Source organism: Prosopis cineraria, unplaced genomic scaffold (genome assembly GCF_029017545.1).
Source record: "Prosopis cineraria cultivar Desert tree isolate PC_DT_omini unplaced genomic scaffold, ASM2901754v1 PC9, whole genome shotgun sequence".
Classification (NCBI taxonomy): domain Eukaryota; kingdom Viridiplantae; phylum Streptophyta; class Magnoliopsida; order Fabales; family Fabaceae; genus Prosopis; species Prosopis cineraria.
In genome coordinates this window covers 21,561,012-21,621,959 of record NW_026555340.1, presented here as the reverse complement: position 1 = coordinate 21,621,959, position 60,948 = coordinate 21,561,012, and the positions used below count along the sequence as shown (strand labels likewise).

General features: G+C 29.6%; 5 protein-coding genes and 1 pseudogene across 5 annotated transcripts; 4 read left to right on the top strand and 2 right to left on the bottom strand.

Annotated features, from left to right (window-relative positions):
• The first annotated feature begins 339 nt into the window (after nt 1-339).
• LOC129319419 (uncharacterized) lies at nt 340-2,058 on the top strand. The gene is made up of 2 exons (XM_054964484.1): nt 340-586; nt 1,610-2,058. Exons 1-2 carry the CDS (start codon nt 403-405, stop codon nt 1,855-1,857), a joined length of 432 nt encoding a protein of 143 aa, XP_054820459.1. The 5' UTR covers nt 340-402; the 3' UTR covers nt 1,858-2,058.
• A 4,216-nt stretch (nt 2,059-6,274) lies between these two features.
• On the top strand, nt 6,275-8,535 carry LOC129319821 (uncharacterized). The gene is made up of 2 exons (XM_054964900.1): nt 6,275-6,382; nt 8,036-8,535. Exons 1-2 carry the CDS (start codon nt 6,280-6,282, stop codon nt 8,257-8,259), a joined length of 327 nt encoding a protein of 108 aa, XP_054820875.1. The 5' UTR covers nt 6,275-6,279; the 3' UTR covers nt 8,260-8,535.
• Nucleotides 8,536-23,884: 15,349 nt separating this feature from the next.
• On the top strand, nt 23,885-26,187 carry LOC129319664 (2-hydroxyisoflavanone dehydratase-like; annotated as a pseudogene).
• Nucleotides 26,188-27,041: 854 nt separating this feature from the next.
• Nucleotides 27,042-35,602, bottom strand: LOC129320560 (ARM REPEAT PROTEIN INTERACTING WITH ABF2-like). The gene is made up of 19 exons (XM_054966075.1): nt 35,260-35,602; nt 34,913-35,070; nt 34,425-34,597; nt 34,214-34,334; nt 34,058-34,132; nt 33,867-33,961; nt 33,654-33,729; nt 33,258-33,365; nt 32,757-32,885; nt 32,580-32,648; nt 32,321-32,380; nt 32,074-32,197; nt 31,825-31,964; nt 30,740-30,803; nt 30,527-30,606; nt 30,105-30,169; nt 29,870-29,987; nt 29,633-29,757; nt 27,042-27,594 (listed from the first exon to the last, which is right to left on the bottom strand). Exons 1-19 carry the CDS (start codon nt 35,504-35,506, stop codon nt 27,501-27,503), a joined length of 2,121 nt encoding a protein of 706 aa, XP_054822050.1. The 5' UTR covers nt 35,507-35,602; the 3' UTR covers nt 27,042-27,500.
• A 10,209-nt stretch (nt 35,603-45,811) lies between these two features.
• Nucleotides 45,812-50,489, top strand: LOC129319467 (probable LRR receptor-like serine/threonine-protein kinase At1g67720). Its single transcript, XM_054964540.1, has 9 exons — nt 45,812-46,056; nt 46,301-46,844; nt 47,266-47,729; nt 48,125-48,260; nt 48,371-48,442; nt 48,526-48,594; nt 49,065-49,136; nt 49,679-49,750; nt 50,045-50,489. Exons 1-9 carry the CDS (start codon nt 45,984-45,986, stop codon nt 50,082-50,084), a joined length of 1,542 nt encoding a protein of 513 aa, XP_054820515.1. The 5' UTR covers nt 45,812-45,983; the 3' UTR covers nt 50,085-50,489.
• Nucleotides 50,490-51,910: 1,421 nt separating this feature from the next.
• On the bottom strand, nt 51,911-53,076 carry LOC129321034 (uncharacterized). Its single transcript, XM_054966762.1, has one exon. It carries the CDS (start codon nt 53,018-53,020, stop codon nt 52,241-52,243), a length of 780 nt encoding a protein of 259 aa, XP_054822737.1. The 5' UTR covers nt 53,021-53,076; the 3' UTR covers nt 51,911-52,240.
• Nucleotides 53,077-60,948: the final 7,872 nt, after the last annotated feature.

Genomic DNA, 60,948 nt, shown 5'->3' with positions numbered 1-60,948 from the left:
TAAAATCTACATCCAACTCATCACAGATAATTTTTTTTAAAAAAAGTCACATTTATAAGTTAAATATTAAGATGACTTATCATGAACTCTATTTTTTTTTATTAATTGGCCAATAAAGTGGATATTCTGTTCATAACTTTGAAAATAGGAAACTTGCTATATATTTTTTTATATAATATGTCAGTCTTCTTATTCGTGCTCCCACAAATTTTAAACAAAGTGCATATATTTTGAACCATCAAATATTATGCCCAGCCACCACTAGTGTTCTAGGATTCTTTCTTTCATCTATAAAAAAGGAGACACATGACAAGTTGGCATGCTCAATCTCACAAAACCTCTATTCACAGGGCAAATTAAAGTATCAGATTTTCAGTTCTACATATACAGAACTCGATAACAATGGCAGGTTCTGTTCATCATCACAGAGTAGTGCAGCCACAACACATTAATGGCAAGGCTAACAAAAATAACATGTATATCGAATCACCATACTATGGTGGACATGGCTTCTATTACAATCCTGTGGTTCATCAAAACATCGAAGCTCTCACTACTCCTCAATGTGCTGTTTTCAATGGCTTAGGTAATGTATCTTCTTTCTTCATTTAACTACATTAATAATTATAAGCTCTTGTTTAATAAAGACCTTTTACATCAATTTTAAAGAACTTGAATATTTATTTTAATTTTATTTATAAAGTACTTTTATAATTTTTGTATTCATATTTATTCTTTTACCCCTATTAAATAATAGAATATTTTATTTTTAAAATATATATTTTATAAGAATAAAATTAAAAACTTGTTGAATTTTTGGATAAAGTTAACGAGGTTTAAAGTTTTTCATGATTTTAATAAAACATGCTAGAAGTTAATTAATTATAAATAGGACTAGATGAAATATCTTAACTATGAAAATACATGTATAGAAAATATAATTCAGTCAATTTAACATGCCACTCGCTCTGATTCTCAACAAAAAAACACTATTTAAAAGTATTTTTTTGGTACAAAATACAAATCATCTTATAATATTAAATAACTTATTTTCAATTTTATCTTTTATTTTATTCCATAGCCCCGTACTTTGAAAAACTCAGGGTTATTATCACTTTTCACATTAACTAATCCAAACTTCACTATATGAGATCATTACTATCAACGGTAACTTTATAGAATGTTATTGATATATTTATTTAACGTAACTGTATATCAAAGAATTTGAACTCTTGAAACCTCAGGATAAATCAATTAAACTTCCTCATCCAGTTAAACCAAATGGCCCTTGATTTTTTATACATTGTAGGTTTTCTAAAAAAAAAAAACATATACTGTACCTGTAGGTTACATAATGTACTTTGAGAAACTCTGATATTAATATAATTAATAAATATAAAATTAGAACATCTGAATTTTAGAAGATTAATCATAAAGCAATTTTTCTTAAAATGCCTAAATTAATTAGAAATAACTTATATTTAAAACCAAAATAAGTATTTGGTCTCACACAATCTTCACTCAAAACGTTTCCAATTTTAATTTCTCAATTAAGAAAAAAATGGTTTATTTGATCCCTTCATTGAAATACAAAGTTTGTTGCATGCAGGCGTGAGTGGGAATGGTTACTCATCCGCTCAACCGCCGGTTCAATATCAAAAGCATTGTAATAGACCATATAGTGCCAACCGGAGCAACGGTTCAGCCACATGGGTTCAAGTGGGTCCGAACCCATATTACATGAACCGAGGCACCCAAACCATTCAAGGCGATGTGATTCAGCGAGGTACCTTCAATGGACGTGGCAAGGGAGCTAGGCTTTGTGGCCATTTCTCGGTCTCTGGTGATATTAACTAATTAAGTAACTTAATTAATTAATCCAATTTAATACCTAAACTGTTTGGCAGTCATGAAGATATTTAATTAAATGAAATAAAAACTATGTAATAATTCATGAATCGGTCTGGAATTTCTGGAGTTATTGATTGAGCAGTGTACGTGTGTGGGTGATTGTACTGAATTTGTATAACTACTTAAAATATGAGTTTGTGTTGGCTATTGGCCTTGTTTTCTTTTCTTTTCTTTTTTAAAATTCTGTTATATCGATTGCAAAAGACAAAAGTAAGATTATATCTAAATTTCATATAAAAAAATTAATTATTATAAAATTATTAATAACAATTGTGTTGTCAATGATGTTAGTTCAATTATCAATGAATCTTATAGTAATTAATTTTTTTATACAGAACTTGAATGTAATTCTCCTAAAGACAAATCTTTTTCGGGACATGGAAGGCAAAGGTTAAACCTTTTAGAAATGTATAACAAATTCTAAAGAAAAAAAAATATATATATATACATATAAACTACCTTATTTCTTATGTTAACTTGTCAAAATCATAATAAATTGTATAAAAATGAGTAGAAGAAAAAAAAAAGTAAGGCATTAATAAAGCTTTAGAAGATAGAAGACACGACAGTTAAGGTAGACATCCAACAAAATTATTAATCATTTTGTTTATAAAATATCCAATTCATTATAATCTTACGAACTGAATAATAGAATTAATAGAGCTATACAAACCAACATGTTTAATTCCATCAGTGACAATAAAGATTAACGTTGAAAATAAATATTACAGTAAAACTTAAGGGACTAAAACAACATAACATAAAGACTAACAACAAAACATGCTAAACATTAAATATAGGATGCCAACAATTATATTTTGCCTAATGTAAATTATATATAGCAAAAACTTTAACAAGCACATATTATACAAATCAAGATAAGGGGCCAATATTTTCAAGCAAGCAAATGTGCATTTCAAAATCAACTTATAAAAACTATATATTTAAATTTAAGTAATAATCTTTGAACTTCATTATCACACTATTCTTAAGTAAAGTTATAATGTTTATATATCAAAGGCCCATTTGGTAGAATAAATATATTTTGATGAAAAGAACTGGAAGGAAAAGGAAAGAAAAAGTAATGATCATTGCTAACACACGTTCAGTATGAAAATGGAATAAAGATAATTTGATGGGTAAATTCATGTTTTTGTGTGAGGTATATAAAAATAGAATAAATGGTTATAAAAAAAATATTTTGTCACTATTTTTATTAATATTTATATATTAAAATAATTATTATGCTCATAATCATTTTTGTAAAAGTGGTCATTCTATTTTATAATTAATAAAAATTAGTTAAAATAATAATTTATTGTTGACTATAAACAAATTAATGAAATGGGTAATATAAATTTTAAACAAAAAAACTTACATTACTTCAATCCGATGAAGATTGCAAAGCACAGCAAGAAGAGATTAAACTAAATTGATTAAATTTGATAATCCTATTAAATTCATGATATGATATGGATCAACTAAAATTTTCCTAAAATTAATTTGAAACATGACTATATAGGCATCTCACTCTAGGCATTTTCCTAAAAAAGGACCAATTTTTCTTAGTGGGGGTGATGGGAGTCCAAGAAGCAAATTTGCACAATATCAAACCATATAATCTTTACATTCCCTCTTCTTTCCTTTAGATTCCTACCAACCAAACAAGCGCATTTGGTGTCCCATCTTTAACATGTTTGATTGATTGGAGAGATTTGCAGAGGGAAGGGAAGATTTTAATGAGTTTAATTTTTTTAAAAATGGACATGTAGGGTTACAAAAGTTTAATGAGTTCACTCTCAAATCTCCATTTTTTAGAATCAAATTTATTAAAATATTCCCTTTCCTCCCTTTCCTTCCATTCCCCTCCAATCAAACAAAGAATAAGAACTAAGAAGGATTCCTGCAGGAGAGTGCACAATATACTTTCTTATGCAACCAAATAGATCAATCAAAATTGCAAGTGTCAATATTGCAGCTATAAGGTTTCCTCAATAATGCTTCAGAATGCATGCTTAATTACTAGAAATCAATCAACGAAACTGTGAGTTAATTAAGGTTAGTTTTATGAAAATGCTTTGTCAAATTATTTTTTTCTTTCTTCCAAATCCAGCTTTCTTCTCATAGTCCAACCAGAACTTCCTTGCTTCTTCTACAACGTCAAATTCTTTGCTTAATTATTCTTAATATAAAATCTTTCTCCATTTCATATGATATTGAACAATTACAACATTGACACTTGCAGGGTGCGAGGACAAGGATCGAATCCACATCCCCATTTCTCTTCAACCGGCCGTTTTCCTTAAACAAAACAAATAGATGTGAAATATTTTTCAAAATCAATGCAAAATAACATCTACTTACCTTAGTATCATTACTCTCTGAAACTATATGTGAGAGAGAGAGTAGAGAATTCAATTTATTAGTCTATTGATCCTCCGTCTCCATTCCAACTCGCATGAACTCATCTTTTACCATTAATCCCTAATTCCAATTAGTGCCAAACCCTAAAATTTTGAATATATTTTCTTCGATCGTCGACATTAGACAAAATTTAAATTTTTATTTTTAATATAAGATGAAGTTAGAGAAATTAATATTTTTTCAATTTTACTCATTGTTTATTTATTTATTTTTGTTTGAATTCCTAAACAATAATTCATTATATTATTCATTAAATATTAATTACAAACAAAGACAAAATTGGAAAGTTACATATTTTTACAATTTTAAAATTATAACTAACATTTTTACTAAGTACGAAGTTTGTTAACTTTGCTTTTTATTAATGACTGGAGTCATATGACATTAAAGTATATCACATGTTATTACAAAAACTATCAATATACATCATAATTGTCAATGTTTCACATGTCCAGTGTTCAAATCGACATTGAGAGATAGGAAAATTACACTACAATTATTTTTTCAAGAGTTTCATATTTTAAAAACATCAAATGATTTCTTCTCCACCCCCCAATAATACTACTACGTACCAACATATTCTCTCTAGGAAAAGTTTATAGGATACATATACATGTGTTAATAAAACTAATTCAAACCCAGGATTATATGGAATAATATTATCTTATTTAAATCCATCGATGTTAAGAAAATTTTCCCTTCAAACAATATTTAAAATTACACCCAACAGAAGTTTAACAGATACAAAAGTTCATATAAAAACGCAACGTGACATAGCTTTGCCTGGATGCTCTAAATGATTAGAATTCCCCACATCCCATAACTTGAGAAAATAAATGTCTAGCTTTTTGACTTGTGATGACAACCCTACATCTATATATATATTACTTAGCTTCAAGTCTTGAAGAACTTGATGCCACCACTACATATAGCAAAACATTACCCATGTGCTTAGCAAGAAGAATCCTTCGCCAACTATACAATTTTCTCTACTTTAAGTCAATCCAATGAAGAGGTGGGGCAACACTACTACCTTTCACTCAAAACTCCCAATATATATATATTTTTTTTTGGTTAGGTTGTTGAAGTATGAGTGAATTTGAGTTGATGTAAGAAATATCACATAGAATAACCTTAAACTTAATAATTAATATATAATAAAGATAAAAAGACATATAAATATCACATCTTAACTTAAAATATTAAAATTCAAGTTTATGGTCATTTCTCTTTATTTTATATTAGTTATTAAGTGTAACTAATTTATCTGATGTGGCACTTTTCATGTTAGCTTAAATCCGCTCGTACTTTGATAACCTAACATTTTTCATAAATAAGCTATGTATACATGTTTTATGATGACATGCTAATAATAAAAATAAATTTTATATTTTATATTAATTAACTAAATAAATGTAGAACATATGCATGAGTGAAGAATGCTTCACCGTACATTTTCTTAAAAATTTATATATTGATTAGCCTAGCTAGTTAATTTTTTTTCCTATAATTGTGGAAAAGTCAAATGTTTCATATCTTATATCAGCATAATTGGATTTAACAGAAGAGACTGGCTATTTACAATATGATGACAAACTAATGTTCAAATTTTTATTGAAAAAGGTGCCTACTTATTTAGTTCTTGACCGTATCTCGGATAAGATTACTTCAATAATAGGACAATTGCTCAATCTAAAAATGAATTAAGGCATCTTCTATATTCTTTTTATTTCATCTATAAAAAGGGAGACATGTAACAAGTTGGTATGCTCACTCTCTCACAAACGTAACAAATCAAGCCTTTAATTTATAAGTTTTTCAGATTTTGACAAGTTCTATAGAACTTGATCGGTACTCTAAAGCTCATCATCAATGGCAGGCTTTGTTTATCATCTAACAGAACAGTTGCAACACTATGGTAGAGGTAACAATAGTAACATACATATGGAAGCACCGTATTATGGATATGGCTTCTGTGACAACCATGGCGTTCATGATCAAAATATTGAAGGTTTCACTTATCAATATGGTGTCTTGAATGGTGTAGGTAATGTATCATTCTTCTTCTCTCTCTCGGTCACACACACACACTCCCTAAGTCAAAATTGTCATTAAGGGATTTGATACAGTGAATAGTACAAATCCATACTTACTCAACAAGTATCTCACATGATAGGATAATAACTATTGTCAAAAATTTTGTCATATGATACTTAGAAAGCACTAAATGTCCAATTTATGGTGGGGATATCATACGTATGTGAGGAGCATTCTGATTATAAGGGTTGTTTTGGATTTATTTCAAGGAAAATATATCTTAATAATTTTCAAGTTTTGATAAAATTCAATAGCTATAATTAGAACATTAATTGAATGAGTGAATTTAAGCCACTCATTGGATCCCAATTTTTTTAAAGAGATATATTGTTTAAAAATATAAGAAAATTTGGTTTTTTAATTTTTATGAGGAGTGGTTAATGGTATTTTTTTTTCAAAAATTTCCTCAAGATTAATATTTGAAATTAATGAGATTTGGATATTTATTTGTGATTAGGTTAGCTTTTAAATAATAGTAGACATGCAAATAGTAGGTAGTTTTTAATAATGATGTTAATTGTTTTCTTGGGAGGTAGAAATTAGTTAGAATGTATTGTAATTTTGAACTGAAAATGAGAGAGAGAGGAGGGGGGGAGAGAGAGAGAGAGTTTGTGTGTGTGTGTGTGTGTTTATATTGTAAAGCTTCTATTCAATATATAGCAAAACATGGATTTTTTGGGTTAGTAATGGATTCTTTGTTGGTAAAGAAGTGTTGCGAATCACAACCACACAATTTATTTGGTTTTATGTTCTTGACAACGCAGAACAATATTATAAGTTAGCAATATTTCTAATAATTGCAAACCCTGTAATTATTGGAGATCAATTAGTTGTTCAAGTGTGTTAAAGTTGACTGTAATTGGAGTTATATATAGTAATTAATAAATTTGTCAAATATTTGACTTATTTTTACACATGCGTACAGTAGTAATGGAAGGGTTGAAATATATTATAAATATAAGGAGAGAATAATTAGGCATACCTAAACATAAGATTATTTTAAATTAATATCTTGGATGTACGTGCGTAAATCAAAATGGTTAAATGTGCGATTTATAAAATTGTATAGAGAACTATATGATATGTACTTTGACTCCTTAATCAAATTAAGAAATTGATTACAATTATTCCATGAATCGTTCGGTACACAAGTTCATTTTGTCAATAAAATTCTAAGTGATAATTCTTTTTCCTAATATTATTTTCGACAAAAAGGACCCTAAGTTCATTAATTATTGGGATTTTATTGAACTTTGAAATAATGTGCAGTAATTGCTAATATATATAATATAGTATTGTCATATTTTATAAATTCAGAAAGATAATCACAAAACCTTTGTCGTAATTTCATAGAAAGTTCAAAAAAATTATAGATAATTGAAGTATAAATTTGACACCTAATAATTGTTAGTACTATAATTGGTTAAAAAGTAGCTTATTATATTCTACGATGACTCAAGTTCAAATTGATCTCATTGTTATTGTATTGCGTGATGACTTCGTTAGCAAGTAATCTATAAGTATGTTTCTAAATACTCTTAAGTCATGGATTGTAGAAACTAATCCACCCAATCTTACATACAATTTAGTTGAATTCATGCAGGTCATTCTCAACCAGTTCAATGGCCAATGCATTGTCAAGGACCAAACGGTCTAATACATAGCCATAGTTCAAGTACATCAGTCCATGTGGGTTCAAACCCATATTACATCAATAGAGGCATCCAAACCATTCAAGGTGATGTGGTTCAGCATGGTACCTTCAATGGACGTGGCATGGGAGCGAGGGTTCGTGGACACTTCTCTGTATCTGGTGATATTAATTAATTAACTTAAACCAATTTAATACCTACTTAAATTGATTGAAAGTCATACGAGATGAAGACATAAAATAACATAAAATGAATTTAAAAAAAAAAAACAGCTATGCAAACATTAATGTATTAGTGGATTGGATTCTATAGAGTTGTTATCGTGATTGTGATTTTTTTTTTTGTTTAATGAAATATTCCTTTGACATACAAGTCTGAAAGCATTTGGGGAGACTATTCATGTTTAGCTTTTGCTTTTGTTTTATTTTAATTTTCTTTTTACCAAAGTGATATAATTAACTTGCCTTTTCTATTAGAAGAAGAAATTGCAAGCATGTGTGTGTGTGATTGTACTGAATTTATATAATTAATTAACTATGAGTTTGCTGCTGATCGATTGTCTATGATTCGATTCTTTTAACACTGTTAGTTGTATAATTGTATTTTCTCTTTTATGTCGTTAATTAATTATAATTCTTTTTAATTCAATCTATATATTTAATTATGTAAAAATTTTGTTAAAACTAAATAAAAATCATAAATAATACGATTCATTCCTTAGACTTCATCCCACACAATAGAAATACTAAGTATAATCAAGTTGGGTTAATTGAATACATTAATTAATTTGGTGTTGATTTCTTATAAATAAAGAGAAATAAAGACGATAAATGTCCATGACAAATCCCACTAATTATTACCAATTAATTTGTATATTTCTATCCAGCTATTCAAATTCCAGCGCTAAAAGACATTCGAATTGTGATGAGAATATTGGAATCCTGTATTTACATATAAGAAAGTTAAAAAAATATAAGAATTAATTGGTAATATAAGAAGGTTTGAAAAAATATGTTCGAATTGATATGGAACATCTCTTTACTCCTGTGTTTTCATATGTTGTCAAAAATGAAGTTAATTGGATTTTTAGTGAGAGGAAAATTCAATAATTAAAGATAGTAATTGGCAAGAGTTTTTTCACCCAAAAAAGAAAAAGATAGTAAGAGTCTATTATAGCAGCTATCCAATTGCAACTTATGAGAGTAGTTAATGAAACGATGTTTTTATTTTTTTTCTCTATCATCCTTAATTTATAAGATATTTTTTAGTAAAATTATGTATATCAATAAAATTTATTAAATATAATTTATAATTTTATTTTTTAAAATAAAAATATAAATTTTTAAAATATTTTTTATTTAATATAATCTTATTCGTGAAACATTGAATGTAGAAAGAGGCAATATAACAAGAAAAGATGTGTAATATTAGAATAAGTATAATTAATAAAATTTTTTTTTTTTTCGAAATACCTTATATCTTGGGACACCAAATTACCTTAAAAAATATATTATAAACTGATTTAGTTATTCATAAATATGAACGACTGTGAGGAATTTGTATATATTGGAGGGAAATTATAATAAAGGACTTGGAGAAAATAATATTCATTAGAAAGAATTTTAAAAATAGTAATTATTTAGAAGAACAAAATACTAAATAAAAAATTTATAAATATTATATTACTCCTAATCAAATCTGGTACATTTTTTCTTATCACATCTCACACATGTATTTGATAGTTACTAACAAAAACACATAATTTGAGAGAAAGCTATTTTCTTAAAATAATAAAGAGATGAAAAACAACAAATTAAGATAAAGCTAAATTATATTAATGCCCAGAAACCGCAACTAGATAATAATCATATCTCCCTTGAAAGTCCGTATGTAAGTCCAGCGATTGAGACAGGGTGTTGTGCTGACAAAATGTAATAATTCTTTAAAAGTAAATTTTTTATATTAAATTTCCTTAATTTTTTTAAAGTAAAGATTTTAAAATTGTAATGATTCAATTATTTAAAATTAAATATTTTAAAAAATTATATTATATTGATTTAATGAGGAGTAATACTACTTTTTATTTTGTGTGTGGAATTGAAAACTGCACAATTTTATTTTGAAAGAGTACTCTTGTGCCTTGCACAGTATCACACATTAATTTTAAGATTATTATTGACAGATTATATTGTAATAAAGGTTATAAAAATCATATTATAAAAAAAAGTTATGATAATCAATTACATTTGCCTGTATCTTTCATGTATCCTAATTTTAATTTTTATGATCCCTTGTAATGAATTTTAACAGCTTTAGATCCCACTACAACAAATCAACGAATTTCTCTAAAAAATTTCTCTCAAATTTTTATTTGAGAGAATTTCTCTCGAAAAGGCTCTCTTATGGAATTTCTCACATATTTTCTTTCAAAATAATTATCAGTGAAAAATTTTGAGAGAACTTGGAGAGAATGTGCCTGCATCTTGGAGGAAAATGTTTCTCTCGACAAATTTCATAGAAAAGCTTGACAAAAATAAAATTTTGAAAGTAAAAATAATTAAAATAATATTATATGATCTTTCTTTTGAAAGAAATTTGATAATTTCTCATTGTGAATCCACCTCTTAATATGAATTTAAATCTTGCGTGAAGTATAAGGCAATAGCTTTGATTACTTTGCATTGATTCCTTGAACATGTATTTCAATTTCTCACTTTTCTAATTATATGATTCTTAATTCCTATTCTTATATAATGTCCTGATGTAAAACCTGTCTTCAATGCACTTCAGAAATGACAAGCATATATTGCCCCGAAATGCTTCACTCACATATGCCTTTATATTATTCTTTTTATGAGGTGTGGTTTAATTTATTCTAAAAAGTATAAGCTCAATTATCTATAAATAAATAAAATTTAAAAAATTCAGATTTAAATATGTTTTAAAGAGGTATTTTGTATCCTTATTTTTTCAAGACTTAGAATACACTTTATAAATGAAGTATTAGTTATTATCTTATACAAAAGAGTGCATATGAATTTATGTGGTTCATAGAATAATGGAGTTATTTATACAAAATTATAATATTTCATCCCTTATATAAAAAGAAATAAAAATATAATATTTCAATGTATTTTTTTAAGAAAACTTATTTTATTACATATTTATTTATGTTTATCTTTTATAATTAACTTATTATATCAATATCCACACATGTAAATACTGATTTTCTATTGTTAAGCATATTGAAGAGAAAGAAATAACTAGAATGAAATTGAATTATAATATTCATCAACCATGAGCAACAAAAGGGATCATCCCCAAACTATGGCGAGAAACAAATGAGGATTACACCACAATTTTCCTATTTACAAGCCTAAGGTTCAACCATATATTAGGTATAGACTAACAACTAATATCTCAACATCTATAGCCAAGAAATTGTTCACTTTAAGGTATGATTGGGAGTTTAATATGAAAATAGAATTGAACTGTCATTAATTAAATACGATGGAGTTAAATGAAATGGAATATTTCACTATTTGAAATATCACTAAAAAAAAGGCATGCAAGATCTCCTTTATTAAAGCGCTTATTAATGAAAACACTTTGTTTTTTGTGTATGTGAAATCAAAACCTACGAAAACACTTTTGGCAATGAGCACTACGTAGGTTTTACCTGCCGAAACGCTTAAAACCCGGAGCGCTCTAGCTCGTATAGGCGCATTGAAAAAAAAAAAAGTTTTTTAAAAAGATTCCGCCTGTAGCCTGTAGGAATGATTTCTCTTTAATGTTTTCAAGACGGAATCAAATATTAAATAAAAAAGATTAACAGTTTATAATTCATATAATCTAATTAAAGTGAATTAATGGTTGAACACATAACGTAATAATTAAATTAAAAAATTATATTTATATATAATAATTTAAATGTAAAAAATAAATATAAAATTATTACTTAACTTAAAAATAAAATTAAATATTTTAAGTTTATCATGATTTAACAAGTCATATGATGCAATATAATATTAAATGATTAAAAAAATTAATTATTTTTAAAAAAATAAAAAAGTGATATTTTTTAACAGCTTAGTTTTTGAAAGTCAAATTTAGTTCTTGATTTAATCCTAATTTTCAATCTGACCGCCTGTCTAAAATGGCCTAATTCTCAAATGATTTTTTTGATGCTAACCAAGCTGAAATCTAAACCAGTCGGATATCTAAACAGTCCAATCATCTATTTGGATCTAGTTTATTTATAAACCTTTCCATCTTTAAGCCCTAAATCGGCAGCTCAGAAAATTAAAAAAAAATGAATTTATGATGACTACACAAATAACTTGAAAGTCTATCCTAAAATCATTCCTTTTTCTTTGAAAAATTCTCCTGAACAACAATACAAGTTTTTTCATCATTATTCCCCCATTTCATTTCATTCCATTTCTAAATTTCGTACAGTGGGACCCACAATACAGTTCTTATTTCTTTCTTATCCTCAAGTTCCTGCCTCTATAAAAGGGATCACTCTCCATGGCTTTTTTGGGCAACAGAAGGGAGAAAAAAATCACTTCTTATAGCTCAAATTGAACTTGGTGTTTGCTTCTACATATATAATCATGATTCAAGAAGTGATCATCATCATCATCTGGTAATCCTTCTTCTAGTGCTAGGGTTAGCGGTTATATCACCATGAATAATAATAATGGTGGCTCTTATCAGCCTCAAATATCTCAGCCGCCCTATTATTATTCTAATGCTCCTTATGCTTCACCACCAACCATGGCGCCTGCACTAGGGCACTATAACAGTGGCTCTCAAACTATTGACGGCGGTGGAACGACTCAAACAGGTACCTTCAAGGGTCACGGCGTCGGAGCCACCGTGCTCGGTGGCTTCACTACCACAAGCTCTATTCAGTAGCCATGCTAAATAATTGCAATGCAACGCTTGAGAGGGTCCCACCACCACCAGCTGGAAAAGATCTCTTGATATAGTTTAAGGATGAAGTTATTAGATCCCTATATATATATATATATATATAGTCTACGTATGTGTGTGTAATATATAGTTACATGTTTTAAAATAATGTTTTGGTCCTGGTTTTGTCTGGATGAACATTAGGGTTTTGTTTATCTGGAAAGATCATTATTAGGACCTTATTAGGATTTGAAGGCAAGTAGAAATCATGAAAGAGTGGGTCCTACACCTACTTCTTATTTCGTATATCAGACTTGGTGGGACTGAAGCTTATGATATTAAATAAACTCAGCGTTGCTGATGAAGATTTGTATCGTGTGCAATATGGTTTATTAATAAAATAAAATCTTCAGTTATTACAAGCTTGTAACTATACAAATTAAGTACTTCGTCATTAATGAATTGTGAATGTGTGTGTGTGTGTGTGTGTGTAAAAAACCAGTTTGTTGAGTTGTGAATTGCGATTCGTGTAACAATGATCACGATCAGGTATAAGTCAGTATATGGTGCCTTTTTTATTTTTATTTTTTTGCCTAAATGATGGTCTAGAGACTTTTAATTGATAATATATTTAGAGATTTGATTATTAATAGGATTTGAATCGATCCCCTTCTTACACTCGATCAATAATATATCCCTCCATATCTAATCTCATCCATCTATTTAATTATTTATTTGGTTTAATAATAAGATTACTAATTATGACAATAAAATAAATATAGTATTCATTTAGTGATTATCATGAATAAGCATATTACGATCATATTTTCACCAATTTAGTTGGTAGCTTGAGAGCACTTCTTTGGAAGAGATACCTCCCAAAGATAATTTAATGATGACCGCTACTAAATAATGAGGACTCGAACTCAAGACCTTTGGATAAAAGGGACCAACCTCATAGCCAATTGATCCAAGTTCTTAACGACAGCATCATGATGATATTATGATCATATTTATTTTAATGTCATGATTAGTAACCTCAAACAATTAAACCAAAACAATAATTAAATGGATGAATGAAATTGAATATAGGGGAGATTTATAGAGTACAATGATATCGTATAATTTATATAGTTAATTATATTTAGTAAGATAAAGTTTATTATCGCTATCACCTGAATTATAGTCTAACTATAACCTTTAACACTTGTAGTTTTTTTTTTTGTAATTATGCAATTAGTGAAATAGAGATCTCAATTTGAAATTTTGTGTCAACTATTTGAATTTGAATTTTAAATTTCATATTAAAATACTTTATTTGAATAGTATAAAAATTTTCATGTTCTCAAAGACAATGAAAAGAGGAAGATGATAAATGAAAATGTGAAAAGATTGAGACGACTAGTATTTTAATATATTTTACATAACTAGGATATGATTTGAAATTAAAAAATTATAATAGAGCATTAAAATATGACTTTGATGCATTTTTATGGATCCAGTTGATAAATTTGACTAAAATTCAAATTCAAATCATTCCACATCAAAATGAAGCATTAATTGCAGAGAGAAACTTTTATGTGCACCCAGTTCACCATGCCATTTATTTTTTCCTCCAATAAAAATACACCAGGTTACATTATTTTAATCCTATGTAGAAATTAAACTTCTTAATTTATAACATTTTAATAGAGTTTATAATTTTAAGAAAAACAACCATTAAGGGGAAGCTGGGAGGGGATATTGCAGGTTTTTTTCCTTAAAAATATAAATATTAAAATATTATAAATTAAGGTATTGACACGCATAATTAAAATAATATGACTTGGTATATTTTTGTTGAAGGGAGTTTAAGTAACATGATGTACTGATTGCAACTAGGAATTTCTCTTAATTGATTTGATGCGTGAGTCTATTATTGATCGAATTTTATATAGGTATACGTGTAATGGACTATTAGATAATCAAATATATATATATACACAAAATGGTTCCGATTTCACACGTTGAAATATTTATTATTTTTAATTAAAATATTTATTATTTTTAAGTTGGTAATTTAATTTGAAGATGGCTCTAATTTTGTAATCTACGTTTTTAAAATAAAATAAAATAAAAATCAGAAATTAAAAAAAAATTACAACCCCGATTCCAATCATCTTATGTAAATGCCTTTATCTCCCTTGACATGAACCAAATCTAAATTACCAAAAATAGCACAAACTGTATAAAAATAAGTTGACTAAAAATTAAAATTCTTATTAAAATATGCACAAAAATATCGAATGAATAAAAATAAAAATGCGTAGACCCAATAACATGTGTGAAAATAGAGTAAAAGAACAATAAAGTGAAGGCTTGTCTGATTTTGTTCTCATTTTTATAAAAAAAAATCATTTGTAAATTAATGTTTAAAAATTGTTTAAAAAATAAAAACTAGTTTGATGTCATTAATTTAAAAATAATTTTAGACTATTTTACCAAAAAAATAATTTCACAGAAAAAAAGGGCAATAATAATGGTAGCTAGTAATTGATGGTGATGATCTAGAATAGTGATTGACTATAGTTAAAGATAATTCACAATAGTTAACTGGAGTGTGCTTTAATTTAAAAATAAAAAAAGAAAATAATTCTAAGACATTTCTATTTTTTAAAAGAATAAAAATAGAAAAATTTTAAAAACGTTTAAATTTAAAATACTTGCTAAATTTTTTATATTTAATTTTTTAAAATAATTTTTTTAAAAAAGCAGAAATCAAATCGGCCATAGGTATTCTCCATTCCTATTAATTTTTAGAAAATATAGAATTTAAATATTTGATAATGAAGAGTAAACACTGTTTAATCAGAAATTAAAGAAAAGACTACAAATGTGAAGGAATAATAAATCACTTTCAGGAACAAATGCTAAGTTTGAACTTTGAAGCATATATGCAAATTAACTTTTTTTAATTTGGCCACTTAGAATATAAATATTTATATATAGACACTACTTAACAACTAAGTATTGAATATATAAAATAAATATTTTTGGCGCAAATAAAAAAAATAAATAAAGCTATATATATAATCAATCCCAACTGTACTATTCAATATTCGTTAATTAATTTTCTTTTTTAAAACAAAAAGTGAGTGTGTGCATCATATTATTTTGCTTTGGATTTTTTTAAAACGAATCAGTAGCTCGCTTCCACACATAAAATTGAAGAATAAAACTATAGTTTTTTTTAAGAACAACGTCAAATTTTTATTGATATATATATATAAATAATTAAATTAAAAATATTTTTTTGGAAAAAAGAAGGATAAATTTAAAATAATTAAATTTAAAAATAAAGCATCTCGTGTTCCTTGTAATGAAAAAAAGGCATTGAATTATTGTAATCCAAGTAAAAAGCAGCCATTTTGTCAACCCTTTATCTCTTTGCATATTCGTTCCTTGAAAACAACTTGCAGTGATTATAACTTACAAGGTAAAAGTTAAAGAGGTTTTCAAATCACAACCAAATAAAATGCTACCAAACATTTAATGTCCTAAATATGTAAAAATTAATAATTAATTGATAACCACATGTTTTCGAAACAATAATTGTTTCTTATAACCTAAGTGTAAAGAATGTCCTAAATTAGAGCTTAATCATCATTCTAATTATGGTAAATCAAGAACTAACCTAAAAGGATTATCCTATAAAAGATTAACCTAAATAAATTTTTAACATGTATTTTTACAAACGATTCAATATAAAGGGATCTCAAATCTTTAAAATATTTCAAGAACTCATATTCTTCAATTAAACATATGCGGAAGCATGATAAAGAAAACACATCAACATGGGAGAAAAGCTTCCCCCCTTTATTTTCTCTCTATGCCTTACTTCATAATACATATATATAAATATATATTTACAACATAATACTTGACCACTCAAACCCTTCCATAACTGACAACGGGGGGCCAAGGTCTCAATCACATTTATCACAATGACTATTACCTAATCATCATACTCTATATATCATCTATTCATCAATAGCCCATCATATGTATGAATTTTCCTTTTCATTCACATATAATTAATATCAACTGCTCACTTTTGGACATCAAAAATATAAGGGGAGACCATAACAACATTCAAGTTCTCAAATTAAGTAAATATTAACTATTTTTACTTGTACAAATATTTTGGCCTGTTAATATAGCACAAGCATCAAACCACATTCCCCAAGGCCCAAAATATATTTCTACCAAACACAAAACCCATAATGCAAGTGGATCAAGAACATATTATCCTAGTTGCAAATATTATAAACTAAATACATATATCAAAATAAAAAGAGAAAGGCTTATAAAAATGATTACTATCACTTGGCCTAATGCTCCTTTCCTCTGTTCTTCTAAGATGAGCTAGCTCCTGTAATATGTTAAAAAAGAGAGGTGAATACAACCATTCAGTAACCAAGGTACATCTAAGTTATACAAATGCATGATAATTAATTACGAATGCAAGTGGCTAATAAATTTATCAAGGTGACTATGTAAACAATCACATTAATAACATGTTGATCACATTACTATTTAACTCATGTGAATAATCTCAAGAATAAAGTCAAGTACAAAGTTTACACAAATGGCCATATATACATTATTCGCATAATTACTACATATTCTCATTTCCACAATTATAATCATATCCTTAATATAACCATCCATCATTCAAATGGCATGATAATAATAATAATATGCATGATCAATCTCTTCCTTATATCCCCCCTTATTTCCTCTGACATGAAATCCGTGGGCCAACAATTAGAAAAGATCATCCATGTGGTGAGACTACCCAAAGCCTTAATCATATCATGAGGGGCTACCGGGCCAAAGTTACCTTACTCACTTATGAACACGGTTTCCCACAAATCACACACTATGGGATGTCATATCCAAAACTAGTTTTACCCAAAACTCTAGGTAGGTCAGTAGGGTCAAATCCCTTAATAGGAACAATACTACAGTACCTTACGAGGTAAGTAGTGGCTATAACCCCTAGGATTATTAGTTAATAGCCAAGTACCATATGGATTTTGTATAACCGCTAACTCTTTCACTAAGGCGAACTCCCGCCATATGATAATGCTCATGAGAAAATACATTTCAAAAACTCATATATATAATTCACAATTATCCCACATGTTCATCAACTTTCTTGCTCAACAAACATCAAGAATTATCATATTTCAATCATGCATGTTACATCAATTTTTATATTATCACATAAAATCACATTAGCATCATATAAAACTCAACATGCTCATACAATTCATCACTGTGCATAATTCATAACTTATAACTAAGAGTGTACACATAATCATCAACCATCAATCTCATTACTCATACCAAGTCATAATTAACTTGGTCACAAGTTATAGAGTCTCAACAAAGCCACATGCATTACAAACAACCATTTTAAAATTTAGACACACACATACACACACACACACACACACACACATTCTTTCATTTTACCAACATAATTAATTAAGTAATATAAAAATATATAAAATAGATTTTCCCCGATTACCTCAACCTTTGAGAGATCAAAGGTTACTTCTCAAGTTACAACACTTCCAAAGCTTTCTAAAGCTTGAATGGTGTCAAAAGAAAATTAATTTATAATTGATCATATCCCAATGTGTCCATAATATTATTAACACAATTTTCACTCATACTCTAACACCTAAGTATTTATTTTATTTTATTTTATTTTTTTAAGACCTTAGTCTTAGCTTCTTGAGTTCTAAAATTTAATTTCATATATTTGAACTTATTTACTTGGTTCAATAATCTCCTTTACAATAATTTCATTCAAATAATTTTCTAATATCAAAATTTTCCTTTTTATTCCAAAAATTCGCACATAAAAATATCCAAAAATTGCAAACTTGATTTCAAGCCTAGAATCATTATTCTATAGCTATAATAATTTATTTTTCATTTCAAATAATTATCTAAATATCAACAAATCAATTTATATTTTCATATTTAACCAAAAATCTACCCATAAGGATCTATGGATAAATTCAAATGCCTCAAATTTTAATTCTATCAACAAAATAATACTCTAAAATATTTATTACATTATCAACAACCTCAACAACTAGATTTACTCATCAAAAATTTATCCCTATTTCAAACCCTAGATTTTTCAAAATCTCAGAATCTACAGTCTCAGGGAAAAAACAACTAAGAAAATATTTAGAACACTTACCTAATTTTCGAATACTTAAAATCTCATCTGAAATATTTTATTATGGAGCTTCACCTTCTAAATTAGCTCCCATCAACGAGACTCGCTCTGTTTCTATTCTCTCTGTCGTGCGCGAAGAGAAGTGAGGAAAGGGAAGAGAAAAGGAAATCAGAAGGGTGATATGTTGTTTTGAATAAAAAAGGTATGGGTCCCACATAAATTTACGCCTCTCTCTCTCTCTCTCTCTCTCTCTTTGTTTTCTTCAATGCACACACGTGAATGAAATTCATCTGCCTCCCTTTTCTTTTTTTTTTTTTACATTATTTACACTTCAACACTTAAAACAAAAATTACTTACCTCTCCCCTCTTCAATTTTCAACTTTTTTTATGTTCATTTTCCTTCTTCTTTCTTTCTTTTTTTTAATAATATTATCATTACTATTTCTATTTACTATAAAATCATAACTTAAAATTTTAATCCAAATTAAATTCAATAATAATCTTCTAACTAAAATTATTTATATTTAAATATTCCTCCAAAATTACTCATTTACTCTAAATTAACTTAATTAACCTTAGGTTAATTTTTGAGATGTTATACTAAGCAAGACTTATGATGGTTGATGTACTTGAACATAACAATACTAGCATCAGTTCGTCCTTTAATTTGATTTGATTCCATCTCCACCAAAAAAAATATTCACATCACCATACAACCTTGAACAAATACTAATTGATAATTTTGTCTATTTCCCACTACCTCGAGAAATCAATGTTAGATTTTTTTTTTTACCAACAGAAATTAATAATAGATGACCTTTTAAATATATGAAAATTAAAGGGAAAATAAATATTTTAATCTTTTAAATTTTAATTCAATTATAATTTAGTTCCTCAAATATAATTTAATGCAACTCAATCCTTAAAGTTTTAACTCATTTTCAACTCAATCCCCAATCTTTTCATCATTCTATGTTTTTGTGCTTTTCATTCAAAACTCAGTTAAGATAATTGACATTAACTTCTAACTCAGCTTCATGTGGCTTTTTTTTTATAAAATTGAAGAGAGAGAGAGAGAGAGAGAGAGAGAGAGAGAGAGAAGAGAGGCTCCGTGCTGCAGGGTACGAACGGAGAGGAAGGTCAAGAAGGTTTGAAGTGATAATGCAAAATTTGAAGCATTAATCGCTTACAACTCTGTTATCCCCATGATTAATTAGCAAAGTCTGACAGAAAAAAAAGAACTGATAATGCTGTTACAATTACAAGAAGGATATGGAAATTGAGATGAAAGCCAAATCTTTGAGAAGGGATTAAAGAATCGATGAGGTGGTTGTAGTAGGTGATTCCTAACAAGTCTTCTGGCCAAAACGAAAGAAAATGACCTACCAAGTTCACTTCACCAGATCTTCCTTTTGTTCTCATTCATAAAAATTATAAGAAAAAATCTACTTCTGAGTCACCATATTAAAATATAAAAAGAAGTCCCACATTTAAAAAATTAAAAAATGAATCATGATATATAAAATTTGAGAAGTATCTAACTAAATAATTGAAGTTATTTTGGTAAAGTGTACTATTTTTAAGCATACTTAATATATTAAAGCTAACATGGCATCATGAGCCATTTGATTGGGGGACAAAAAAAAGGATAAAATGAAGGATAAAAAAAATACAACAAGAAATTTAAAAAAGAAAAGAGAGAAGAAGAAGAAGAAGAAAGAGAAGAAATTGAATAGATCTGAGTCTTTGAAATTGAAAAAAAGTACAAGTCTAAGCAAGAAAAAGAAAAAAATAAATGAAAACAAAAAAAATAGAGAGAAAAAAAATAATAGAGAGAATACTAGAGTGTGAAAAAAAGTCTCACATTTAAAAGATTAAAAAATAAATCATGATATATAAAGTTTAGAAAGTATTTAACTAAATAGTTTTAAGCTATTTTAATAGAATATATTATCTTTAAATATATTTAATATATTAAATCTAACACACTAAAGTTCAGAAGCAAATCCACATGCTCTTGTTTTCATCCATAGTACATAAGTTTCAAACTCAGAAGCCCGAGTTTGAGATCCAAACCCAAAATCCACGACATCTCAACCACAAATATCATGTTTCAGACTTCGGTCAAGCAACCATCCACACTCGCTTCCTCGCCGATCTCGCTGCTTTCTTGCTCTAATCATTCTTGCCGATCTCACTCTTCATCTTTCTATTTTTTTCCGGCAGACCTCCGCACATGTTTTATTTTTTCCAATTATGATGTGTGAGTTTGGAGTCTGACGTGGAGCTGAGTTGGAGAAATTTTAATTATGTACTTGTGCTACATCAGATTTCTCATGAAAGATTATAATTGATTCATTAACGGTAAGGACTAAATTGTGAACATCTAACACTTTAAGGACTGAGTCACATTAAATTTTAGTTTAGAGATTGAATCATAATTAAATTAAAACTTAAAGGATTAAAAGATTAATTTTTTTAAAAATTAAATGAAAATTAAAATTTGAGTATCATTTAAGAAAGGAAAAATGACAAAAATAATCACCCTGAAATGTGTAAATAACAATGAGGTCTTATGAAATACTATAATTCTTCTTAAGTTCCTAAAGACTATTTTGACATTAATATTTTTGATGAAATGACTAAAATATCTTCAGTTTAAACTAAAGTAACAATTGCATATTCTATTTTAATTATTGTTAGGAAAAAAATAATCATTGCTTAAATTAAAGTAGTCAATGATATTTATAATACTTGGCTTTCAATAAATCAAAAATTTATATCGGGAAAGTTGTAATTGCTTATTTTATTTTAGTCATTTTTTAAAAAAAGTAATCATTGTCTAAACTAATTAAAATAGTTATTGATTTTTATAATACTTGAACTTTAATGAATAAAAAATTTGCATAAGAATAGTTATAATAGTTGTTTCATTTTGTAACTCATTGCTAGAAAAAAAAAAAAACAGTCACTACTTAAACTAAAATAGTCATTAATATTTATAATATTTGAATTTTAATGAATCAAAATTTACACAAGAAAAATTATAATTAGTCATTGCTAGAAAAAAGTAGTAATTACATAAACCAAAATAATTACTAATATTTATTTTTGGGGGTGGCTAGAGCTGTTACTTTTTAATTTTAAAATAAGGATGTTTTAATCATTTTACCAAAAATTAGTAATGTCAGGAAGGTTTTTAAGAACCTGAAAAGAATTATGACATTTTGTAGGATCTCATTGTTATTTATATATTTTTAAAAAAATTTCTGTCATTTTCATTTTAAAAAATTAAAAGACAATTTACTCAAATTTTTGTTTTAAAAGTTTTAAATTTTTTTTACAAAATTATGTATTTTAACAAAATTTATTAAATATAATTTACGATCTTCATTTTTTATATACTTTTGAAAAAAAATACTCTTCATTGATAAAAGAGGGTGGGAATGAAATTTATTTAAGAAGTGAAATAATGATGAGTAACATTGAAATAAATATTATTAATTAAATCTTTTTTCTTTCAAAACCTCTTATATTATAAAAAGGAACATGAAAATTGATAAGAATGGACGTGCAATCTCTCCATTTCTTTACGATCATCTTCTCTTGACTTCTCAAAATAAGGTATTGGGCTTAAATTAAAATAAAATTTTAAAATAAAATAATATCCTTCTTCAATTAACTTGCAACATGACGAATAACACAAAGGAGCTAACAAGTAAAGCTTTTAACAAATAATATAATTAATAAGAAGCATTTAATTCACAAGCTAAGTTATGATAATAGCTTAGTAAGTAATAAATTTAACACACCACATAGACTTTTATTTTTAATCAACTATATTACTTGTTAAAAGCTTTACTTTATTTGTTAATTTTTGTGTGTTACTTGTTATGTGAGGTGGGAATATGAGCCAATCTGAATCATATGAATTGAAAGAAATGTGGGTTGAGTTAGATTCAACATATTTTCATGTGGGTTAAAAAAACGTCAATCCAACCAAACTCAACTTTTGAAGGTTAGCGAGTTAAATGGGTTAATCTACCAATGTATTTATTTATTTTATGAATTTTTAAAAATACACACAAATAATGAGTTCCAATGTGATATTCTTTCATGATTCATTCTAAATATATCAAAATATTAATTTATAATATTTGTATAAAATATATAAATTAATCAAATTAAATAAGTCATGCTCAATATGGTTTATATCCACAATATTTTTCCCTTATTTTTTTTTTAATTTTTTTAAAAATAATATGGATTAAACAAGCCAACTCTAACCTATTAGAGTTAACCTATATAACTCATAGGTTGTATGGTCCAGGCAAAAAAAAATTTTATTTTTATTTGGGTCAATTTTTTTGCTAGCCTAACCTAACCCCTTATGATAAGTTATTTGAGTTAACTCACATAACTCGACCCATATTCTTTGCTCTAGTTATACTACATTATGCTATGCTAGAAGTAATAAATTTTGATTCCAAAAAATGTTATATATGTGGTCATGAAATTTTTCATTTATTTTGGCAATAAATTTGACAAGTGATTATGATTAGAAAAAATGAAGAGAAAATGATGATTTAAAAAAAAGAAGAAGAAGAAGAAGGAAAGGTTAGACGTTAGAGGAACTCAACAATGAATGGCATTGGATTCACCGTCGCCAACTTCCAATCACGTCATCATTTTCGTCTGAAACCCACATTCAAGTCTTCATCTTCAGCTTGAACCTTGCTTTGCTAGCTTCAATGCCATCTCCCCCCCCACCCTAAACAAATGGCGTCAACCACAGCAAATTAAAAGAGATTGTTACAGAAGTCCCAACGTTACTACGAGTCTACAACGAGGGCACCGTCCAACGCTTCAAGAAAATCCAGATCGTGCCACCCTCCCTCGTCGACGGTGACCCACAAACTCGACCCGTTTCATCGAAAGACATCGTCATCTCCGACAGCCCCTTCATCGCTGCTCGTCTCTACATCCAGCAAAAGCAAACCGAAGCACCCAGAAGAATTCCGATCCTGGTCTACTTTCATGAAGGTGGGTTCATATCGGAATCGGCCTTCTCTCCGGCGTACCATTCGCACTTCAACGAGTTCGTGTCGCTGGTCGACGTGATGGTTGTGTCTTTGGAGTATCGGCTCGCCCCAGAACACCATGTTCCTGCTGCTTATCATGATTGCTGGACCGCCCTGCAATGCGTTTGCTCTCATTCTTCAACCCACAACCAAAGAAACTCTGATGATCTTCGTGAACCTAATACTGCAATACAGGTAAGTGCACGAGGTTATCAAACTATGCCAAAAAAATATGATTATAATTAATTATAAATACTCCCACAATAATGCGTAGCCCATGAATTGCGTCGTGAGTTGTGACGAAGGTTTTGATGTCAAATGCAGAATTGAGAAGCTGGCGGCTCGGCTTATATAAACTTGAGCCGATAAGCTTTGTAACTCTAAAATTAGTTAATTCTTCAAGCCCAATCCTTTTGATTGGCTTAAAGTAGGCCCCAAACACTTTTTTATTTTTTAAATTTATTTTTATTTTAAAATTAAATTTATCATTACTATATCATATATTTATGTTATAAAGTACAAATCAAATTGTTCAAAAAATTAAAATAAGTAATATAAATCATAATTTTAAAGAACAAACATATATTTTAAAGTTTCAATTTAATCTAAATATATAAAATATCATTATTTTTTTAGAGTTAAAATAAATATGAGCTTAAACAGGTCCAAGCCCTTTTTTTAGGACATAAAAAGATTAGATTTAAAAGCCCTTTTGTATAAAATACTCTAATTTTCAAAGTCATGGATATATAAAAATGAGTTTAAATAGGTAACTTGGTAAGCCCAACTGGTATTTGAAACTCTAATTAAAGGCCAACATCAAATAGAGTTGAGCTAAAAAAATGTATACAAATGAAAAAAAAAAAAAATACCGAAACTCCCTTGCTTAAACATTTTAGGTTAAGATATGTGAAGTGATATATTACATCTTATAATAATCGAACACATCATGAAGTAGTGATCAAGGAAGCACTTTGTGCTATAATTAAATACTTTTCCAGATGCTCTTTGAACTGTGAGACTTATCATTGACTCGGACAAGTTTTAAGATTCAACGCAAACTCTTATTATCATAAGAAACTACTAGCATAATATATTATCATATAGAAAAAAGCGGAATAATAATATATGCAAATTTGAATCACTAGTACATGCATATTCATAAAGATCTTTATGTTCTTCTGGAAAAAATATAGGAAATTTCGTTCAATGAAGACAGTCACTAACATAGAATGCAATGTGATCCAGGTATCAACATACAACGAAATATGTAGTATTTATGATACACCTCCATATTCCATGAATCTAGAAAATTCCTCCAACACTCAGCCATGGCTAATCAATCACGGCGACTTCAATAAAGTTTTCATAGGAGGAGACAGTGCTGGCGGCAACATTGTTCACAACATCGCCATGCGAGCTGGCTCGGATGCTTTACACTCGCGTGAAAAATCACCGTTGCCATATATTCCCACCCATACTTTTACGGGTCAAATCTAGACCCGGTTGAGTCCTTGCCCGAAACATGGAAAGGAAAAAACTATGTTTCTACGTGGAACTTGGCAATACCCCACTGCGCCGGGCTGGATGGATAACCCGATGGTGAACCCAGTGGGTCCTCGGGGCTCCGAGTTTGGCAGGCCTGGGGTGTGAGAAAATGCTGTGTGTGTTAGTGGGAAGGATAAATAGAGGGATAGAGGGGTTAGATCCTATGAGGGTGTGAAGAAGAGTGGGCAGAAAGGGAATTTGGAATTGTTTGAAGAAGAAGAAGAAGAAGAAGATCATGTTTATCATATTCATGAATCCCAGTCCGAGAATTTCCACAAGATGATCAAACGCTTGGGTGAGTTTCTTCTTGAGTAAGAACAAGGGACTCAATAATAGTGTGTTTTCAAGATGAAGAGATACAATAAATAAAGGATTATCCTTTCTTGTAATAATAGAGAATTTTCATTATGCATTACCGTATTCGCTGGAGACGTGCAAGCGATCTAAACATGTTTATTCATTTTTATTTGATAAACTTTATGCTTATTGGAGGCTGTTGAGAAAACATCGTTAAATTGCTAGCAAACTGCCAAACAAACCTCTATTGAGAAGACAAGAAATAAAAAGATCTTTGATTAATCTTTTAAAATCAAGTGGAATTTATACAAGATATGAGTTTATAAAAAATCGCACTTTCACACGATGGTCACTAATTATCTAGGATTCATTATATTTCCATGATAGTGAAGAAATGTGCGTGTAAACCGATCCCTAAGAAAATATAGATAATGTATTTCTTTTCTTTAAGAAACACAAGGCTCATGACATAGTTAACAACTATTTCTTCTAGAAATAGCAAAATAAGTTTCTGAATTTTAAATTAAAATAGAAACATCCAATCTTAATTAAGATTAGGAAAAAGTACATATTTCAATTTAATCCCATAATAAAACAAATTTTCCATCTTTTAACTTTAACACCACTGTTAGTCTCAAATGATTTTTTTTTATCAATCATTGATATTTTAAAAAATTAAATTTAATGTGTTAATATTTGAAAATATTTTATCAACGTCTAAAAGTTTAATGTCAATAAAATTAACTGCGCAAGATTTAGTAGTATCACAGTATCACTTGATTGATTGTATACCAAATGCAGCATGCCAAATCTAGTAATTCTAGTGAAGTACATAACGTAATCGAAATAACAACTTCCAACACACATTTCCATATCAGAAGACCAAATTCAAAGGCTTAAGCCTAACAGCATAATTTCTTGCAGAATAATTGTGATACACACATGTACATTATACGTACTCTACGAGAAACATTAACCTATCATCACCAACACAATGAATCGTAATTCCTGAATGCAAAATCGAGAGAGAGAGAGAGAGTTGCATATAACCATCACAATATTGCAGGAGAAAAAAGCAATGTTGGTGAAGGTCATATTGGCTTATGTTATATCTACTTATGACAATGACGATACAAACAATTAAATGGACTTACGCTGCATCAGAGAGGAACACACATGACTGGTCTGACTTATTTCCTTCAGCCATGCAGTATTCAATAAAGGAGACACCCCTTTTTCCCTATCTCAACAAAAGATAACAGGAAGAACACCTACAGCATTCTGTACACCACAATCATCAGTTAGAGGTCAACAACAAAATGGTTGGCATGCTACGACCGATCGATAGCAGAGTTAGCCTTCGTGAGCGCTTTTGCGAAGTAGTTGTGTATCTCTGGCATAATGCGTTGGATCAGCTGAGAGTGCCTGCAAGTATTAGGCGCATTAAGAAATTTAAATCCAAGAGAACCAGACAGAACTCATAATTGTATATATGAATTTCAGGATTTTATCTTTTTTAACATACATGCATGGGTCTATGACAGCAAACATGTTCTAAATAAATGTGCCTGGATCAACCAGCTGACATGATTAATGAGCTTATGTCAATAAAATTGACGTTTAAGATCCCAGAAAATCATAGTGGTCAAAAGAAAGCAGAGTTACATAAACATCAACAAAGAATGAGAAGCTAAAAGTATGTTTGGATTGAAGAGAACAGCAGAAATGAGAAATGAAAATTGTAATTCTAACATTTTCTTCAATTTTGATTAAAATAAGTAGGGAAAACATAATTATTGGTTACTATAGTTTTATTGTGTTTTGTTTTTAGTTCTTATAATTTGTTTTCAATATTTTCAGTCCTTATAGTTTTTGCAAAATTGAGTGACATTAAAAACAAATTACAGGGACTAAAAGCAAAACCCAATGAAACTACAAAGACCAATGATTGTGTTTTCCCCAAATAAGTATTTGTTTTCTTCCCAACTTACTCATTCTCCTCAGCTCAAGCGAATTATAAGGGACAAATTGTTGGATTTAAAACCAAAGCAAAGAAAATATCAGAAGTAAAATTCAATTCCTCTCTCTTTCCTCCAGTTCTGCTCAATCCAAACATTGCACAACAAATTACTGTATTAAAATGAAAAAGGGGGGGGGGGCTCTCAGAATTTTTGGACTCCAGGCCCCCTCCCAACCCTCATCATCCCCCCAACCATAAAAAAAATGGCTCCTTATATTTTTATCACTTCATAAACTCTTCATGCCTCACCTGAACTGAACATGCATAATTAAAGCTGAATGAACGAAAATACCCTTGATAAATAATTCTGAAAAATAATTCATTATTCCTTGCTGGATGTAGTGCCCATTTGGATTTCAGTTAAGCATAATAGATTATGAAAATAATTGATTAAGTGGTAAATTTCAATCATAATTGATTATATTATAACACAATATGTTTGGATATCGTTTTTCTAAAATTAATTTTAATAGAATTAAAAATGTTTGGATAATTTAATCAGAATTAATTTTAGCTATGTAAATTATTATAAAGGATATTGCTTTTTAAAATTAAATTATTAATATATTTGTATTTAATATTATTAAATTTGTTAAATTTTTATTTAAGAAATAAAATATATTATTTAAATTACATATCTGATTAATTCGTAAAATTTTGGTAACATAGAAAATATAACAATGTTACAAATGGTGCAAAACCTCTCTCTAGACCTTTATAACAATATTTGTCATGACTCTAAATTTTAAATTAATTTTTCTCTATCAATTAATATTTTATTTGAATTAGTTTTATAGTAAGTGCTGAACGAAGGGTGATAGTTGACAAAAACTTATGCTAGCAACTTTTTTGAGGATACAAAGTTTGAATTTTATCAAAAAAAAAGAGAGAGAGAAAAGAGGAGAGGAGAGAGTTTGATTTTATTTTTATTAAATTATGTGCTTTCTTTTGTACTTTTTTCTTAGGCCTTTTTTTATAATATTTCCCAACACTTTTTGATGAGATTTTCGACAAAAGCTCGGATTGGCAGCTTCTGGAAAAAAATCAATTTTTCCCCCAAAAATCGATTAATCACAAAATTTGGTGTTTGGATAACTTTTCTTATTAATCGATTACCAAAAATGGATCAATGAAGCAATCCAAACAGGCATGTAACTGGCTGTATGATAACGACTTGCGCTCTAAACAGAATGTCATTGGCTTGGTAGAGAAACACTAATTTAAATATCTGAAATCCTTTTCTATATCAACACCAAGACTACAAGAAAAACATTTTTCAGAATGCCAAAAGCTCCTGTGTGCTCTTTTCAAAACTATATTCCACTGAAAGTTATTTAAGTCATAGTTCAATGTTTTTTTTAAAAAAAAAATATGTTACCATATTACAGAGACAAAAGAATATCTAACATAAGCATGTGCAGAATTCAAGGATCAGATTATTACCCAGGTTTTGTACACAGTTTATCATACTGCTCCAGGATGTAAACAATGCAAGAGTGCCTCAATGATATTGCATTAAAGGCTTCTGAAAGGTCGTACATACTTGACACAGTCTCAAGTGATATGTCCTTGGAAAAAAACAGTTGTACCATGTAAGACAGGTTCCTTCCAGTCTAATATTAGTGCAGAAATATATGACAACACACACGTGTGTGTATGAAACTAATTGCATTAGCTCACCTGCGCAATTGCGTACTCACAGAGTCTCTTAAGTCCTTCTAGGAGATATTGATCAGCGGCTCGAAGGAGATCTTGAGCAATGTCCAGAGTAACATCAACTGATCCAGTATAGATGAATCTGGACAAAATTTGATTAAAATAAAAAATACAAGTTCTCTTCAGACAATCAAATTAAACTTTAAAGGCTTCAATATCATGAATTTTACAAAGACATCCAATTCATAATTTATTATACCTCATCATTAGTTCAAAAACATCCCATCTTATATTTGGAATTCCTATATCTCTCGCATCCTTCTCCTGCCATACAACATATCAAGGGCTTAACAAATGTGAAGGATGTACATCATTAAACATGCATTGTTCACTTTTCACTTTAATTGTCAAGTCAAAATAAAGGCTTAGATTGTTATGAAGCATATTTATAATTACTTGACAAGACTCCAATGAACAAAACAATTACATGGAGCATTGAACGAGCATAAAATGCCCAAATACTACGTGATAATTAATGTAGCTTGAGAAATTGGATGGAGTAGATGAATGTTTCTCTTTATATTTTAATTCAAGAAAAAGTACCTCATGCAATTATATCTTCGCTAGGGGGAAGAGGAGATGAGAATTATTCACAGGTCAAGATCAACAACATATACTCACCCTATAACCACCATCAAACATTGCACGAAATGCATCTGAAGACGCAAGTAGGCAGATTCTGTGAGCATAAAACCGCTTCCCTGCAGTTAAGATTGAACATTAACCAATAAACTAAGCATTCTACCTGAAGCTACAATAAATTTAATTTCAAATCATTTATTTTCAAAGAAGACAGTTTTTAGCAAGAAAAAAAAGTGCATGAGGAGCATCAACCTTCAACCAAAAATGTAACATCAGACAATGTAGCGTTGTTGACATACTGCTCTCCTAAATAGACCTGCAAGAAGAATAGTTTATCATTTCATACATTCCGACCATATGAGACAACTTATTTTGGAATGCTCTGCAGAAGAAGTGAGGAAGAGAAGATATGCGTGAGGATTCTTGCAAGTGCAGGCATAGTGGGCATCAAATATATCATATAAAAAGACTAATAATGGATCAGCATCTGCTAAATAATTACATGGATTATTTATTTACAACAACAAATAGTTTACCAGATATATACATCAACTTTAAAACTCAGCAGGCATACATGAAGAAGATATTACGTTAACTAATTATAGGATCAGCATATGCTAACTAATAATGTTGTTAACTCAATACAAATCCTCTGAATTCTGATTACTCAACCAGATACTATCCAACCAAATCCACCCACAAAAGGAAAAGAAGAAAAAAGAAATGTTTCCCTAGCTTTCAAGAGGCTAAAGTCTCTCCCAAATCTAGACTAATTTTTGCTGCATATGGACACCGATGAGGGCTCAGGCTCAGCCCTGTGCTTAGTTCTACATCATGTAATAAGAGCTACTTAATAGGGTTTCCCAGCCATTGCTTTTGAGGTGGGTTTCCCATCTGTTCCTTGGATGCTCATCAAGTACACAATACGACAAATCACAAATAAGTTTTAAAACTTATGTAAGGCCAGAATCATTTTTATCATTTTCCAATCAATCAAATACTATATGGGCCTCAAGATAAGGAAAAGTATATTTCAAAATCCATGCATCAGCAAGCAATTGTAGCACCTATATATTAGTATCAAACAGCCCACATAATCAGCTTAAACTGTACGGATGAGTATGTGTGGAGAAATTTTGTTCATAGAAGGGAGGAAAATCTAAAAGAATGTGATGCGGAATTATCCTGAAGTCCCAAGAATAAGCAAAGGAGAAATTAAATCTTGCGGGAGAAAGCCAAAGTACAATATCACGATCCAATTATGAAATTAACTTCTTGGTTGCGGCAAACTCATGGGAATGGATGTGTGAGGACAAGCCAACAGGACATAAGCCTACCTGAGGTGTTGGAGATGGGGGAGCTGCATCTATGGGAGACAGTGTCAAGGCTTTCTTCGACAATTTGCACAAAGCTACAGCACCATCAAGTTGCTGCTTTGTGCTAGAAGAGCCAAGAAGCCCAAGAAGCAACTCCAAACCTGCATGAAAAGATAATTAAAGCCACAAACATAGGGAGGGTTTTTTATGTAACAAGAACCATCATGAATCAAAAGATCAAAATTATGAAATGGATTAGATGGAGCATACCATTGTTATCGATGAATATTAATCTCTGATCATCCGCAGAACAAAGATGAGCAAGAGCCAAAGCAACTCGACGTTGGACAGCCTTTTCTGAAATGCGCATAAGATATAACAAATGATTGAGGACCTGCAAGAAAAATAGAGGGCATCAAATTTGAACATCTTGATCAAAGAAACATAGTAATTCACGGTATTTCCAAAATTAGTCAAAATTATATGCACAAGTAAATATAAGTAAACCGGTGCTTACACAGCCACGAATCTTCTCCTCTAATCTTTTCAAAGTCTTTGCAACACAATCTTTTGTTGCCTGCCAAAAATAAAAAACACAAATTCCATGTAAGTCAGGATAGGTCCGGGGATAAATATACTTTACCCCAGTTCTGAAAAATAAGTCCATACAAGGCAATCACAATGTACATGATTTCAAATGATATGAACAATACCGGATAATATTAAAAAGAACAGCAAAAGCTAATTTCTAGAAAGTATAGAAGTACAGTACTTACCTGAACAATAAACTCTCCATCCTGCAGTCTCTGAACACCACCTACCCTAATAAAATCGGACACGTTATCCTATGAAAATGAAATGACAAAAGAACAATCAATTAAAATTGTACTCAGTTTTTTAACCAATTTGAGAACGGATTATCCTAATTTCATTAGAATCCCCAGTTGTCATACCTCATTATCTGCAAGGCCATAAAGTGCAAAAGCGGCATTATGTTGCAAAGACCCATTTTTTGAATCAAGAAGCTTGAGTAATGGCAATAAGCCACCATTGTGTGCAATACCAGCTTGGTTATGCATGTCCTGAAGTCAAAAAGTTCTTTTCAAACCGGAGGAAATGGTGCACAAAAGAGCCTAGTATTCAACTTTCAAATAAAAATAATGCATATTGCATAGGACATTTTCTTTACCGACCAGAGCAACTTATTTTAAAATAGTTAGCTTTATATTACTGAGATGCACAGAGACCATTAAAATTTGACATTTAAGACTGATGAGCCCAATACAGAAATGTTTAGCATATGGCTGAGATAACACCAATGTTAATGATCGAAAACTATCATCTTGAGATAAACAATAAATCATTTCCATAAATACAATGGTGAATTTTACTTATAGCTTACACCAGTGGAGTAGTGAATTATAACTTGGAAAACAAAACGTATAGAGAATAACCTGTGCCAGTCGGCCCAATGCAAAGGCAGACATTTCTTTGAGATGTACATCATGGGACTGAAGCATCTCTATAAGAGGTGGAACAGCACCTCTCTGTACAATATGAACCTGAAAAATTTAAGTAAAACAGATATTAAGACAAAGTTGAAGGGAAGGGAAGGGAAGATGGAATACATGATGCAACACAAGAAGAGTCATCACAACAAAGAGTGGTAGCAAGTGAATAATCGGAAATTGGAACCATAAAGTAATTGCCTATGAGTAAAGTTCAGAAAGTGATTGACGTCTTTTCTACCCCTGTTCATATGCCAGGCAACAAACATAAGAGTGTAAAAGTCTCTTCCCCTGATAAGGCCTCTCCCTCCCTCCCTCTTCAATACAAGTTACAATGCTTACCTTGCAGTCAGAATCAGTAGCTGCAAACTGTCCAAGTAACAATGCTGCTTCCCTTTGGCTCTCAGAGCAGCAAGATCTTTTACATAAAACATGTTTATCAAAGGACAGACAAACTTTAATGCAAGATATAATCGTTATGCAAGGTTCATACAAGGAATTCTGGGGGTATAATATTGCACAGAAGTTTGCTAGAATCCAGCGCAGAGAGCATACCGAAGTAATCCAATTACAGGTTGTAAAGCTCCAGCTAGAATAACTTGTTTCTTTATATTAGGAGAAGAGTGTACTAGATTTCCAATCACACCAACCTGCAATACAATTAAGGACCATCATATAGGAAAGAGAGGATAAGCATAGAGACCAAACTCCATTCACCGACCAAAAAAAAAAAAAAAAAGTTATACCGCTTCATAATGAATAGCAGGATCTTCAGAACGTAGCATTAGAATCAGATTTGGAAGAGCATTGCATTTGACAATCTGCAAGTCGTGAGATTGTGTCACTTGATTGCAACAGTCAAGCCAATTTCAAATGACCAACTTTCAGAAATGGTCAGTTACCTGATTTTTATTTTCATCGTTTTTAAAAGCTAGGGTACGCAGCGCACCAGCAGCTGCTCTCTGAACCTTTGCATCATTGAATTCAAGCAACTCAACAAGTGGTGGAATCCCACCTTCCATCCTACAGATTGTGTCCAGATAATCATAAAAACAAAAACAAAAACATGCCACCTTTTAATTTGAAGGTATGACCATAACGGAAAAGGCAAACCTGACACAAGTTTTGATGTTACTATTTTCATGAGCAAGATTAGTGATCGCATCTGCAGCCCTACGAATGACACTATTCACAGCACGAGAAGTAGAGCTATTATTATGCCTCTTTAGCAGATCAACAAGATGTTTCAATGCACCATTGTCAACAATAAGTTGTTGATGTTCTGGCTGCAGACGGCATTTTCAAATAAAATAGCAAGATTAAATATATAATACGATAATAATCAAGACTCATCAGGCAATCAAAGGTAAAATGACGCTGCCACAAGCATATTTCAAAGGATTGTCATCACATGTACACCTTAAACTATGTTAGTTTGCAGTATCAGATCAATAAAAAATCCAGTATATACTTCACAAGAATACTACTATTCAACAAAGGAAAAGACAAAAAAAAAAAGGACAAATGATAGAGTTTAACATACGATTTAGTTGTTATTCGTTATTCGTGTATAATATTTCAATTCACAAAAGTTAAGCTACCTTGACGGCAAGAAGTCCCAGAGCAAAAGCACTCCCTTTCTCAACCTCGTGCTCAAACGGCTTCTGGCCAGAATCGTTTTCACTCGAAGGAGGTGCTTGAAGATGATTAACCAAAGCCGGAATTGCGCCTCCTTCAACAATCACGTTCACTACTTCTTCTGCGAGCACAATCATCAAACACCAAAAAGAAAATATCAATCTCAAAACACGAAGCGCGCTCACTCACGCATGCAAGAAATGAAGAGAAACACAGTAGAGAAACACCATAACAATTCATGAAATCCGAGCAGCCGCAACAACAAATAAACGACGAGATCCAAAGACGAGCTTGGAGAAACAAATTTTACCATTCTTGGCAAGCTCAGCGAGGACGTGAGTGGCGCGCTTAGCTGCGGCTCGATCGGATTCTCTCCATGAGAAAGTGGAGTCAAGGACGTCAACCTGCGCCTTTACCTCGGCGAGCAACGCCTTACCGACGTCGCCGGTGGGCGCGGGAGCCGAGATCTCAGACTCCACTTCCAATTCCTCCTCCAGCTTCCGCTTCTGTCCTTTCCTCTCAGAGAAGCCTTGATCTTGGCGCCTCCGAAGCTCCATGAACAGGAGGAAGGAGAAGAAGAAGCCTCTGGTAGAGCAAGCGTGCGCTCGTAACACAAAAGAAGTGTGGGAGTGAGAGAGGGGGGCTAATCCGCAATGAAGCTCCCGGCTTGGGATACCAAATTGAAGGGGTAGTTTCGGAAATTCACTAAAAATTTCGGTCTGATTCATTTTTCTCATTTCGCTTTTGGCTCTTTGAGCATAGCGGTGTCGGGCAAAAAACCGGCCGTACTATTTCCGGTTCAGGAGGTTGGTTAGTTATTGCTCCCTCCAATTTAAAATTTAACGCCTTTTAGAATTTTTTTTTTTTTATTGTATGTGTTCTTTTTAAAAATTTATGCAATATTTATTGATAGTTTTATACTCTTATTTAAAATTTTAATGCAGAACTTTGTGGTTAATTCATTTTATTAATTATAAAACAAATTAAAATCAATTTTTAAAATTAAAAAATTAATTAGTGTGTCCAAACCTTAGAAAATTTGAACAAAGGCGGAATATATACTTCCTTCATTTAAAAATATAATACATTTTTAATCGAATTTTAACCTCCAATAAAGTAATTACCTACTTTCAAACTAACCATATTTTTTTATATTTATTCCTATTAACACTTTATAATAAATATAAAGTTATTTATTAATAGGAATACTTTTTTAGACAATCATTATATATTAAAAAATTAAAAATATTTTATATTTTTTAACATTTAATTTTTTAAAAAATATTTTATATTTTTTAATAAAGGAAGTACTTTATTTTTAATTTAATTGTTGACCTAACATGACCAATGAGCTCCTATGTATAATAAATTGATCATTGATACGTTGATAGGTAATATTAATTAATGTTACGTGTGCGTGGGTGGGGGGGGGGGGAATTTGCAGTCATTTTTATAAGTTTTTTCATACAAATATGGATCATTGGTTTTTTTTTCTGATTTTATCTTTTGCAATTTTTTACTAGTATTTTAGCATAATAAAAGGTTACATATAAGAAAGAAAATATTTTTTAAAATGTTTCCTTTAATAAAGGTAAATTGAATAATTTCTTTCAATTGCATCAATAATTTAGAGTTAAAAAGCATTTTTACTCCTATACTTTCACTCCATGAATATTGAGCGCCTTATATCATTTGGTGGGACATTTCTACCCCTATATCATTTTTTTAGAAGAAAGTTTTCCCTTCCATCAATCAACCTTGATCTCTCTCATTTTTGATTGATGTGGCTAGTTTATGAAACCACGTCTTGTAACACATAAGCATCTAATGTGGCATCTTCTTCTTTATTTTGTGGAATTATGGGTTGCAATTCCTCCAAATTAGATCACCCTTGGCCGTGGCTTTATGTCATGACCACTACAAATTCCTCATTAAAGCTCTCTACCAAATTTGCTTCCTTGCTGATGCTCACTTGGCACATATGCACCCTCTCAAAACACTCAACCCCCCTCTCCACTCTTTCTTCCACCACCATGAAGATTTTGGTGACCATACCAATGGCAGGATCAAATCCAACTTAGCCTATAAAGTCGCCCTTATTAATCTAACTCCATAATGACTTAACACAAGTAATCATTGGCAAGAATAATGGGTTAATTTTTAAAAGCAAAACAATAAAAAATAAAAGTGTAGGAACTTAAAATATCAAAAAAAAATACAGACTAAAAACAAAATATAAGTAAAGTATAGGGACAAAGAATTACATTTACCCTTGTTTATATCATTGGTATTGTTCATTCAACTATAGGTGAACAGTAACAATATGTTTTTTTGAATGAAGAAGAGATGAATTAAACTATCAAAATAATTGTACAAAATAAGTTCAACAAGGAACTAGTACCTTTCACCATCCACCCTCCCTACAAAATGAGAAGGTTGATGGTAAAAAGTCTTAAAAGAAAAGGCATTGTGACTATTAAACCTAATGAGATCACTAAGATGAATAATAACATCTCTACAATAGAAAGAAAAATAAGCAATCCAATCTCTACAAATAAGATTCCTAATTTTAAGAAGGAGAAGGTGCAATAGGTTATCATGAGGGGATTCTTTAATGGGAAGATTGAAGCTACTAGCACAATGAATTTCTACCAAAATCTTTCAATACCCCTCATTCCAACAGGTGATATATCCTTGTATAACTAAATGAAGAACTACATATTCATTATGGGATTTTCTTGCCTTAGTAACAAGACCCCGCTCCTTGTAAAGGTTATCTCTTCTTATGACAACAACACTTACTAGTACATTTTCATATGTGACTAGCCCTGCAACTTCCAAAGAAACTAGATCAAGATCCTTATTATGATTGTTATCATTAATGACAGGTGTTTTTATCTAGATTTTCACACTTTCCTGCATTCACCTATCTTGAATTACTTTAAAAAGGATATTCTTAGCTAAAGTTTGTTGATTATAGTCACCACCATTGAAAATCAATCTGCATCTTGCTACCTAAATCTCCCAACATGTGTAGGCAAAGAGAATTTTTCAATTTCTCTATTTTGTCTGCTCCTTTCCCTATTCATTATTTAGGTTCCATGATAGCCACTGATTCAGATTTTCACTACTAAATTTAATCTAGGAATTTTGAGACACCAAATGTTACCTTCTTTTCCTTGCTTTCGTGCACTCTCTAAATAAGTAGATGCCATCTTTTTCAACAACATAGCCCAGAGGACATGGGTTTGAAGTTAATAAGCCCCTCCTTTGATGTAGACTAACAATGTGAACCACTCTATGTGACGTTAGCCATGAAAGAAATGTCATCTTCTCATGCACTTATAGACACTAAATGGATCTCTAGTTGAAAAATGATGTATTTGGGGTACTCATAAGAAGAAAATTGTATGCAAAACTAATTGAAAAGCTCCTATCTTTTGAGTGTTTCCATATGTAAAACTCTTTCTTAAACAAGTTAGATCTAGGCCTAATGTGAGTAAATTGGTTAATCACATGACGAGGAAGAAGAGTCAACAATTTGAACCTATTCCAATCACCTGTCAAAAGAATACATTTAGTGATTTTTTTCCTCAAGATTAACTAAACCCACCATATTAGGAATTGCATCTAAAATGCAAGTATTTAAGGTTGACCATACATCCACCTAAAACAACATATTTCAAATGAGAGTTTTTTTTTCTATACCTACTCCTTTAATGAATTTCTCCTACACTCATACAGGATACTTCTCCAAGAAAGAGAAGCATTTCTTCTCCACTACATTTGGCAAGGCTCCATTCTCGCATTTATACTTCTCTTTGAGAGCTTGAACCCATAACTTATTTTGTTAGGTAGTTAATTGCCAACATAACTTCATAATGTATGCTTTGTTCTGCTTCCAAAGATCTTTCATACCTAGACCCCCATTGTTTTTCCCATTTATCACTTTTTGCCATAAGGGGAGATGTAACTTCTTCTCATCCATATCCCCTAGAGGAACCGTGGCTTTGCTTCTCCACTTCCTCCAAGATCTTCTTGAGGGATTAGCATAGTTTGCATGAAATAATTGGGCAATGCACATCTTAATAAGAGTGGATCTTCAGCTATACTTAAAAAACTACCCTTCCATCCAAGTAGTCTTTTCCTAATCTTTTAAAGAGTGGGATCAAACATTGAGACAATAGCACACCTGCACAATAGAGGGATGCCAAGGTACTTTCCTAAATCACTTGTAAGAGATACACCCAATTTTCTACTCATACCATAAGCCCTTGAGAAGTGTACATTTTTTAAGCAGCACATACACATTTTGGAGATATTCATCTTCTACCCTCAAGCTTCACAGAAAGCGTTAAAGCATCTTAGTATAGTATCCATTTGATCACAAGAGGCTTCTCCAAACAACACAAGAGAAAAGCATTTCCCATTCTTTGAGAATTTAAAAGGTTTCCAATTTCCCTTTTGAATAATATGCTTTATATGTGTCTGTGTTACCCAAAAAAAATAGGAGAGAGAAAATAACTCATATGAATGACCATTTTTTTTTACATGTAACTAATAAAAAAGATGGGTGATCATTCCTCACCTCTTTCACAAGAGACAGTGGATAATAAAAGAAGTCCGTCAATATGCTTTTTGAGTAATGAATGCACTTATTTAATATAAAAAAAAAGACGGCATGTCACTGGAGAAAGTATATTACAATTCCATAATAATAATAATAATATAAGGCCTAAAGTGCGCATGGTGGATCAGAGCCATAGGCAGTGGGTTTATGCCTGTGCTTCAGAAGTGTGCGACTGTGAGCCCACTGGAATTACAAGGGCGTGTTTGCCTCCACGTTCGCTTTAAGATTTCGTTTTCAGTCAACAGAGAAAGCAATTTGTGCATCCCAAAGGAAAAAAAGAGAGAGAGAGAGAAATTTGACCTTTTTTTTTGCCTTTTTAAATTTTCAAACTTAGCTAATGTGGCGGCAACTACTACTACTATCGATCCGCGAAAAAAGATTACATGACTTTGAAATTAATGTTAATATTAATATTTTGAACTAAACAAATCAGGAAAAAATACACAATCCAAAAGAAAACATAATCAAGAAATGTAAAAATAAAAACGTCTCTATACTCGATAAGAGGGAGATCAAGAATCATAAGACCAGTATACGTAGCACACTTATTATCTTCTATAGGGGAGTGGATCATTTGAAATTGAAAATCTGTAAACTTCATGAAGTTTACATATTGTAAAGAGAAGTGAAGAGATTTTATATTTTATAAAAAATAATAAAATGATAAAAATATTAAAAAATAAAAATTTCACAAAAATTTATGGGTTTCAATTTCAAAGGATTTGTTTCCAAAACTATACGATCATGTACCATCAAATATCTATTTTTTAAAGAAACGTAATAAATGATTTGAAAATTAAGATCCCATTTAATTATTATAAAGAATTGAATGAAGTAGATTGAAAAAATAGAAGTAAAAATAAGATGATAAAAAATGATACATGAGCTATGAGCATATTCATAAGGAAAAAAGATAATTTAATTTATGGGATTGAGGATCATAATTCATAAAATTTTTAAAAGATGTGATGATTTTTACATTTGTGATATATATTAATAAATTTTATCATATTTATTATATGAAAAATAATAATTAAGTTTATTTTTTATTTTAATTTTTTCAATTCATTATATTATATTATTTTTTAATAATCAAACGGGACTTAATCCTTTTAAATAAAACTAAGAACTCCTATCAAATTACTCAACAATATTTTTGAATTAGTATTTTGATATTTGGCTCAATCTACCATGTTAATACCAACTATAAGTTGGTCCATATAATTGTAACTAATCCAAATTAAAAGAAAATCATTTATATTTGATTGCCAATTACATGCAAAGGTTTATTTTTGACATTTTTGCCAATATTTTTTCACATTATTTTCTCATTTATAGGCCAACTTAAAGCCCAATAGGCCCAAGCTGGGCTGATATCCAGTTAAGGCTTAGCTTGGTTAAGATGGTAAGGGGAAAAAAAAAAGATCTTTAACGTTTTGTTTTCTTGGGTTTGCGTGTTCTTAGACTTATTATCCCACCAGTCAAAAGCATTTTATATTAGTATTTGTTTTTAAAAAACGTGTTTTTTATTTTTATTATTGTTTGCTTAAAATATGAGTGTTATTAAAGTAGTGCCTAAAACTAAAAAATATATTTCAAATTTGTGTCGATCAGGAAGTTGAATTAGACAAAACATGTTGGGATTGCGAAGAAAACAAAAATTAGTCAAACGCTTACCAAATCCACAATACAAATATTTGATTTCTAAAGTAGACATAGAAACATGGAAGACATATAATTATATAAAAGATGATGATAATAAATATTGAATATAACTCTATTAAAAGAAGATAAATAAGGAAAGATTAGTGGTATGAATATAGAAAGTTGGGTGGATATAAATCTCTCTTTAACCACTATAATACTTTATCTTTCTTGTTTTCAAGTAACTCTCATTTCCTTTTCATACATTTTCTTTTCTTAAGTGATTTATTTTATACTCCTTTCATTTAAAAAGGTAAAATATTTTTAGTTGAATCTCACTTCCAATAAAATAATTACTTATATTTAAAAAATTCTATATTTTCATATTTATTTCTATTTAATAAAGTGTTTCACCTTAAAAAAAATATAAAGTGTTCATCTAAACTTTTAATTTATGTTTTTTTTAAATGACTTTATTCTCAATTCAATGTAATGCTCATAAAAATAGTTTCCCAATTTTTTAATTAAAATAATACATTTGTTATGCTAAAAGTAAATCTCTATTAAACGTAGTTAGATTTTTGGTTCATCAACGATATCTTTTTGCTATCATTATATTATGAGAAAGTAAATCCTAAACATCCTCACATTCCACCCCAAATTATGCTTTATATTTCATCCAAAGATCCTAAATACGGGAAGGAAACTTTTTAAAGGTATTTGTAATTAATGTGTCAAGTATTTATACTACTCTTTAACAATCTTCATAATATTTAATGGGATATTTTAATTGATAATGACTTATTACTAGAAAAAAAATATTGAGTGTCAGCCAAAGATATTTTAATGAAAGAAAGGTCAAATGTATAAAAAGACATGGATGACCAGCGAGCACAAGCACGTAACTTAATTAGTAAGTAATTTTGTTAACTTCACTAGTACTTCCTTCCTTCAAAAACATAAAATATTTTTTAAAAAATTAAATGTTAAAAAATATAAAGTATTTTTAATCTTTTAAGATGTAATCATTGTCTTTTTTTCAAAAGTATCCCTATTGATAATAACTTTATATTTATTATAAAGTGTTTAATAAAAGTAAATATAGAAAGATAGTATTAATTGAAAAGTAGAGAACTACTTTATTGGGGGGTGAGATTCGATTAAAAATATCTTATATTTTTTAATGAAGGGAGTAGTCTTAAATTCGAGCTCAAGGTATATAGTTATGTTAAATATTTATTGGGAGAGTTTTGCAACTACTATGATCCTGTGTGGCTCGATTCATAAATAATAGGTAATTGTATATATATATTTTAAAAAAAGATACAACATGGATGGGCAAAATGCCTATGTTAATTGTATTATTTGCATGGAATCACGCGGCTTACTATAATTATCATATGTTTATTGTTCATTGATAATTTAAATTTGATAAAAAGTCATTTATTTTTAAATGGAAAATTTTAATTTAAAACCAATAATAAATCATTAAAATTTATTTTTGGAACAATGTATAGCCAAAAAAGCCACTTCCATGATTTAATTGAGAGATCTATATATTTTATTAGATATACACTCCTTATATTAAAAAATATAAAGTATTTTTAGTCTTTTAAAATATAATCATTGTATTTTTTTTAAAGTACCTTTATTAAATGAATCAATATATATTTATTTTAAAATAAAATACCTTATTAAATAAGAATAAATATAAAAAAATAGGGTTAGTTTGAATACGAGTAACTACTTTATTAGAATAATATTAAATTAAAAATGTTTTATATTTTTAAAAGGAGGGAGTAGTTGATTAAACCAAATTATCTCATTAAATTAAAAAGTTGACCTGTAAAAAAAAAATCAAACTACTACTCTCCCTAAGCTCTACTATAAGGTGCATTCTATAATATTTTTCTTTGTCATTAATGTAAAGCATTTAATAATATATTAATCATGTTTATTTAATATTATTTTTATTTAAACTTATTAACTGTGAAAAAGAATATTATACACATTGAATTTTTTTTATTTAAATAAGATTAAAATTTAAAATTTATTACATTTTCAGACAAAATTAATAATTTAACCATTTTTTTCTTAATTTTAATAAAATAATTTGAGGTGTCTTATAATAAGTATTCCTCTTATCCAATTCTAACATATTTTGTTGAAATTTAAAAAAATTATAATTCATTAAATCTATTTAAAAATTTAATAATTTTTTAATTTTATTTCTATTAAATATATACACTTTATATATATATATATATATATATATTTTCTCTATCTAACAATCACTTAAAGGCAACTAAATAAATTTGTGGTAAAAATGAGGAAATATTAGTTTACTGGTTACTAATGTATACATACATACATACATACATACATACATACATACATATATATATATATATATATCATATATATCATCATCATCTTCTGTAGTTTACTTAATAAATTGACTCCGACGAACAAATCCAACCCAAACCAAAAAAAAAATAAAAATAAAAATAAAAAGTCAATCAATATTATGATGCACGTCTTATCAACGAACGATCACGATCGCCCCCACCCGGCGGCCAAGTCAGCCTTCGTATTAATTCAAACAACCACAAAAAGACGAAACGGCCTCTGATTGCTTCAACTACTCATTTATTCTTCCTTATAAAATGACAACCAAACCCGGAAACCCCATCATACTATATTCTACCACCTATTTTATCACCAATTTTACCCCTATAATCCTTCCAAATTATATTACTTTAACGTGTATTTTACTCATTTTCTTGACTTCAACAAACTAACTTTTGTTCTAATTTTTTTTGGGCGAAAGGTACTTTTGTTTTATAATTTTATATCAAATTTTAGTTTAAACCCTTAATTTATAATATATTTTTTATTCTTCAAATCCTAATACTATATTACTATTAATATTAGATAATATAAATTTTAAAAATAAATTTAATGTATTAATATTTAAAAATTTAATATGACGATGTCCTCATTTTTTTTTTATATACAAAAGACCTAAGTCTAAAGTGAGAAACAAAGCTAAACAAAGCAAAAATGAACAAACTAAAACAAACACTTATTTCCTTCATTAAAAAATATAAGATATTTTTTGAGAAGTTGAATGTTAAAAAATGTAAGACATTTTTAATCTTTCGAGGTGTAATTATTATTTTTAAAAAAAATGCTCCTATTGATAATGACTTTATATTTAATGTAGGGTGTTTAATAAGAATAAATATGAAAAGATAGGATTAGTTAAAAAGTAAGTAACTACTTTATTGAAAAATAAAATTAGATTAAAAATGCCTTATATTTTTAAATGGAAGGAGTAACTCTTATCAAAATCGAAACCAAACTTATCATAAACACATATCAGTTGAAAGCCCTCAAACATTTTCTTCCAAACATGAACACCTCCCATTAATATGTAGGTTAGTAAAGTAATTAGTATGACATTCTTTGTTAATGAAACTAGTGGTCTTAAAATTAGATAATTTAAAAAATATTTTGTAAAATTATGAGATCAGAATGAAATGTCATGTGAAGTTAAATATAAATATTGTATTTTTGCCTTTTTTTAATTATATAATAGGCCTCTAATATATTATATATACCTCCAATCCTCCCTTTTTTTACAAGTTGTATTTATTTTTTCTCATGGTTTATTTTTGTCCTCTTTTAAATCTTTTTAGGTTATTTTTGTTTTTAGCTTGTGAAAAGAAATTATAATTTCACCAGTTATATACAATATAGCTTATTTTTATAAACTATATGCAATACATAAAGATAACATTTCTTAATTAAATTTAAAATTCATAACAAGATCCACAATTTTACAAAATATTGATTCTTAAAAACATGACAAAAAATACACGGGTTAATTTTAAAACATGGTAAGCGTTGAACAAGACTAAAGTTGTAATTTTTTTTTTGAAAAAAACATCAAATATATTAAACTAAGAAAAAGTTAACGGAGAGAATATTATTGAAGGACTCTTGAAAAAAAAAATTTAATAAAAACTTTTAACAAGTAAACATTAACCATTAATATGTGAAGACAAAGCTATTCTTTTAATTTTAAAAAAATATATATTTTAATTCCTACATTTACTCATATTTTATTATAAGTTCTTACACTTTTTTTTCAATATTTTGAGTCTCTATATTTTTATTTTTTTAATATTCTAGATCCCTAAATGAACAAAATGAACAAAATATAGAAATTTTGAATGAATGTAAAATATTAAAAAATAAAAATATAGAAATCTAAAATATTAAAAAAATATATATAAATTTATAATAAAATATGAATAAAGTATAGAGATTAAAATATATATTTTTTTTAAATTTTAACAAGAATCTGTTCTGTTCAAGTTCTTGTTAGGTGTTAAACTTTTGCAGGGTCCTTAATTGATACCGTCCCTTATAATTAAAGGTTGTAGGTATGTGATTGCCATTTTCCCCTCTCTCTTCTTGCCCCCTCTTCCCGCGTCATTTCCATTTTCTATTTTAATAGTATTTGTTAAATTTGTTTAATTGGTGAGACTGAGTCGTCGTTAGTCGTTACTCGTTTCGTTTCCATATTCTTTTCTTTATTCCTTCCCTCAACTCCATTTCCGTTTGCTTCCTCACTGTTCCTTCCTTCCTCCCTCCCCAAAACTCACAGACCCCTTCAAAATTCTTACTCCTAACAGAACTCTCTCTCTCTCTCACGTTCATGCCATATTCATTCCTTGTTTTGTTCAACCAACATGCTTCTTCCCTTTCTGCTCCTCCTCTTCTCGCCCTTTCTCACCATCTCTCTCTCTCAAACTCCTCCTAAAGGTATACTCAACGTGTACTTGAGCTTCTTGTTAAAATTCACCAAACCCACATGCCAAGCTGTTAGTTATTGAGTTTTTCAATTGAAATTGCTTTGGGTAAATTGCTTCTGAGAAATTCATGGAACCCCCATGTGTTCTTATTATTGATTGTGGAGCAGCCACTGGGTCGAGCTATTTGTTCTTAAGTTTTGTCTATAGAAATTGGCTTGTGTAAATAGTTTCTGAGAAATTCATGTGATGTCCAGGTTTTTTTCTTGATTGTGGGGCAACTTCTCCTTCTCCAATCGACGGTCTCTCATGGATTCCCGATTCGGAGTATATCTCAACTGGTACACCCAAGAATTTGACGACCCCTGATATGGTTCAAACTTTATCCACCGTTCGATCCTTCCCGCTTGAAGCCAAGAAGAACTGCTACAATTTTCTGGTGTATCGCGGAGCACGGTACATGGTGAGGACTACGTACTTCTATGGAGGAGTCAACGGACCCGATCATCCTACCCCGCCGGTGTTTGATCAGATGGTGGATGGGACCTTCTGGCGGGTGGTGAACACCACAGCGGATTATGCACGCGGGAATTATACTAACTATGAAGGCGTTTTCATGGCTCAGGGAAAGACCATGAGTGTTTGTATCGGGTCAAATACTCACACGGATTCCGACCCGTTTATATCGGCTCTTGAGTTGGTGATCCTGAGTGATTCCCTGTACAATGCTACGAACTTTGGCAGGTTTGGGCTCAGTTTGATTGCAAGGCACAACTTTGGATACTCTGGACCCCCCATTCGGTTGGTGAAAAATTCCCCTTCTTTTCAATTATTTCCCTATGAAAGCTTTTTGTAGAATTATGACTTGATGCTATTTATGTGGACTTAGCAGTGATCAATAGACTAGTTATGAAATTGGTTTGGTTAGGTTGTTGAGCTCCTTGGTTTACAAGTCCTAATGCAATCACAAGTTTGCATGATAGTTTATGGTTGCTACCTTAGTTTAGCTAACAATGTTTTTATGATTTGCATGAAACCCTCCATTGGAAATTTATTGAACATATCATAGGCTACAATCTGCTTGAAGATGCTTCTAAGTTAATTTGCAGTTAGGGAAGAACGTTCATAGCATTGTTGACAATAATGAATTAGAACCCTCACATTGGCTTTTTGCCTGGTTCTGTTTATTTGTCTAATAATCAATCATTATGGCAATTACCAGGTATCCTGATGATCAGTTTGACCGTTTCTGGGCGCCTTTTGCACCAAGTAATTCCAGCCACGCAGGCAGCAGCAATGCTGATGTTTCAGGAATTTGGAACCTTCCACCTTCAAAAATATTTGATACATGGCTGGGATCTGATCAATTGGAATCCTTGGACTTGGCATGGCCTGAGGCCTCACTTCCATCCTCCAACTACTCCATTTCTCTATACTTTGCAGAGCACAGCGGATCATCATCAGGGAGACCAAGGATTTTAAACATCAGTGTAAATGGTATACGATATTACAGTGATTTGAACGTGACTGAAGCAGGTGTTGTTGTCTTTGCCAACCTTTGGCCACTTTCTGGTCCTACAACAATCAGATTGACCCCTGCTGCCAGTTCATCTTTGGGTCCCTTGATCAGTGCCGGTGAAATTTTTGAGATGTTGCCACTTGGAGGAAGAACTCTGACACGGGATGGTACAGCTGCAGATGTTTTTCTCTTCTCTTCTTTTTCTTCTTTTTTGGGTTAAGTTTGGATTACTTCTAAAATAATTTTAGACCAGGATATATATATATATATATATATCTAGTCAACCAGAAAATATGAATACGTTATTAAATGATAGAAAACAAATTTTCATCTGGCGTCAATGCTACTTAGCAATATAAGTCTAGGATGTTTTTCATTTCTTATCCAACCGATAAAACAGGGTAAATCTTTCAAATTTTCAAATCGGCCCTGTATTAGTAGTTTCCATGTCCAAAATATAGTTGATTGGTTATTCTTTTTAAGATGTTCCATCATAGTTGCAGTGCCCTGCATATCATTTGTGATTGTTCAGTGTGTCTGAAAAGGGAACTTTTCTTGACAGTTATTGCATTGGAAAAGATAAAAGAGAGCTTCCAAAATCCTCCAAGCGATTGGAATGGTGATCCTTGTATGCCTCGCCAGTACTCATGGACCGGCATCACATGCTCCGAAGGAACAAATATTCGAGTAGTGAACTTGTAAGAACAGATTTGAGTAGTTGTAACGTGATAATTTGTACTTAAAAAAAAAAAAATCCTGACACACTGAGTAAATGATTTGCTAACTCATGATTTTGTGTTGATTTCAGAAACTTGACAAGTTTGAACCTTTCTGGATCTTTATCACCTTATGTTTCCAATATGACAGCATTGACCAACATGTAGGTTCTTTAGTTTAAGTAAATAATTTCATGAAATTTAGGTTAAGCTTATTTCTGATCAATAAATCATCGCCTTCCTGCAGCTGGCTTGGTAATAACAGTTTGTCTGGACAAATTCCTGACCTTGGTTCATTGAGGATGTTAGAAACACTGTAAGTAGTATCTTCTTCTTCTTTCTTCCCCCTCTTGATTCTGATAACATGATTTATCTTTTAGCTTATGAGTTATGATCAATAACATAATCGGCTCAAGTCACTTTATAAATAGAATTACACCATTCAAAGGAAGCAGTGATTTTATTGTTGTTTTCGGCATCAATAGTGATGATTAATGTGTTTGAGTGTAAATTATAATCAAGGGTGGAGGGAAGGGGACTAGCAAGAGCCATAGCCCCTCACGTTCTTAAATTTTTCTTAGTGTTGTATAGATTTTATATATTTCCACCCTCTAAGATTTATGGAAGTTTTGTAGTATATATATTTTTTAATCTTGACCTCCCTCATAGTTAAATCCTGCTTCCGCCCCTGATTGTGTTGTCCATGTAGTTGAAATATGAGAGAACCTTATCTTATACACCGAACTCAGTATTTCTATTTCTTATTCATTGTTTTTGTATTTTAAGGCACTTGGAAGACAATCAATTCAGTGGAGAGATTCCCTCATCCCTAGGGAACATCAGCAGCTTGCATGAACTGTAAGTTCTGCTTTCTCAAGATATATTGGAGAATGCAAGCAACTTTTCTATTCCTTAAGATTCAGTCCACTGATTTCATCATGAGTAATTTCTTATAGTTTCAATTCTCTTTCTTCTATAGAAAATAAAGTCCATATGCTTGTTTAGATTAGGAGTATATCAGAACAGAAATATTATAACGACAGAGATTGTGTTGTAGATTGTGGTCATGTTTATACATTTTAATTTGTAACTTTTGATGGTATCTTGTTTCTCCTGTTTCCATTTTCAAATTTCAACGCACAATGGTCAATCAGTCATTTCAGCTCTTATGTATTCTATTTATAATTTTTTTTTCTTTAAACTTGATTCCTATCCCTACCTAAGATAGATCAGCTAGTTTCTCTTGAGTTCTGTTGCTAGTGACTTTTCTTTAGCTATTTCTTTACGATTTTCAATTGGCGTGAGTCCCATGCATTGCATGAAGTCTGAAAAATAAGTTGTATTATTCATGGCTCATGATAAGATGATCTGAATTACTGATCCAGTTACCTTTATTGCAGATTCTTGCAAAACAACAATCTGTCTGGTCAAATTCCAGCAAATCTCAGCGGAAAACCTGGACTTGTTCTTCGGTGAGTAAAAACAGTTTATAACATTCTATTAGGTTGTCCAAATGTGAGTAGACTTATGTTATGATGATGTACAAAGTCCCACATCAGATAAAATTAATCTTAATAACTACTGTAAAATATAAAGAGGAAGAACTCATAAACTTAAATATTGAGATTTTAGGTTAAGATATAGTGTTCTCCTACTATTTTAAGCTCATTTGTTCTCGCTCCTCTCATTCCTAGCACATTCATATCATGTCTTCTTTCCTCTCTTTTTAAATATTGTTCTTTTGTTGACTATTTTCTTGTCGACAGGACTTCTGGTAATAATTTTTCATCACCTCCAGCATCATGATCAATTCTCTCGACACTTTCGTGCATAGGATACTTTACCCCACAAAGATGCTCTGTTCTATTGCGTATCATAACTTTTTTTCTGGAATTTCTTCATCATCAACCCTCTCTCTCTTGGAGGAGACAAAGGTTTCTTCTTTTGACATGGAGCTAAAAGATCCCTCTGTATACCCATGTTTGATTCTAAAACCCCTTGTAATTGTATCTTATAGGCATTATTCATTTATTTTATTGAAATTTTTTGGGATGTTCTTGAGCTGAGCTGTTTGTTCCTCAAATACTTGTATTATATTCTGGTTTCTGTGTGACGTTTGTTATACAGTTTTGTCTCATGACTATATAATCAACGACAGTGTAATTCTATTTTCACTGTTCAAAGTGATAATTTCTTTTTACTTTGTTCTGACATGGCTTCCTTGATAGAACAAACTCTGTAACCGGAATTTTCAATGTTTTAGTCAACTTGGTAGCAACTTAAGCATGCACTTCAAATATGCAAAATCTTCTATATTTGTCAATAAAGGTCAATCTAATTGATAAAGATACGATTCGTGCCTCCCAAGGGATATCCTGGCATTTGATAACCCTTTGTAACCAATGTTTAGAAAAACAAGGTCGAACTTTGACCCAAAAAAAAAAAAAAGATTAAACTTGGTTAATTCAACTAGTTGGACCCAAAAACGGCCTAATGTCCAATCTGTAGTAACCCCTAAACTGGACAAAATAAGAACTGGTTAAAAACCAGCTAGACCAGTCAAAACGGGACCAACTTAAAAAAAGAAAGATTAATTTAACATTAAAAAAAGGAAAATATCATAAAAATAAATAATGTAATATATGGGCCTAGAGTTGCAATTTTCTTTAAATTACATGTTTATTTGAGATACAGCAGCACAATATTATTGTTTCGGGTAACTAATCGAAGAAACTTAGAAATTTTAAGTAAATTAAGCATAAAATTGTTCATTTAAAGATGGGAAAAATTCAAGTACTTCACATTTTAAGTAAAATTTTAATTTCCTTTTTCCTTCCCTCTGATTGCCAAGCTAAAAAATTGGCAAAGTTGGACCCCAGCCACTACACTTGTACCTTAGCACCAAACAAAACCTTGACCCTACATTGCACTCACATTAATAATGAAAATTTAAATTTAAAATTTTTTTAGATTATTTATTTCTCCTATTTTTTTAAAGGTTAGAACTTGGGACTTTATCTTCTAGATATCACAATAATATTAAATCTGTTACTGTATTTGGCCGAAAACCGTCAACATTTGCATTGAAAATCATAGTAAATGTTGAAAAGGGGGTTAACTTAGGAGGTTGAACTAGTAAATCTTTAAATCAGTATTTTCACTGATTTAATAAAATATTTTATTTATGATTGGTCTAACCATACTCAATTATGGTTTTGATTGTTAACTAATTCGATAACTTATTCTATTTGTAATATCATGTTTAAAATATGTAATCTTAAGAGAAATTGGAACATTATTATGGATTGTTTACAAGGAAGTTAATAACTGTGCAAATTTGCTTGCTAAATCAACTAATCTTTAGGTTATAGAAGGTTAATGAAGTGGGATAAAAAAATGGATAGTGATCATTATGTCTCTCACATCATTTTACCAAAGCCGCTTCCAGTCTCAATGAAAAATCCATAGCTCATTAATTGTATGTCCTCTCATAAGCCCTCAGGCTCCAAGGTTCCCACGTGGGACTCGCAGATTAAGCTCTGCATTAACCATGTGAGGTGACTTCCTCTTTCCCAACATTCATCTCAGAGTTTTTTTTTTTTTTTTTTTTACCCTTTGATTCAAGAGATACAGATAATCAACAATCCATTATCACTATAGAAATCAGAATCTACATTGTAATTCCCCAGATCCAATCAAAATCCACACTAACTAATCTTACATGAAAACATAGTAATATGGACCAAAAATAAAAAGAAGAACTATCACCCTGCTTGGATCAACTAATTTGATCTGGTTTGATAACAGTTCTCGAGTTCAAGCTCCGGATCAAGTTAGTCTGAATCAAAGACTTAGGATACCAAAGGGAAAGGGGAAAAAAAGGCTAAAGAAGAAGTAAACTTATTTGAGAAGTCTGAGAATCACACACTCACAACCTTAATCCTGATGAGATTGATTTTTAATTATTTGCCTTTCTTGAGTGAAAACAGAGGTGGCAAAGGACTGCTTTTGACCTGTGTGCAAATGGGAACGTTTATCATTGGCCTAATTCTTATATTTGTTGATCTTGTTCTCTCCAACTTCCTCGTGCCCTTCACTTGCTTCTTCTCTTTAATCCTTTCTTTTCTGGAAGCTGTGTCAGAAAGTGATGAGCTTGAAGATGAAGATGAAGATGAAGAGGGTGATAATACTGATACAGAAGATGAAGAAGAACGTTGCTTCTTCAACCTCAGTAACTCTTTCCAAAGAACAGTGCAATTAGGAGGTCTAGGAGATGGATCTTCATCCACAAGCCAATTCACTTTACTTTCTTCCTCTTTCTTCGCTTGTTCTTCTTCGACTGGGTCTTTTTCTTTCTCACCATCTTCATCTTCTTCAGTTTCTTCTTTGGCTCTGAGACTGATCTTCTTGAGCTTCTGATCTGAGTGCTGCATCTGCCAGAAAGGAAGAAGCTTGCCTTCAGAGAACAGTTCATCAGCAGTTAACAGTGTGATGATGTTGTTGTTGTTGTTGTGACTCAGATTATTGCTTGAAATTAGGAACTCAAACTCTGATGAATTGATTGCTCTTTCCTTTTGCTTTTGATCTGGGCCTTGCTGTTCATCATCATCATCCTCGGATTCTGGAGTAGTGATGGAGTTGAAAATGCTTGCCTCTAAGAAATCTGCTTGGAAAGAGATGCGAGGGCTTGAAGGTGCATCAATGGATTCTAGTGTGCTGTGAACGGGTTCTAGAGAGACCATGTTTTGTGAGTTTTTGAGTACAGAGAGATGATATTTGCGGTTTATAAAGGATATGAACCTGCTTTGATGCTTCTATGTTTAGTCTCACATCTCTCTCTCTTTCAATATATATATATATATATATATATTATAGGATAGACTCACATCTATAATTTACATGAAGGTTACACTAGTAGAAGGCAGGTGATGATCAATAACTTGTACCACACATTTAAAAAATTCGACTAATTCTAATAATTATGTATGAAATTGAAAATTTTGGACTAAAATATCTTCATAGTTAATGTTTACTTTTTTTTCCTCTAATTTAATAATACAATCCATTTTTGAAGGACAATTTAGGAAAAATGTAATAAATATTTTTTAAAAAATTTAAGATTTTTCTTATAAAAATAATGCATATGAATGATGTGATAGTTTCTCTTGTAATAACGAATTGAGAGAGTATTTTTTTTTCAGATAAATGGTTATTTAATTGGGTTAAATTTAAGCAAATTAGAGGTAAGGTAACTCTCTTAAGGATGATTTTGTATTCATATGGATTCAAATTTAAGACCTCATGTTTAAGTTATCATAACATTTTTTATTAAAACTAATGCTAGTCGATAATAATATAACTTGTATTATGTTTTCTCTCCATTTTATCATTTTTATTTTTATTTTCTTTATAATTAAAGTTTAGATGAGTAAGGTGTCAAAGACTTATCAAAATCAAGATAATATAGATTATACAGCAACAAAGTATTCACTTAATTTGAGGAGAAAAAATATAGTTTCTACTAATTCCCACATCAGTCCCTGAGAAATTTTCATTCTCCTTTTAGTCCCTCGCCACCATTCAAAATCCATCCAAATAAATTGTGGATTCTCTAGGATTTTCTAGTTACACGTTGAGGATCGAAAAAGAGAACCAAAAACAAAAAGAAAAACAAAAAGAAAAGAAAAGAAAGAGTGTGTGCAGGGTTTACACTTGTAAATTTTTTAAATATATTTTTATACAAATGCACATTATAATATCCCTTTTTATAACTATAGAGAATCTCCAACCTGAAAATCATTCATTTATGAATGACATCTATGAAGTTTGAGCAGGGACCATATTGAGAATCAAAAATCTTGCATGAATAAATCAAAATATGGGAGAGGGGGACAGTTAAAATCGTTTAGGAAAACGTTAGGCAAAGCAAAAGATGAAGTGGTCTGGAAAACAAGCAACAAGAAACAAGAAACATATGAATCTGTTTAATATATACATGAACAACTAGGGACAGCTCAGGGACACCTTGAGAAGTAAAGACAAAAAGTCTTTTCTTGAGCCATCTTATGCATCCAAATCCAAATCTCAACAACATCATACAACAATTTGAAAAATAATTGTAATCGAATTAATTAAAATTTTATATCGTTTTAATAGATCAAGGTTTTTTTTTTTTTTGAACTTTTTTTTTGGAGAAACGCTAAGTATTTTATGATGATAAGTGAGGTAAATCATTTTTCAAAGAGTTAAAAACTATTTTCATTAATTACCCATTAACTTTGTCATTTTATACTAACGTGACATTTGAGTAAAGTTCATGTACAGTGATAAATAAGACTTTAATCATATTTTTTCATACTATTTTACTTTCAAAAAAAATTTTCAGGAATGCTAAGCACCTTGAAGTCTATCAAAATAAAATTTAATAAATATTATAAAAATATTAAATATTTTATTTTAATAATTTAAATATTATTTATAAAAAATGTATAAGTTATTTTTTAAAAATAGAGGGAATAAACTTTCAAATTAACAAATAAAGTAAACATCTAAATTAATGAAGAGATTTTTTCCCCTCATCTTCTATTGTTCTCTTTCAAGTAGCTCTTTTTAAATACATTAATGAGATATGCAATATCATTCAAATAAGTATTTTTGTTGATATGTTGATCCTGGTTTGTCTTATTTAGGAACTTAATCAACATTAAAAATATGATTGATATATACTCTTTCCGTCAAAAATATAAGATAGTTTAATCAAAAATCTCACCTCTTAGAGTGAGTTACTTTCTTTTCAACTAATTCTATCTTTTCATAGGGACCTCTATTAAAACACCTATATAGAAATAGAAAGTTATTATCAATATGGCACTTTTCAAAAAAAGGTAATGATTACATCTCAAAAAACTAAAAATACCTTCCATTTTTAAACATCCAACGTCTAAAAAAATATTTATATTTTTAAATAGGAGGGAGTAAAAAATACAAGTCATAGATAAAATTTTTTAAAAAATAATTTATGAATTTGGGATATAGATGATATATAATAATGAGATTTAAATTATTAAATATTTAAATTTTAAAAATATTTAGTAAATTTTATTTTGAAAAATTTGGAATGATAAAATATTATAAATACTAATATCTAATTATTAAATATTAAAATGTTTTATATTTTAATAATTTTTTTAAATTTTATTTTGACAAGACTTTAGGATGAGTATAATACTATTAAAAAAATTTAAAAACAAATTAACATAAAAAAAGATAGTTACAATTTTACTTGTCAGTGCGAGTGGGCCACAAGCGCATGCCACATTAGCTAAAAAAAGAAGCGAAGTTAATGGTTAATTGGTGAAATGTTGTTCCTTAAAAAAATAATTTAAAAAAAATTATTTCATTTATCAATTATCAATGCAGGTGTCTGGCACTCATTAAAAAATATATTTCGGGATAAAAATACAACATGACCATATTTTAATTAATTAGAATCTAAAGGTTATTAAAATTTCAATGACCGACCATGGTTAAAGTGAAATGGTTCGAGGTTTGCACTATCAACCTGACTCCCTCTGTCCTCAATATACGAGCTGGTTACCCGAATTACATAGATTAATGAAATTAGTTAAATAAGTAATTGTTTGTCATTTTTATCCAGACGGATCTGGAACCCCATCAATGGTGGCCACAATGAAAAATTATACTATAATGTGGGGGCCAAAATTAATATTAGCATTTTAATGAAGGAAAACAATGCAAGTTCATTTAGGTTTTGATATGAAATTATGAGGGTAAATTGGCTTATTGGATCTAATGCATAGAAAATATGGATCAAATTTTTAAAAATTTAAAGTGTGGCCAGTTAATATTGATATACAATGAATTTAATATTGACATATAGGGAGTTTATTATTAAAATTTTAAAAATTTACAAGAAGTTTATCATTGATATATAATGATATATTATTAAAAAATATAATAAATAAGCTATAACATAAAATATAATAAATGTTGTGTTGTTTGCTTGGTTGATCCTATAATATAGGTAATATCTGCAAAAGCTCTAAATTATTACCATGTAATCAATAAAGATAATTTGAGAAAAAGATATTTATTATCATGTAATCAACAAGGATACTTAGAATTAGATGGATTACTTAAAAACAATTAATTTTTTTCATTCAAAAATATAAAACATTTTTAACTAACTTACACCACAATAAATTAGTTAATTATTTTTAAATTAATATCATATTTGTATATTTGTCCATGTTTAATAGCATACCTCACTTAAAGGCGAAGAGTGTGGCGGTTTATTTATTAAAGATATTAGAAAAAAACTCATTAATTATATATTAAAAAATTTAAAAAAATTATATATTTTTAAACATCTAATCTAAAAAATAATGCCTTATATTCTTTGAGGGTAAGGAGTGAGACCTTCTCAGCCGACCTAATCACAATTGATATATTTTAGACTTTTGATATTAAAGTTTTCTTAAGAAGTAAGCAGCTTAATTAATTAAGGTTGCTTGGGATATATATCAAACAACATAAAGTAATTAAAAGAAGCTTAATCGTATAATCGGGATTACAATTAAGAGTTCCAAGCATGTGGCCACGTGAGAGAGTAGCTTCTTGCCATGTGATCTATGCGATTGAAGATTTCCTATATTACCATCATATGACGAATTTACCTTCCGATTATGCTTATTAGATTTGGCAGAGTCTGTGATTTCTCTAGTATGAACCCGGTTTTATCGTCCATACAACAAAATTAGTCAAGCAAATTGTGGATACACTGACAACTAATGGATGCAAGCCTTTCAATGATTACATATATAATACTTGCATGTATTTATAAGAAATTTTTATTCCCATGCCCCAGAGAGAGAGAGAGAGATTAAGTTAATCATAGTATAAAATTAATAAATAGTTTTCAGATATGTTAATGTGTGTTTTTTTAATAATTTTGAGTTTATTTAAGAATTTTTTTGTGGATATAGTTTTTCGATAATGTTAAGTGACAGCAAGGTAAATGCAAGCATAAAAATAATTTAAACATGTGATTGTCATTAGTTTAGAGGCCTAATAATAATATAAGACAAGTCAAGATTGATCATTAATTTCATCAGTTAAATTAGTAATGCAGTACTGTGGTTTCTTAATTGTTCGAATTTCCCAAAAAGATTCAAAGAGATCCACCTGAATTTCGTTTATTATTGTTGGAATAGAATGAAATAGATTAAAAAAATCAACACAAAAATAAATTAAATCATCATTTCTTTCCATAATAAACATAATAAAACTCATTAATATATATTATAAATATAAAAATTATCACATTTTTTAAAAATTTTATGAATTATAATTTTTAACTTTATAAATTAAATTATGTCTCTCGTTTATAAATATATTTCACTATTTTTTTTATCATCTTATATCACCTTTATTTTTGTAATTTATTCCATTTATTTCATATTTAATAATCAAGCGCGACCTAATTGTCTTCGGGATAGTTGAACTTTCAATTGAGAATTTATGTTCAACACTTCAACTACACAATGCGCGTGCCCTCTGAAGTAACCAAATCCCCCGCAATCCAAAGGCTCATATATATATTACATCTGCACCCACGTCACTTCTTTTTTTATTTTTATTTTGACGTGAATACTTTCTCTAATACTATTATAAGGTAAAAGAATTTTTTTATTTTATTTGTAAATTATATAATTAATTTTTGAATCTTATCCTCTATTAAATATTTAAAAAATATATTATTAAAATATATATATTTAATAGAGTTAAAATTGAAAACTACGTTTAATTTTTTATTGAGCTAAGTCTAAAAAGAAGTCAATATGAGTATTAGTAATCATTTAACATTCCCCCATCTCAATTATTATAAAATGTTTTTTTTTTTGACAGAACTATATGTGTATCATTAAAGTTTATAAAATACACTTAACTATCTTATTTTCTTAAACTACAAATATAAATTTTTAAAAATACTTTTTATTTAATAAAATTATTTATAAAATATTAAATAAATTAAAGAAAGAAAATATCATAAGGAGAAAGGTGTAATATTTGAACAAACAGTATAATTAATAAAACTTTAATATATATATTAAAGTGACTTATATTTTAAAATATTAAATTTTTTAAAAGTGTTTTAATTATAAAGTAGGAGAGAGAGAGAAATATTATTTTTCATTTACAAGGGTTGAATGTAAAACCTTTTTAAATGAATAATGAATTAAACAATAAAGACACTTATTATTGTTAGCAATACACTGCACTTGTATGCATTTATTTTATTCTATTTTTGAATGTAAAGGATTTGAACTCATATTTCATCTTTACACTCATTGTCGTGTACATTTCCTCTTAAATTTTTTAGAAAGCAATATCATTACAAAAAAGTTTCTAACAAGAAATTATACATTGTATGAATCAAAATTTTTATCAAGTATTAAATTCTTTCAAAAGCCTTTCATTAATATTTATTAACATACATTTTTTGGGCAACAGTATTTAGAATTTCGAGAAAAGCTCGACCTCAAGGTTTGGAAAGGTCAAATCACACGAGTATATATAATATAACTCTTTTAATCATATGTTTTCTTTTAAAAAAATTTCAGTCAATACCTCTTAATCCAATTTAATTTCAGTCATACTCCCTAAAATTCTACAATCTCACTGTACACAGGGACTGAAATGACTTTATTACCTTTAATGAAACTAGACACATGAAAAACTTATATAAGGAAAATGAACATCTAACGTATATAAAATTTGCAACTCACTAACAGCTTAACATCATTATAGATTTGCAACTCTTATTCCACCTTTATCAATTGCTCATTTTTCTTGTACGAGTTGCTCATGTACCTAATTTCATTTATTTATATTCATAGTGATATTATGCTATTAATGAGAATTGTAAATTTCACCTACATTAATTGTTCAATTTTCATATATCACTTATTCATTTTCATACATCAATTGTTTCATTAGAGATAATAAAATTATTTCAGTCAGCCTTTTAATTTCATTTCATTCCCTCTACATGGAAATTTCATAATTTTAAGGGTTTTTGATTGAAATTAAATTAAGTCAAGGGGTCCTAAGTAAAATTTTTTCCTTTTTTCCATATAGTAATACACCGCATACATTTTATTTTTATTAAGAATTAATTAATATATGCAAAGAGAACTAGCTAGCGGATTGAAATTGTGGGGATTATCTTATATTGTTATGGTCTTGGATACTATAAATGTGGTGCAGTACATTCACATATATAAAGTGGTGTGTAGATGAATTGTCAAAAAGAGTGTTGTCACTTGTCACATTTATGCATGTCCTTAGTAGGACCCTCTTGAAGGAGAAAAGTTTGAGACACATGCTAAGTGGTGAAATGTGAAAGACTTGAAAGAGGACCTCCCATTTTAAAGTATGATTGAAGTAAAAATTGCAGGATGCATGCATGTGTTGCTTCAGTAAAGAGTGGGGCCCATTGTTTTTTCATATGTCCTTTTTGGTGCTTTGGAATTTGCAACGTTTTGGGCTTCACTGCTTCCACTGCTCTCAGTTCTCCATTAAAGCCAAACAAGAAGCAACCACCTTCAGTGTTTATGCTGTGAAAGATACCTGCGGGCAAATGCATTTGGATCCTCTTCCCTTCACTTTTTTTTCCCCCTTTTGCCCATATTGTAGGTCTTTGATCCAGATTAATTCAATTAACAATTTACAGGCATTTCTTTATAGGGAATATTTCTCACTAACAATTCAATCACTGCTGCATGTTCAAAGCTGGAATTCAAAACTTTTGGAATTTATTTGAATACTTGCCAAAAATCAATTATGGGGACCAAAACTATGGTTTTAAAAATTTTTAGCCAAATAAATACCCCACTTTTTCAAAGCTCCATTTACCTCCTAGGACTCCATTTCATAGAAGCTTTTTTTTTTCCTGTTCTAGAATCAATTGTGGCGTTTGAGAATTTTTTCCCATTTGTTTTCTCCTTTTTTCCTCTATTTATTGTAATTTGCACATTTAAAATTGATTCTGAAAAATCATCCAAACTTATTTAAATTTATTAAAATTAATTTTAAAAATATTATCCAAATATCATCACATTCTAATAATCAATTTTCTTCAATTGAAATCCAAACACAACTTTGATTAAAAGGGCTAACCTCTTAGTTAATTGATCTAAGTGTCTAGTAATGTGTCTCTCTCTTTTCTGTCATTTTCTTCTCATCATCTTATCTCCACTTTTGAATCGAAAAAATTGAATGGTTGATATTTAATATGTTATAAAATTATTATAATATTATTACATAAAAAATAAATAAATAAATAAACTTGAATTGTTAAAATTTTACATGAATAGTTCTCAAGAATTGTAGACTACCTGAAGTTAGAAAAAGTATTTTAATTTAATAGTAGTTTGCGGTTGTGAACTATTCAAGTTAAACTTTAACAATTTAAATTTATTTAATCATTTTTTATGTAATATAATTATAATGATAGTTTTATAAGAAATTAAATCTCAACCACTCAATCTTTTAATTAAGGGATGAGATGGGATGGGACAAGAAGGGAAGAAAATGAGAGAAAGGATGAGGAAAAAATAGGAAAGTGGAAATAATATGCCAATGTGGT

Coding starts and splice junctions, on each gene's coding strand:
- LOC129321034 (XM_054966762.1), bottom strand. CDS start 53,020: ATGGTCTCTCTAGAACCCGTTCACAGCACACTAGAATCCATTGATGCA.
- LOC129319821 (XM_054964900.1), top strand. CDS start 6,280: ATGGAAGCACCGTATTATGGATATGGCTTCTGTGACAACCATGGCGTT. Junction 6,383..8,035: donor TGGTGTCTTGAATGGTGTAG/GTAATGTATCAT, acceptor GAATTCATGCAG/GTCATTCTCAACCAGTTCAA.
- LOC129319419 (XM_054964484.1), top strand. CDS start 403: ATGGCAGGTTCTGTTCATCATCACAGAGTAGTGCAGCCACAACACATT. Junction 587..1,609: donor TGCTGTTTTCAATGGCTTAG/GTAATGTATCTT, acceptor TGTTGCATGCAG/GCGTGAGTGGGAATGGTTAC.
- LOC129319467 (XM_054964540.1), top strand. CDS start 45,984: ATGCTTCTTCCCTTTCTGCTCCTCCTCTTCTCGCCCTTTCTCACCATC. Junction 46,845..47,265: donor TACTCTGGACCCCCCATTCG/GTTGGTGAAAAA, acceptor GGCAATTACCAG/GTATCCTGATGATCAGTTTG. Junction 48,443..48,525: donor ATGACAGCATTGACCAACAT/GTAGGTTCTTTA, acceptor GCCTTCCTGCAG/CTGGCTTGGTAATAACAGTT.
- LOC129320560 (XM_054966075.1), bottom strand. CDS start 35,506: ATGGAGCTTCGGAGGCGCCAAGATCAAGGCTTCTCTGAGAGGAAAGGA. Junction 33,962..34,057: donor CTGCTATTCATTATGAAGCG/GTATAACTTTTT, acceptor ATTGTATTGCAG/GTTGGTGTGATTGGAAATCT. Junction 30,804..31,824: donor CCCCATCTCCAACACCTCAG/GTAGGCTTATGT, acceptor TTCTTCTTGCAG/GTCTATTTAGGAGAGCAGTA.